The 72,089-nt window shown below is 33.6% G+C and overlaps 4 protein-coding genes across 4 annotated transcripts; 3 read left to right on the forward strand and 1 right to left on the reverse strand.

The window, feature by feature from the left end:
• The first annotated feature begins 9,432 nt into the window (after nt 1–9,432).
• Nucleotides 9,433–13,167, forward strand: LOC143623760 (putative prolyl 4-hydroxylase 10). The gene is made up of 7 exons (XM_077094608.1): nt 9,433–9,683; nt 9,752–9,851; nt 11,621–11,718; nt 11,802–11,899; nt 11,990–12,119; nt 12,202–12,389; nt 12,999–13,167. Exons 1-7 carry the CDS (start codon nt 9,505–9,507, stop codon nt 13,070–13,072), a joined length of 867 nt encoding a protein of 288 aa, XP_076950723.1. The 5' UTR covers nt 9,433–9,504; the 3' UTR covers nt 13,073–13,167.
• A 27,697-nt stretch (nt 13,168–40,864) lies between these two features.
• Nucleotides 40,865–41,753, forward strand: LOC143623694 (uncharacterized). Its single transcript, XM_077094538.1, has 2 exons — nt 40,865–41,360; nt 41,431–41,753. Exons 1-2 carry the CDS (start codon nt 40,991–40,993, stop codon nt 41,751–41,753), a joined length of 693 nt encoding a protein of 230 aa, XP_076950653.1. The 5' UTR covers nt 40,865–40,990.
• A 1,058-nt stretch (nt 41,754–42,811) lies between these two features.
• LOC143623719 (NEP1-interacting protein-like 1) lies at nt 42,812–44,602 on the forward strand. The gene is made up of 5 exons (XM_077094560.1): nt 42,812–42,987; nt 43,409–43,587; nt 43,696–43,779; nt 43,893–44,060; nt 44,325–44,602. The coding sequence occupies exons 1-5, from the start codon at nt 42,834–42,836 to the stop codon at nt 44,445–44,447; spliced, it is 708 nt and encodes a 235-aa protein (XP_076950675.1). The 5' UTR covers nt 42,812–42,833; the 3' UTR covers nt 44,448–44,602.
• A 2,789-nt stretch (nt 44,603–47,391) lies between these two features.
• LOC143623761 (protein ALTERED PHOSPHATE STARVATION RESPONSE 1-like) lies at nt 47,392–49,859 on the reverse strand. The gene is made up of 4 exons (XM_077094609.1): nt 49,149–49,859; nt 48,813–49,036; nt 48,392–48,600; nt 47,392–48,281 (listed from the first exon to the last, which is right to left on the reverse strand). The coding sequence occupies exons 1-4, from the start codon at nt 49,852–49,854 to the stop codon at nt 47,540–47,542; spliced, it is 1,881 nt and encodes a 626-aa protein (XP_076950724.1). The 5' UTR covers nt 49,855–49,859; the 3' UTR covers nt 47,392–47,539.
• Between the last annotated feature and the right edge of the window lie 22,230 nt (nt 49,860–72,089).

Genomic DNA, 72,089 nt, shown 5'->3' on the forward strand with positions numbered 1-72,089 from the left:
CTTTATTGAAATCTAGTATTTATGTTTAGATTTATGATGTTTTTCCATATCATTGCTATTTTGTCATGTTAGTAGAGTGGATTCTTGTCTAGGTAGTTTGTTGGATTGATTGTTTTTCTTGTATTTTTACTTGCGTTGTTTTCATTGTATGCTAGTTTAATTAGTTATATATTCAAATCAAGATTTATTTGTTTGGTTGGTCATTTACAAAGATTTAGTACTAGAAAGTTTCTGTGTCCATGGATTGATACTCGGTTCTTACCGACACTTTATTACAAACGATAGGTACACTTGCCTTTCGTGTGTGGTTTAGTTGTAGGTGAAAACCTATTTTAAAACCCGATTTGTGTGGAACTTTTACTTAAATATTTATATATATATTCACACATGTCAGATTTTCAAACACTCATTTCATTCCAATTCCAATTCAAATTCCAATTTCAATTTCGATTCCTTCAAAGAAATCCCGTGAAGCGAACGCGCCCTAATTTTATCCTCAAATCATTAACTTTTAGAATAAAGAATATGAAAAAAAACAAAACAAAACAAAATCGATAACAAGCCGTATAGATTAAAGATAAGGCCAGGATTGAGCTTTTTCAATTTATTTGATTACAATTAACTTCTAACTATATAAAAAAAAATCATTTCTTTGTTATTAGCAAATATTGGTAACTAGAAAAAAAAAACATAACAAACAAAAAAAACTCATACCGGAATATATGTGAATGTCAAAGATTTAATTATGTATGTTTATCTCGAAACAATTAATACATAAGGAGAAAAATTAGGAGAAAAGGTGCAAATGAATTTAATGATACACGTTTAAAGTTAAGAAGGCTAAATAAAATACCAAACTACCCTTTTTACTTACAAACCATGCACATTTACTATAAATAATTACAAGATTGCCACTATTACTTTAAACCATTGATTACATATAGGGCTGTCACTTTTACCCGAAAAACCAGTACCCGAACCCGAACTAACTCGACCCGAAAAAACCAAACTCGAGAAAAGACTAACCCGAACCCGAACCGAAGTAATTTGGGTTGGTTCTAGGGTTTGATTTTTATATTTGGGTCAACCCGAAAAACCCGAATAAATTTTTATTTTTTAAATTAAATATATTTTTAGGTATAAAAGACTTAGTCTTTGCATAAAGTTGTCAGAATCTGGTCATAATCGACTATTGTCATTCTTACTATTATGGATCGGCTGTTTATTGCTAATTTATGTTTTTCATTTAATACTAATAGCAACCGTAATAGAACAATCATTCCCAATTAAAGAGGCTTTTGGTTCGAGTTAGTTTTACTCTTCTTTTGAAATATGTTATCAGATTATGTTGATTTATTATTTGATTATTTGCATTACGAGCAAAGAATAATATGTTGTTTTAATTTTAACGTTGTAGTTTTAATTTTTTTTATGTTTTTTGATTTGTTTTCTATGATACTCGAAACCCGATTAACCGAACCCGAAAACACTCGAACCTGAAAAACCGTGAGAGATTCGGGTTGGGTTTCGGGTCAAGATTTAAAATTTTGAAACCCGAAGAACCTGAAAAACGAACCCGAAGAACACCCCTAATTACATACAATCAATGGTCCAAATCTATTTCTCGCACTAAAATAATTTCTCTCCTGAACCATCCCCTATATATATATATATATACAAATATATATGGTGAGAATCCTAAAATGATTCTTTGGAAATTGAGAACTTTAAGAACCATTTTAAGACACAAAAAAAACTCATTTAAAATATTATAAAAATAATTCTAAAACAAAAAAAAAATTTTAAAGAAGTAAAAAAACAAAAAAAAATATTTTTCATCCTGGTTTCCTATTAAAAAAACCTAATTATACACATATGTATACTTTTATTTAATATCGATTTACATAATGTACACATAAGTACATTATCATGTATCTTAACTGTACATATGTGTAGAAAGAATAACTTGTATAAAAATATAAAATACATATTATGCATATATATGTATAATTTTGCTAAACAAATATTTTTTTTATTTTTTTATGAAACCAGGATGAAAAATAAAAAATTTTGGTTTTATTTACTCTTTTTATTTTCGTGTTTTTTTATACATTTTTTTATTTTTAATAAAAAGAATTTTTTTTTTGGTCCAAAATGGTTCTCAAAGTTCTCAGTTTCAAAATAGTTCTCACATGATTTAACATCATAAATTTTACAATAATAAATAAAGGAATTTATGATTGTTAAATGTGTGTTAATATTAATTAAAATTAAATATAATAAAGAGCATGGACTTGGGTGAGGAAAGATGGAATAAGGGATGGGATGGACATTAGGTCAATGGGCTTGAAAGGGTATAAATACCCCCTTAAACCTCCCTAAAACCCTAAAAACCCTCATTTCTATCTCCTTATTCCCTACACACTCTAAAACACACACACACACCAACACAATATCACGGCCGTGAGCCAAGAGAGAATATCCGAGACCAACCGAACCTAGATCTTGAGTATACAAGCAAGATACAAGATTATTGTTCATAACCGAAGCTAGTCGTGGCCTAACAAACGTTTAAAGGTATGTTTTTTATCTTTAAAGGTTATATTTTTATGAACAGATTGCCCTAAAACTAAGCCCTAGAGTAGATCGGGTCTATACGAACCATAAAAATGTAAACTTGATAGTTATAATGGACTTAACGAACTCGTGTAAGTATACGGCTCATGAATAAACCCTAGATCTAACCCAAGAACGTTTCAAACCCATAAAGGTCCAAGCTTTATGGATAAACGGGTTAAGTCTTGGCCGAAAATGGAAACTGGAACGTTTATGAGTTGATACCAAACCATAATATGGTGTTAAGGTCATGAATGTGACGATAACGCTGATAAAAGAGCCAAACTGTAATAGCTCGTTCGATTACACTACAAGGATTCAATTACATGGTATAAATCCGAATACAATAGATAAACTCGCATACAATATAATATTCGATTACATTGAGCAAACTTGAATACATGTGTACATTTGGTTACAATACACCTGTTCGAATACATGTGTATAACTCGATTACATTGAGACTCGAATACAATGGTGACCTTTGAATACTATAGCATGACTCGCATACACTATACTTAATCGATTACATCAAAAGACTCGAATACATATACACGTTCGAATACAATGGCATGACTCGCGTACATGCTCATTCGAATACATATATGACTCGAATACACTAAAGGAATTCGAATACATGCATGCCTTCAATTACATTATACATACTCGATTGCTTGGACACATTCGAATACAATGGAGGTTTGGACAGATACATACATTCGAATACATGCTTAATTCGATTACAGTGCATGGTTTGAATACATGTATGCACTTGAATACAATATAGATTTCGAATACGAGTGTATACTCAATTACACCATGGTTCGAATACAAGGTATGGACTCGATTACACTATATATAATCGAATACATTGTATTACTCGAATACAATGTACCTATTCGAATGCCTTGTATGACCCGATTACAATAAAGAAAAGAAAGGAAAGGAATGCACAAGTATGTTATAATCAAATATCAAGGGTATTCATATTGCATCCGAGTACATGCATAATGACTATGTGTCATGTTCATATACACATCCATGCAAGTGCATGTGTATTCTAACATCAAGTCAGTTGAATACCTTAATGAGGAAATTATATTCTAAGTAGATTGTATTCTAATACAAGACCATGCTTATGAATACGATACTTTATAAGGCCATTAGAATAGACCAGACTTAGTCATTTTGGCTAAAACTTGAATAATGTGAATAGGAAAATTATTGATACATGTGATTAATGTACAGTTAGCCGAGCACAGTTAAAGAAAGGGATAACGATTAACGGAGAGCGTAACAGGATCAAGGTGAGTTTCTAGCCCCATTTCCTTGTTATGTTTTCGGGGTTGTGTGCATACTCAATATGACTATTAATACACTTACCTTAAATGGTAAGTGCATGTCTTAATGATGAATGTGATAGTTATGTTTATGTTGTGAATGAATGCTTGACAGTACGTGAACGATCTTCGGATATTGCACGTTTTGTTAAAGAATGTACAATGTAGTAAGTATGAAATGAGTATGTGAAAGAATGTATGTATGAATATTGTATGTATGATATTATGAAGAGTATGTATGAATGTTATATTGTTAATGACAAAAGGAATGGTGTGGTTACACGGAAGAAAATGGACCAGACCTTGATAATATCTGTGAGGATAGGGACCAGACCTTGATAATATATGTGAGGATAGGGACCAGACCCTGATAATATCTGTGATGTTAGAGACCCGACCATTACAATATCTGTGAGGTTATAGGGCGGAAGGCTCTTTAAGTTGTATGCATAGTTGTGTATGTACTATGAAGGTAAAGAAAGTATGAAGAATGAATGTATGAGCGTATGTAAGAAAGTAATGTGAATACATTAATTATGAATGGTGTACACACCTTCGGGCATGTGTGCAAGTATGTGAACTAATTGTATGTTGCTTGATTAACTAGAACTCACTCAGCGTAGCTGACTTTTAGTATGCACGCAGGTGAGTAGAATGACGCAGCTCGTTTGATGTGGACACATGGCATGGAATTGAAGACATTGGCATCTCAAGGAAAAGCTATGATGTTTTAAAGTCTATGTTTTATTTTTAAAAGACTATGAATGTTTGTTAAAGACAAGAATTGGATGTTATGTAATATATTATGGTTGAAGTTTTTATATTCCACGAAAGTTTAAATTAACTCTGATATTTAGAACTGTGTTTATGAGTAAATCCAACGTCCAATGTAGGGCATCAGTGACGGGGCCTTACAAGTTGGTATCAGAGCAAAGTTCAAGAGATTTAAGCATCCTACATGCTTAGACTTGAACAGAGAATGTGATTTAAGTAAGAAAGGAAAGAAGATGCCAGTTCAAGAAAGTCATGTGTCACTCAAGCAAGCTCAGTAAAGGTAAAGTGTATGGTTAAATAACGTATGTTAAGTTTAGCTTGATTGCTAAAGAAAGGATATGAGAATGTTAAGGATATGATTAATTGATTATCTGATTGATTAACTGTTTAAAAGTAGAACTTAGCACAAATAGACTCATAAGGGGAAATGTATAGGACACGGAAGTAACGTGATCAGCTGGCCACTGTTATTACCTGTTAGCCTTGCTATCCTTGTACTAAATAGTTCCTTGAGTGATGATGTTTGTGTTTCCTTATAGAATACGAATGGCTGGAGCTAGGAAAGTTGCTAGACAAGGAGGTCGTACGGGACGCCGTGGTAGGCCACGTAGGATCCAAGAACTTTCTGGGGGACCAGTTGTCAACTCTGTGGAAGGACCCAGTGAGACTCTGCGAGGGCCAAGCCACAATGAAGGGTAACAGCTTGACCCTGCTGTTCAAGCCGCTATGGCTCAAGCTATAGCTGCGGCAATGAAGAACCTACAACCCGAAAAGTCTGTTGAAAGCCATGCAAAAACTGCTGAGAGGTCAGGAGAGAATGGTAAGAGAAATGATGAGAGAGAGAAGGGTGACTCAAGTGAAGTTCGATCCGTGAAAGTTGACGACAGAAAGAAAGGTCGAGGTGGGTGCAACTATAAGTCGTTCAAAGGTTGCGACCCGCCGAAACTGACTGGTTTAGGAGACGCAATCGCTACTCTCCAGTGGATAACCGCGATGGATAAGGTTATCCGAATTAGCGAGTGTCGTCCCGACCAAGCAGTGGGTTATGCCACTCAGTCATTTGGTGATGAAGCTATGTATTGGTGGGAGCCGGTTGAACAGAGGAAGAGTCGGGATGAGATTAAGGCTTTAAGGTGGGATGATCTGAAGGAGTTAGTGATGAAGAGGTTATGTGCTGATGCCGAAGTTGAAAGGGCTGAGATGAAGTTTCTGAACTTGAAAGCGGGAAAAATGACACACTGTAAGTACACCACCGAATTCAACCGAATGTCTAGGTTGGTGCCTGATATGGTTAACACTGAAGCCAAGAGGATCAAGTGCTATGTGAGAGGACTGTCGCAGAACGTCCGCACGCTAGTCAGGGCGAATAAACCTGCTACGTTTGACTCTGCTGTGGAATTTGCAGAGATGGTTTATGACGACCTGGTAGTGGAGGATTTTGTGGTGGTGGAAGAGAGAAAGGATAATAAATGGGTCAATCATGCTAAATGACCCGGTACTCATTTGTGGAACTCTAGGGGACAAGAAACAGAAGGTATGGGAGAAGAAGTCGTGCAAGACTTGTGGTAAAATGCATGGTGAGGAATGCAAGTGGTGTAGGAGTTCAGATGTTTGTCATAAATGTGGGAAAGCTCATGGTGGGGAATGCAGGCTTAGGTCTAATGTGTGTTATAAGTGCGGGAAGGCAGGGCACTATGCCAATGAGTGTAGTGCAAAGCCCGCGTGCTACAAATGTGGCAAGAAAGACCATATGGTAAGGGAGTGCACCAATGGTTAAGCTGTAGGAAGTGGAAAGAAGGATGATGATCAGACTAGGCCATGAACCAGAGCTTACATGTTGACTCATGAGCAAGCTAAGCAAATTCCAGATGTTGCCACAGGTACGTTTCTAGTAAACGGTATTTCTGCTTCCGTATTGTTTGATTCAAGTGCGAATAAGAGTTTGTAGCTACGATATTTAGTAAATTAGCTAAAATGAAATGTTGGCGAGTGCCTGAAACCTTTATAGTAGAAACCGCTAGTGACACTTTGGTTAAAATAATGAAAATGGTTAAGGGTGGCAAGATAGAGTTAGAGGGACATGAGTTCCCTGTTACCCTACATGTGATGACCTTGGGAGGATTCGATGTAGTTTCCGGAATGGATTGGTTGTCTGAGTTTGAAGCTCAGATAGTGTGTAAGAGTATGATAATAAGGTTAAAGTCCTTAGATGGTAGTGCGGTGACGGTTTTTGGTGATAAGGAAAGTTCTGGGCTTAATGTCATCTCGATGATAAAAGCCGAGGGATTGCTAAGACGAGCAGGGTGCGATGCTTACTTGGCGTATGTTGTCAACGCTACGGCCAAGACGAAATAAATGAAAGATGTTCCTATTGTGTGCGAGTACCCATAAGTATACCCTGAGGATCTTCTGGGGTTGCAACCGGAGCGAGAGTTAGAATTCCAGATAGATTTAATACTAAGAGCATTCTTAGTCTGTCTCTCATCTTCGTCTTTATAATTACACTAAAAAACTTTATATTTTTCACTCATTTCAGTTACATAATACTTTTTTTTTTAAATATTTTTATCATTACGATTACTCTCTACTCTATGCACAACCAAGTTCAACAAGTATTAAAAAAATAAATGTAGAGCAAACAATAACTTTTCTTTATCCTCGACTCACAACCACTCATAGCCAAATTATATAATCTACAAAATCCTTTCACAAAATTTTAGGGGATGAGTTGAAAATATTTTAATTACATTAACAATCACTACCTTTCCTATATCATTTTGAGTTAAATGGTACATTTTTATATCTTTATTATTATCTTTTATCTCTCCACTCACAATCATTTTCAGAAAATTAAAAAAGTTATACGGATGTAAATTTTAGAAACTTAAATTTAACTTTCTCACTTAACATTTTCTCTCTCATCTACTCCCAACCGCTCAAAATTGTTTTAGTCAAACATTACCGAAACAATTAGTGATCAAACTTAAAATGTGAGGTAGCGTGTTCTTCACAAGTGGTAACAAGTAACTGCAATAAAGTAAATAATTGACACTATCTATAATGAGGAAAACCCTTGATCCTGGTGAGGATCTCCGGCACCAAACCTCGGGAGTGGAAACTATCTACCTGCCTCAAAAGTTTTATTAATATAAAAGGCTATTACAGGTCAAGAACTGATTGCAACGGGTGCTAGAATGTAATTTGAGTGCGAGTGAGTGATCAAATATCCTTTACCGTATGCATCATCCTCTATTTATAATAAAGAAAAATATCAAAGAAAGAGAGAAATTCGTAGCCTCTTCCCTTGTGACCGTTATGAGACTCCGTCTCTATTCTTCATGTGTGTTTTGATTATTCTTCCGATAAGTTGAAGGTTCTTATGAAGCTTTTGATTACAAAGAATTCTTGAGCCATTTGATAGTTTCCATTTCTGCATCATTAACTAAACTTGACAATAAAATGATAATTATCAATTTCATTAATTTCATTCACTATTCATTCCATTATCTTTGTCTATTCCACTATCTTATAACAAACGACTATAAGTCTATATGGTTTCTGATTGTATTTAATAAAACTAATTATTAATTAAATAGTAACCAGAAAAAAAAAGATTGTATATTTAAATAGAAAAATGTTAACAAATTAATCGTGTATGCTTGTCTGAAAAATAAAAGGAGAAGAAAATTATAAAGGGAAACTGTAAACACGAAGTATAGACGTATAGTGTTGTAAACACAAAACAAAAGCCCAATAGACTTCTCTAAAATAGTAAACTCACAACTCACAACTCACAACATAAACATAAGATATAAAGTGAAAATAGTCAAATGCTTATTTTATAAAGAGTGCTAACTAATTAAATTACTAGTTACTCAAAAGATGTAATAGTCATAAAGTAATAATTTTATATTGTTAACATGTGAAATCCAATAAGAAATTTGTGTAAGAAAAAAAACAAATTTGTTAAAATGGAACATGATATATAATCTGTTCGGTTGGCATGGATTGATCTGACATTGAGGTTGAACCGGTTTTGAGGTTTATTTTTTTTGTGTGGCAAGTTTGTGGTATTTTCACACACACTTTCTATAAAATCCAAAAGTTTTAAGAACTTCTAAAAACTAATCATTTTAACTATTTTTTCTATATTTTAATATAATTTTAGGATAGTTATATAATTTATTATATACAATCATAAGGTTACATATATGTAATAACCACACTACACATATATGCAATAAAAAGTTTATATATGTGTAAAAACCAATATGAGAATATATATTATATAGTCATAAATTACATATAATAAATGATAATAAAATCTCTTAAATAATATTATATATACAAGTGTGTTTGTCAATATGTAGTTAAGAAAAATGTATAGCTGTATTTATAGATGTCTAAACTAAATGCAATCTCATTTATAATCACGTGTAAGGATTATATTATCAATACCGTTATACCGACACATTGCCATGCCTTGTCTAATGTAATTTTGAAAAGGATCGGAAGAATCCAATAATTAAACATCAAAATCGCAAATTTAAACACAGTTAAAACTTAAGAGGCTCCTGTTAACTAGTTAAAAGTTAAAATATACTGTTTAAGCAACAAAACTTTAACCAAAGCTATGCCTTATGAACCGACAAGTAAAGAGAAAAATCACAATTAAAGGAAAAGTCTTCGTTTTCCTTTTTCTTCGTCAACATTTTATTATTATTATTATTATTATTATTAGGGTTTCTTCTGGATCTGCACATTCCATTCATCAATGGCGTCGAAATCTCGATTGTTACCACGCAGATCCTCATCCTCAACGCTTATCTTCTCAATCATGATCATCTGCTCCTTCTTCGTCTTAATCCTTCTCGCTCTCGGAATCCTTTCCATTCCGTCCGATTCTCCCAAGGCTCACGATCTCACCAACATCGTTCACCACACAGTTGACCGGTAATTCAGTTATTAATTGTTGTGGATTTGATGTTGAATTAAAGTGACATTGTTTGATTTGGTTATAGAATTGAGAGTAAAGATAATACTAATTATGAGGAGAGAGCAGATCAGTGGGTTGAAGTCATCTCATGGGAGCCTAGAGCTGTTATTTATCACAATTTCCTCGTTAGTTAGTTTCTTCATTACTCAATACTCACGCTTCTTTAACCATTCTTTTTTTATTTTATACTTTTATTAATTGTTTAGATAGATCATCTGATCAATTCTTTTAGATATCGGTTATCGTGGTGGGATATCAGTCATTTTAGTATCATGCATAATTCATATATATATATAAGAAGAAACATTAAGAAGAAAGACGGATGGAAGAACTAAGAAGAAACGTATTGATATCGGGATAATCTGTGATATACTGGTCAATCTCGCTGATATTGTCGGTAATGATATTTTGACCGATATTTCACATTGGGACCGATAACCGATATTCCACCGATATTGACTGCATAGTTGTCAACTGTAGTTTCTTTTTGTTCAACAGACTAATGAATCTTGACATCTCCTACAGCTCAGCCAACCATATAGGGTTTTGTGTCTACTCCTCTATGTGAACCATAAACAATAACATAATTTTTGTTTGGGAGAAATTGTTATACACTTTCTTTATTATTCCAGACATAAGATTGTAGTAGTGTTTTCCCACAATGTTAACTGATGCACTTGGTTTTCAAGGCATGTTTTGGATACAGAGTGCAGCCTTAACCTTCTCTTTCAAATCTATTTGATGTCTCTGCCAGTTTTTTCACCTCCTGAAACAGAGTTTTTGATCAAAATCTGCTGTGTAACAAACTAACATAACAATAACCATTATACTAATTGCTAATCTTCCATAGGCTGAAACTATCTCTTGCTTGAACTTATCTGTCACAAGTTTTGTTCACAGACTCGGCCTTTGTTACAGCCTAGAAAAACTTAGGGAACGAAACAACAGCTTTGACATCAGTTGTTGTGAATGATTGCACTGAAGATTCAAAGCATGAGACAAACACAATATTTATATACAATGTCTTTTTAAGAACACGCCAATGCTGGAGCATAAATTAATATATTATTGGAGATTGCGATATATGTGATGGATAGAAACTCTCAAGTTATTCTTTAACAATAAACAGATCACTCTCTCAAGAAAGCTGTGCATTTTAGTATTCTCTAAGTCCATAAATTAAGATATAAATTCAATAAAAAAACAAAGAAAGACAACTGCTGAAAACCATGTAAGGCCCTATGCTATGTCTCATGGGCCTTGGATTTAAGGCTACACTGCATAAAAAAAAGATTATTTTCTTGTTCAAGGGTTAATATTATCTACAAAATGCTGACCCAGTAAATATACTCCCTCTGAACTCTATTAGTTGATTACATTAGTTTGGTTGTCTTTTAAAATCTAAACTACTATGAGTCCAAAGTGATATGATGCATATAACTTTTTTACGAAAATTTGATAACTACATAAAAGAAGTATATTAGTAGGGAGAATTTTGGTTTTAAAAGTTGTAGGAGAATATGTAATAGTTACATTTGAGAGTTGAAGTCAAGGAATGATACTTGTGGAGAAATGTGGGAGTACAATTCACTATTTGGAAAGAACTAGGTAGGGTGTATTTTGTTGCTGCTAAAGTACCATTTGTTACTTGAAAACTTTTAGTTTTAGTTGCAGCTCAGTAACGCTGCATCCTTGCACAGAGAAAGATACTTTTATACAAAAGAAGTGCTCTCTCAGCTAAAATAAACTATATTCAGGAAGTACAAATTCTGGTTGCTTCTGTATCTATATTGCTTTCCATGGTTATATTTGCTTGTTTGAAAGCAAGCAAGCTTATTATAACACCTGACAGTTTACAGAAAACTTAACCAAATATTGTGCATTTTGATGGCAGTCTAAGGAGGAGTGTGAGTATCTAATTAATATGGCTAAACCTCATATGGTGAAATCAACTGTTGTTGATAGCGATACTGGCAAGAGCAAAGATAGTCGGTATGATACTTCTATCTATGTAACATCTATTTACTTGCTTCTTTTGCTTGTTCTTATAACAACAATTGTTAATTTTCATTTAGGGTTCGTACAAGTTCTGGCACGTTCTTGGCTCGTGGACGTGACAAAACAATCCGGACCATTGAAAAAAGGATTGCAGATTTTACCTTTTTACCTGTAGGTATGCTTTTTTACATAACGTTATCTATCTAGTTATTATGCTTTAAATTTACTACATGAATAAATCACTTTTAAATTATAATAAGCGCAGAACATGGTGAAGGCCTGCAAGTTCTCCACTACGAAGTTGGACAAAAATATGAGCCTCACTATGACTACTTCCAGGATGAATTTAACACCAGGAACGGTGGTCAACGAATGGCTACTGTTTTAATGTACCTGTAAGTGAACCTTTTGTTTAGCATGCATTCATCATCTCTAATCATTTTACTTATTTATTATTTACTTTTCTATAAGTGACAGGTCAGATGTTGAAGAAGGTGGTGAGACGGTTTTCCCTTCTGCAAAGGGGAATATCAGTGCAGTACCTTGGTGGGATGAACTCTCGGATTGTGGGAAAGAAGGGTTATCGGTTAAACCAAAAATGGGTGACGCGCTGCTTTTTTGGAGTATGAAACCGGATGCATCACTCGATTCTTCAAGTTTACATGGTTAGTATTTAGGCTTGTAAACGAACCTAGCGAACATGTACAGACTACAGAGCATCTTCATATGCGTTTGTTTGATTTAAAGTGAACAAACGATAGAACACGAACAATTAAACGAATGAGGCTTTCTTGTCCGTGTTCTTCGTTACCAGTATAAAAAACATTCACGAACGTAATTGAACATAGATGAACGCACGTAGCTTAGTTGAAACCAATTAAAGTAAATGTGAGCAACAATGCGTTGGGCTTTAAAAGTTATCAATAGACTATATTGCAATAAGCCGGAAAATTTAAATGAATATATTAACGAACGTGAACTAACGAACATAAATGAGTGCTCACAAACATAAATGAGCGAACATGACATGCGTTCATGTTCATTTGTTTAACTAAATGAGCAACCAAACTTATTCGTGTTCGTTCGTTTACTAAAATAAACAAACTTTCTGCCAAACAGTTCATGAACAATTTACCTAGTGTTCAGTTCGTTTACAAGCCTTCTGTAGTCATTATATCAGCACGTCTATGTTTTGGGAGACGGGCCAAAACTGTAGTTGTGGTATGGGCCGGGGTTTAGTTGACCTGGATCACATATCTTTTACTTTTTGATAGGTGGTTGCCCGGTTATCAAGGGGAACAAGTGGTCGTCTACAAAATGGATCCGTGTGAATGACTATAAAGCTTAATTTTGGTTTTGTAGTTGTTTTGATAAAATTTTAGGACTTGTGCTGTTACTAACTTAACTACAGAATGTTGTGTGTGTCGATGAATTTCATGTTCATATGAGTATTTGTATCAGCATGTGTGCAAAAATATACTTATTAATTTATTATATTGATATACTGGTTTTATAAAGACATGGGATCTTGGATTATTAAAGTATTAAACCATGTTTTTGTGTACGCATTCTTGTCACTGATTACAGTTTTTGGTTGTGAAATGGCATATATATAAAAGTTGCTGTAGGTCAATATGCTTATTGCATATGAGATTGCAGAAAATGAGAAAAATGGTTTATGTATATATGAAAAGTCAGAACATCATCAACTTTGATGAATGGCTGGTCCATCTTTCACAATTACGTTAAGTTAATGATGTGTGCAATATAGACTAGAAAACAAAACATGTCACAAATTGGTTTATATTTTAGCTTTAGTTTTTGAAACGTGTTTGTTTTATTTGAGGCGCTGCTAAGAAACTATAAAATTGTATTACACTATCCAATAATTTATGCGCGTTGTGGATAGTCAAATAAATCACAAGCAATTTTACGCTTTGAAGAACAATTTAGGCAAAGCTATCACGAACCATCCCCAAGTCTCCCTCTGTTGACATTTGTAATAAACCGGTTATTGAAATTAACCGATTTTGATTAACATGCTCCTAATTTGTTCCTCACCCAAATAAAACCCGCCCCCCCTAACCTACGGTGTGCATATATTGCAAACTGGTTTTTCCAATACTGGTTTTGTTTTGGGTATGTTTTGGTTAAGTGATCAGAATTTGCACCTCTAACTGTTGGGGTGTTCGGTTATATATCAATTTTAAAAAATCAGAAATTTTCAAATGAACGAAAGATTGAATATGGAATTAAAATTTATCAAACAGATTTAAAAATATGTCAAATGAATCTAAGTTAGTAATGCATCTGAGCAACAACAATCATAATAGCATTAGAATATATCCCGTCACTACCCCATTTGCAATTTGCCATTGTCACTTGCACCAATCCGCTGGTGGGTAGGGGTTGTATGTAGCAGATGTTATGACTGTGACAATGATGACATGGTGAAAGCGACAACGATAGTGATGGTAGGGTGGGGTGAGTGTGGTGGCAAATGTGATGACATTAATAATCATTTCAATTCATTTATCAACCAGATGCATTAGAAATGAAATACACATTTAAGTTCTAAGGGTATCCAAATTGTTATCGGGTAGTGGTATCAGCTTCATCAGGTACCCCTGCACAAAGGGTTTGGGTAGGGTAATTGGCGTAGGGTTTTGACTTGTTATACCTTATGGCATGCGGACGTTGGAGAACGGTCTTATGACCATTGATGCTTGCCGTTTCACACATACCAGCATATGCATACGTGTATTATGTTGTTTTTACAGTTCTCGTTGTATTTTAAGTTTCGGAAAAAATCCATGTAAGACAAAAACTTAAGCATATAAACATCCTTTAAAACTTAGCGGTTAAGGGATATGTGGGCGAATGATAAGACACTCTCAAACCCATATCATTAATGTCGACTTGGCCTTGGTTGCTAATATATTCTTTGCTTACAAGTACTGTATTAGCTGGTCCCACCCAAGTCCTAACCAACAACAGATCATTCATAATTTGTAAGCTTATTAAGAAAATTGTTTTAAGTTATATTTGACTTTTAGAGGATACTTGTCAAATTTGTATATAACAATTTGTCAATTTACATTTGATGTGTGATGAATACTAAAAACAAATATACAATACATGTTACTTTAAGGTTTTTTTTTTCAACTTCAAGTATTAAATTTATTTTATTATTGAGCGCTTACTTCAGTTTTTTTTTCAACTTCAAGTATTAAATTTAATTCATTACGTGTCTATTTATATCTACATCTCGATATGATTTCTTTTTTTAACCGGATTATGAGTTGCAATATACAGATAATTGAAGTACAAACATACATATTGTCAAAGCTACCTTATTTTATATTTCTATAAATCATCATTGTTTACCTTTTTCAGTTTTTTGTTATTCTAATAATATAATGTAAAGGGTTAGGCTAAGCGTACTCCCCGTATGTACTTGTCATATCCTCTCTCCAAGACTTTTATCTCATTCAACAATTTTATTTGACATATTACAACCCTCTAATACTTTTAGTAATTTCAAGTCTCCTTTTAAAATATCAAATCAAATATTATAAAGTTTATTTTTTTTATTTTCTCCCTTTGTGTTTATTGTTCTTTATAATAATAATAATATTTATTATCATTATAAAATGTATTTAAAGAATTATGACATAATGCCTTTATAAACAAGATAAAACGTTTTGTATATATTTATCTTATCATATGTCTCACACCCGACAAAAAGATCATTTAAATATTTGTTGATCAAGTCATATGTTGTTTAATCTGGTTTGTTGATGAAAACAAAATGTGTTTATTTTTTAAAGTAAGTTATCTTTAAAAGTAATTTAAAAAGAAAAACACATCCTAAAAGTATAAAAACACTTGTAGAACAAAATATGTTTTTATTCTTTTTATTTTTAATTTTAACAAACGTTTTTTTGCATAAAAATTTTTTTTGTTATTTAAAAACGATTTTTTTTATAATATACAACAATAAATAAAAAAGAAGGAAAAGAAAAACTCTTTAAATAATAAAAAAAACTTTTTTTTAATTAATAATGATAATAAAAGATGACACGTGATAAAAAATAAACATAAAGGTTTAAATTGTATTAATGTAAAACTTAGAGGAATGGGAGGGGGTACGTTTAGCAACACCCGTAATGCTTTATAAAATTTTGAACATAATTTTTGTTGAAAACGAAGTTGTTTTCACAAATAGAGTATCTCTTTGTATTGTAAGATATATCTAGTGTCGGTATGGTACCGGCACTATGACGAATTGAACCAGGGCCGGCCCTGAGGGTGTGCGAGCCGCACTTCCGGCCGGGGCACGTAATTTTCGGGGGCCAAAACATTTATATATATACATATATTTTTTCGGTAAAAGATCCCGAGTTAAACGACATCATCATGTGGTCGATTCGATCATGAATTTTGTTGCTTTAAACCTCGTCGGAAAATACTTCACCGGAAAGCATAAGCCGGAAAATACTTCCGTCATTCATTTCAATTTGGAAGTGATGACTCTAGTTTTAGAAAATTGCAAAACTAGTCCCTGATCTTTATATCATAATTAAATCTAATTACATACTCACCCCTATACTCACCCCTTTTAGTTTTGCTTTAGTTATATTTCGCCCTTAATAACTTTTATTTCAACATACAAAATCTTTTAAACAAATTTTAAAAAAATAAGTTTGCATTAACATAAGTATATTAATTCTCATAAATTTTGTATTAATAAATCGTATAAGCATTAAATTATTGGGTTTCGGGGTATTACATTAATACTATATATTTTCAACATTAATCGTCATTTATAAACATTAGCTTATATATTTCATTAGTGGTTAAGGATGCGGGCCTTTTTATTTCGACTCGGCCGAGCCATTTAAATCCTCGGAGACACACCTGAATTGAACGGATACCGTCCCAACAATCTGGTACCATGACAATTATGACTGAACATTGTAACTGATATCGGTATCGTTACTGTTATCAGTCTTATCGGAATCTTTGCCGACATTCATTTTTTTATTTCGTGTGACATAAAATGTGTATAACTTGGCTCTAGTTTTTCTTGGCTTTCATCATTAGCTTTTCTGGTGCAACATTCGAGTATTTAATGGTTTAGAAAAAAATAAATGTACTGTAGAGCTGCAACATTTCGATTAGTTTTTCTTTTTTGTTTATTTTCTAGAATTTAATACACCACCCTTTTCTTATCTGATCAACCTATGACAACAAAATGTTCACAATCTGTTCATTATACATCTGCATTCACATTGTTTTAGTTTGCTATTCTTTATTTTGCATAAAACTTATTTTGTCTGTGTGAATCAAATGGTGGTCTTACGATGCCTGTATGCCCATCTTTGTAAATAACTAAATAGTTGGTTAACAAGCCCTACAGTCCTACACTTATTTATTCATGTTAAACATTATGTAGTGTATACTTGCAAAGTTGCAATGTCTTTCACTAAATGTTATATCAATGTATAGAAAATTGACTCAAAAACTCATTACAATATGTTAATATGTCTCTATTGATCACACATCTAAAGCTTCTAACTAATCCTTACATTTAAGGTTCTAACCATAACTTGGTAATCAAGACACTACCATGCCAATCTTGTTACAATTAGGAAACTAAACCAACTTAGGACATTTCATATGAATATTTTTCGAACTTACCAACAAAGTATAAATCCAAATTTTATATTTTCAAATCTAGATAATACAAAATGATTAATTTACAATATGAAATGCATTTCTTATTTGATAAAAAATGCATTTTGATCACCAGACTTGTGGAAAAATAAACTATAGTGGATGACTAATAATACTTTAATGTGATACAATGGTCGTTTAGTACCCATAGTTTTGAAACCTATACCGGATTGGCTAACAGGTTAAACGTGAATTAGAGTGTTTATTTATGTATATTAAACTAGTAATCGTTGAGTTTGTCAAAACCCTACGGTTTGGTTAAAACTTTACCAATCATGCATTTCTTCTAAGAAAAAGAAACAACATTTTCAAAAGGCGAGATATATGAAGGATAGGACTTCGGTGTATGTGAGAATGGAGCGTCAGTAGGGTTAACCGGTTGAATTGTCTAACTCGCTCTATGCTTATCTTCGTCTAATACCTACTTAACGCCATGTTATGCTTCAACTTACGCGTTTAATGTTCATTTACAAATTTGAGTTATACCTACTTAACAATTTAAATAATACTTTGGCTTAGATGATCAAACCTTTTTGTAGGTAGTGTCCTTTAACTATTTTTGTTTTTTTATCTCATTTCTAATTAACAAAATTGGTTTCTATACTTTTAATTTGATACTAACGGAAATTGTTAGAAAGGATCAGAGAATATATAGTTGGAGCAATGGTCCTGACACCCGAATCACCCTCGCAATAAACCACCATTCCGTCTAAAGAACACTAAATACAAGAACCTATACCAAATAAGCTAGCCCTTCATTAAAATTGTTGGGGCCGGCTGCCGCGTATAAACAAGGACGAGGGCTGAGGTGTCATAAAGACTTAATTTCAATATGATTTTTCTTGATTTTATTTTATTTATATTACCTTCATATTTGTCAGAAATAGAAGTTTCTATGATAACTATTTTGTTCGTTTTTTAAAAGTATACTCATTTTCAAACATTAAGTAGCAATGGTAGTTAGAAAATAGAATGTTTATAATGTCATGTCGTATGATATTGGATGTTATATTCTATGTATCTACACTAGAATTAAAATATCAATTTATTAAAGTATCTCATAGTACAGGATACAAATATACTTATAAACCAATTTATATTATGGGAATGACCCTTTATGTTATAAATGAGTCAAAGATATTGATATGTGATTCTCAAGTTGCTAATGCGGTCACGTGGCTCCTAAATTTGCTAATGTGGTATTGAAGACTTGAACTATGCATTCTAAATTATTGTGTATTGATTTGCAACTGTTGTTATGTATGTTGAAGGCTAGGAAGTCAACGGGTTAGTGGAACAATTCAAGTTTCTTATAGGAAATCCACGGGCTAGGATAAGTGAATATCACACTCCATGTATATATGAAGTTGTACAATGGTATTTTAAAATGTTGTTAAATGTCTTAAAAGAGTATATAGTAAATCAAAAGGGGTCATAGAGTTGAAACGCAACTCAAGATAGAATATAGATAGTTAGATACCATAACTGAACTTGAAACTCTTCCTATTAGGCATGTTCTTAATGCTATAATGTAGGGTAATGTTTATATACAAAAGCATGAACGAGAATCATTAGTTGATAAAAGGCTTATTAGTCAATGATTGTTGAATGGTTAGCTCTCTATCTGGCGTTTAAGAAGTGTAATGCCTTGACTCGTTTGTACTAATACAATTCTCAATTTTGTTTTGTAAGTAATCGTTTGGATTAGTGATGGGGTTGAAAATGCAATTTGAATTATGAGTTTAACTCCATTACTAACGATTATGATTATTAGGCATGGTGAGTTATAGTTGAAAAAATGAGAGTTTTGCACAAGTTGGGTGCATTTTATCCCCATAGACACATTTTATTTATTAAATTTATATCGAACCATAGAGAAACAATATTTTCGGAACGCCCCTTTTAACGAAACTAATTGTTATTCTTATTAAATTTAACCAAATTGTTAAACTTGAAAGTGTAATTCAAATTGTTAAACTTAGGGGCTAAGAATGCCAACTTTGTAAACTTCAAAATATAGAAAACTTAACTTTCGCCACCAACAAGTTTTAAGTCTGGGTAACCCTTGTAGTCATTCAACAAGCAACTTAACCATTATACCATCACCTTTTGTTGTTTAACATTCAAACCAATAAGTATATTTATTAAAACCCTATGTGAAACAATGTCGGCACGGAATTCAAAACAATCATTATAGGCGTTTCCAAACCCATTCTCGGTTAGTAAAGCCTATCTCAAACACATAGTAATTACCATCGGGAATATTTCGGGTATACCCAGGGGCGGTCCTATCTTTGAGCCAAACCGGGCCGCGACCCCACCATCTTTTTCGTTCGGTAGTGTATTTTTACCGAAAGTATCCAAATTTTTTTATATGTATGAAGTCCGGCCTAGCCATGATATTTGAGTCCGGCACATCCACATTATTTGAGTCCGGGCTAGCCACGAAATGTTAAAAAATAAAGCCCGGTTACCTAAATGAATTATTTTTTTGAACAACCTACTTAGCCAATCCCAAGCTAAGTGATGCATCGTCTATTGTTTATCTGTTCAAAAGTCTTGCGGGCACTAAATTACGTGACAAATATTATTTGCTTGATAGAGTGATTCGGCTTATTTTGGCACTTCTGGTTTTTAGTGCAACGATGGAGGGGATTTTTTGCAATGAAAATATTCAAGAATCATCTTTGCAATAAAATGTCTGATGATTATCTCAGAAATAACTTATGATTTCAAAGAGCTTAAAAGTCGTCTAGCTGAGTTGTGATTCTTTTTCAGGTACTCATCCTTTTCATCTTATTTTTGTTTGTTTAAAAAATTGATTATTTTTTTTGTAAGAATGGTAATTTGAATGATTGAATTTAAATTTAAATTATTGAATTGATATTTTTGTTGAATGATTGAATATAGTTTTATTGTTTGACCCGACCTGAATTAGATTGCCAACCCGAAACATAGAAGTATGGGAAAAAAATTGGCTCTTGCGAATTTCATGAATTTTGGCTCATCCATACTAGATGTTCAAGATCCGCTGCTAGGTATACCCGATTGAAAACCCGTTAAGTACCTATCGGGTTTTGACAATTTATAACTAGTCAATTACATTGGGTAAGTAACTGTTAGTCAATTACAGAAAGTGATTACCATAAATGTTGTCGGTAGCTAATTATTATGCCTAGTAATTGTTATAAACAAATTTTGACTATCCAAAAAAAAAAAAAACAATTCAACCAGAAAATAAAGCTCGGGCATATAATTGGGTTAACGAAGCTATGTTATCAACTAATCACACATATTAGAAATCTCATATCCATCTCAAATGTTTTGAGTTTTGTCATTGGGTTCGGACTGATTCCCTTTTCTAAACATTAACTGAGACGAAGGAGTCTTGAAAAACGAGTGAAGGATTGTAGTGGCATAAAGAGAATTTAAGCCTTTTCGTTTTTCACTTATAGTCATCGAATATAGTAATCAGTTAATCACAATCCTCTTTGTCGATAATATCAACGTGTTTTGTCCTTATCGAGTCCAACTATATTACTATAGAAGTTTATGTGAAAATCATATCTGTAGTCTGGTTAAATTAATTATATATAATTCATTTTCGTGAGAGATGCACTCGAATAAATAAACAAAAGCGTGTAGAAACAAACAAGGCATAATTCTTCTAGTACTTTTGACCAAAAGTTAAAATTGTCTTGTTTTTTTCAAATAGAAAGTTCCATGGTTGGTTGGAATCGTGTTATATATATATTTTGATGGGTCATTGGCTTATCAGTCATCTTTAGAGTACGGAACCTTAGAGCACTAGGCGGACACGTCCTTGAAAGGACGTTTCTACATCACCTTGAAAGGACGTTTCTACATCAGTCTAGGGGTGTGTATTTTAACAATACTCAAATACCGAACCTGAATTAGAGAATACCAAAAAACCCAACCAACCCGAACCTTAAATGGTTCGGTTATCGGATCATTTTTTCTCAAGAAAAACCCCGAACAACCAACCTGAAAAACTCGAAAACAACCTGAACATTTATTGTTTTTCAGTATAGACGCGTTTTGAATTAAAAGTTTTTTTCTATTTGAAATATTATGTTTTATAGTTTGTTTTGTGACTTTTAAACATTATCACATCATTTAATGTTCGATGCTAGATTTTTTTTGAATTTATAATATTTACTTAGTAGCATTATGATATATATACTATTTAATAAATAAAGTTTTTTAAATGACACATGTTATTATGTTGATCCTTACAAAATTATATTAATTACATTTCTATTTTTAATATTTCATTTTCAATTTTTAATAATTTCATCCTAATTTAAAAGAATTAATACCATCATAAATATGTTATTATGTTTAATATAAAATAGATTGGATTACTTATTAATATTAGATTTTTATAAGTAACCAATACGAAACGGGTGGGTTTCTTTAACCGGTTAAAATATCAAACATTGTTCAGGTCAAAACAGTTTAATATTAGAAAGAATTTTGGTCTACAAGTTGGTTTAAAAAAGTAGTAATTTACAACTAAGTTTTGATATTGAAAATAACAAAGAAATAATTTATGATTTATGAATTTTCTAACAACTTTTTATTTCTAAATTGCGTAATGTGTAATTTTTTACCGTATAATATATCTTTATATATGTGATACATTTTTTTGTATTTCACATTATATTATTATTTAAAAAAAAGTTACTTATTCGAACCCGTGTAGCACACGGGTAACTAACCTAGTTTGTGAATAAAACACACACACACACACACACACACACACACACACACACACATATATATATATATATTGCAATTTACATTTAAACTTGAAAACTAAACAACCCGCTTGAACCTGAACAAATGCGAACAATCTGAATTTAAGTGGTTTGGTTATTTTGTCACTCTCTCCTGGCCAAAACTCGAACAACCAAAACCAAAAAACAAAACCCAAAAAATGAACTCGAATGACACCCCTACATCAGTCCTGACTCAAAGATCACCTTCAAGGCTAGACAAACCCTAACTCAAAGTCTCAAACACACACACAATGCGGCGATGGATTGAAAACAAACGCTGGTAATCACGTAACAATTTTGTGTGTTCATGGTTTAGTTTAAAACTTTAAAATCATTTAAACTGCCCAATGGTTAGGTTTCATAGTTGTTATTTTTTTAACTTTTGTTTTTATTTATATAACAATTTAGTTTTGATATTTATTTTCGTTAAAAATATATATCGTTACTAACTGTTTGTCTCACATGTTAACTTAAAAATCGTCAAAATCGAGTCATGAACATCCGTATATAACATGTTATTTTTTTAATTCAAAATGTCACACCCCCATCTTAGGGCTAGGCGTGTGACCAACAGTTAGTACCACTTTTGTAAATAAATCAGAGTTACGGATTTGTGTGGAAATATTTGCGTGGATTAAAATATTAATATTTACATAAAACACGAGATTATAAAATAACCGTTTAATGTTACAAAAGATTACTTGTTTATCAAACCACTATTTACAAATTTAATGCTTTAAAAAAATAATCTGAGCCATCAGATCGCCTAGTGGTCACTTCGTCTTTCCCAAGCGTCTAATCTTCATTACCTGTAAATCAGTTTGAAAATACGTCAGCAACACATGCTGGTGAATAAGCTGACGCAAAAATATTTTATTTACTTAATTACCCCTCAACACATAACTTAGGTCTCGGCCCATCGTGGCTTAGGAATAATCAAATTAAAACTTAAATACAATTATAAACTTAAGCTCAAATCGAACCGCTTAGCAAACACCGCAACGTTCGAGATTACTTAGCTACCATCAGTATACACATGATTACCCTCTCTCGGACGTAACTAAGGTCCGACCCATCGTGGCGGAGGCATATAACCAGGTGTGGCGCGGTGTGCCCACCGTCTAACAACATATGTAAGGATCTAAACAAACGTACACGACAGCTTAAGGGCCATCGATTACTTTTGTTCATAATGTTTTAGAGATACGTAATCTCATGTATTTTTTTTACTTTGACTCGATTAAACAAGTTATAAAAGTTTGGGGCGTATTCACCTCAGCTTCACTTCACTAATTGGTTAGTCTTTCTTTAGCTATCTCGGACTTATAGTACGGGTATAAAATTTTGTTATTACTAGATCAATAATCTAGCTTTAGACCTTTAGTCTATTTTGTATAATCTTTACCTCGGTTCTATTTTCTATTCGAACATTTAGTTCAATATATCTTTTTTTTATTTAACAAGTTTTTAAACCTTTAGTTTTACTTATTTACTTTTCTAAACACTATGTTTCTTCTCCTCGAAGAAGTGTATACTTCATTTCTTTACTTATTATTTAAGAAAGTTAAATAATTTTTTTTAATACTTAACAAAGAATTATTATATATTCATATCTCTTATTTATATTTTCTTTGTTTTTTATTCTCGAGGTATCGAGTATACCCTCAATTAGGGTCTAAGCCTTTTAATATTATATTAATATTTTATTCAGGCATTACCCCATACCTTGGTTGGCTTATAATTTCTAGACTCTCGGGCAACACCTCAATGCTTGCACACTTATCGAGGATCTTAATCAACACTTCTTGTACACGAAACGAGGCTCGTCGATCGTCGGAATTCGTTGGCACACATTTTAATGTGGGGTGTCGACTCGTCTTTTGGTGGCACGTACTTTGAGACAACGTCATCGGTTTATGGCAGATAATTCAAGAAAACTTCGTTTTCAGCACGAATTTTGAGGAGGGTCGGGCACGCTTTACGAGGTAGAGAGTGTGGGTTTTCTAGAGTGAGAATGAGTTACAACTTGAGTGTGGTGAAGGAATGGGTTGATGGCCCTATTTATAAAGCTGACCCATCGTGATACGCGATGGGTCTTCCAAGGATCCATCACGTTTAGCAATGGATTAACGGATCCTTATTATATTTTATTGGATAGCGATACGCAATGGACCTATTCGGAGGTCATCACGTATCGCGACAAGGCTTGTCGCGTAATCTAGTAGGCTTGCCACGTGTGCCACGTGGCTGGATACGTAGCGCCGCGTGGAGACACGTGGAGGGGCACATGACATCGTATGCCAGACCACGTCATCGCGATACGCGATGACGTTGTGTCTTTGGGTATCGCGTATCGCGATAGATTAAGAAAGCAGATTTTTCAAAATTGGTCCTTGTATTTTGATAAATTGGCATTTTTGATCCGATATTTTCGTGATGTCATATCCTCCCCACCTTGAAATAAATCTCGTCCACGAGATTCGTTTTCTAGAATAAGTGGGGGGGGGGGGTACTTTTTCTTCATTTCGGATTCTAACTACTAAGTGTACTCAGGGCCTCTTCGTGAGTCCCATTTGTGATATTCATCATTTTCGGTTTAATTGTATTTGTATTTGTATTTGTATGGAAAACCTGACCCGTTTTGGTTTTTAGGATCCTTTGTTATTAATAAAATGTTGGGTTTTATGTTCATTTATGTTACACAAATGTCAGATCAAGAAAACATTCTTTACGGTACCTTAAAACACCCTTTTATGGCTAAAAACGATTTAAAAACGAACTTCAGAGACCCAAATCGCCAAACAACCAAAGTTGAAGACCAACCCGCTCCCCATTGAGCGCCGCACGACCATGGTGGTCGCGCAACACCTCCAACCCAATGCAGACCCACCAGCTCATTTTTGTTTGCATTATGCCTTGTTTGACCTTCTAAACCAATGAAAATGCATGAAATCTCTTAAAAGTAACATTATGGTTAAACCCTTACTCTTTCCTTATACAAACAAGACCAATGCATCCATTTTTGGTTGCTCATTCACCTGAAAACTCTCCCAATCTAAGTTCTAAGTATTCATCATTCAAACTCTTGATAGTTTGACTTCTCAATGTCAAAGTAATGCTAATATTTGATTCTAACTAATTCTTATTTATTAAAGCTTGTTATTATAGTTTGTATAAAATATATTCCCCTTGTTTCCTTAGCATTCCCTTCTCCGGCCGTGGTCGGTTTAGGTGTATTGCTATTATAAGGCAAAGCTACATGGAGGACTATTTTAGTCCTTGTTAAACACTTTAATTTATGTAAGCTTATTAATGTTGTTTAGTTTCTAATTATTTTAGTTTTCATATCATTTTAATGAGTTCTATGGTATTGGGTATGTGGAAACCATCCTCGGTTTCATTCCGAGTCAAGTACCGAACCAAAACCGAACTCTTGTTTAAATGCTTTATTATTAACATGTTGTATGTAAGACTTGAGTATTATTATTTTTAAGTTTATTTTAATAAGTTATATGGTATTGGGTATGTGAAACCATCCTCGCTCTTATTCCGAGTCAAGGATCGAACCAAGACCAAACTAAACCGAGTTCACTCGCTTAAGACACACTAGTTGTGTTTTGGGCCACCGAATCTCATATTTTTATTTAAAACTATATTATAACTAATTTTAATTGTTTTCTCAAAATACTTGATATGTCGGATCCAACTTGATCTTATAACAAGTTTGAACCGACAAGGCCAAACACTCGCTTAACGTACGTTAAGGTTCTTCTTAATAGAACTACACACTTGGTTAAGTTTCTTTTGATTTCATTGAGTTATCTTATAACATTTATCACTTTGGAATCTCGTCTTCGGGCTTGACCAATTATCAAGATTCAAACCGACAAATCCGAACACTCGTAAAATCTCGTCTTAGTATCTTTTTAACAAGAGGTCTTGCAATATCGCAATTATACCCATATATTTACTTAACAAAGGTTAAGTAAAACTAATGAATAGAATACCGAGACCCGATTTCTAGTAAACTTACTCTTTCTAAAACCATTACTTTAATTCTTATGTATTTACACTTTAACCCTCAAACTTTAATTATTTATCTTAGTTGTCATGTTATTTTTCTTTAAAGCTTTTAAGACCATTTACTAACTCAAGACCCATTTTTAATCTAGGTCTTGCTCGTTGAACTTACTTTTTCGTTTGATCGCAAACTAATCCTTCAAGTTACTTATTTAACGTGAGTACATTTCATCCCCTGTTTTCACTTTTATACTATGGGGGTAACATGCATACCTATTCAAAACCAGAATGATTTAAGATACTAGATCCTCAAACCACAAAATCTAGGGTGTATGATACCTTGAATATTTGCCCTATTGTGTGTTATATATTTCATATGCTTTGTGTGCACGAGTGTTTATTTTGATGTTTTTGTTGAGCCTCAATAAGTATTATCATACGCACCCCTAACTACTTTTGCCTTGTGCTAGTAGAATAGGGCCTCATTATCCGAGTATGTTGGTTGTTACCGATTAGAAAGGATCCTCATTTATTTATGATTTATATCCCGGGAATTGTTGTTTTTATTTATAGTCTCATATACGAGTTGTGGATTTTGCCTCATATTATATATGCTTAAAACTATGAAATTGCCCAACAACATACGTGTTGGCAAATTATATTTTATGCATTATTACAAGTTTTATTATTGGTTGATTGAAGTTTGAAGATGCTATCTTATTTTGAGACCGTTTAGGTTATTAGAAGAATGAACAATTAAATTTTATATTTGGTGTTATTTTGTGTGAACGAGTTGTGTTACTTTTGATTATTAAATAAGATGAATGAGTTATTTAAATATTGTCACTTTAATAATGTCTTATGTTCTTGAGCAATCCGTTGCACCCTGGCATGTTCTGCCGCCTTTGGTCGGGGTGTGACCCTTGTTGGAGGATGAGGATGATATGCATGTTCTTTCTCTTTGCCCATCGGTTTGAGGATGATAGGCAGTGCTAAGATTTAGTTGGGTTCCTAACGCTTGTAGGAAACTTTTCCTAAAGTGAGACGTGAATCGACTGTCTCGATCAGAAATGATAGACAGAGGCACTCCATGCAATGCAACGATGTTATTTACATAGATTCGTGCTAATGTATCCATCGAATAGATATCTTTGATGGGTATAAAATGAGCGGATTTAGTTAACCTATCGACGATAACCCAAATTGCATTATGTTGACGAGTGGTTTTTGTGAGTTTCGTGATGAAGTCCATGGTTTTCCCACTTCCAAACGGGAAGTTCGGGTTGCTGAAGCAATCTCGAGGGGTTTTGATGCTCGGCCTTGACTTCCAAACACGCCAAACATTTTGCAACATGCAAAGCGATGTCATTTTTCATTCCGTTCCACCGGTAGTTTGGTTTACGGTTTTGATTCATCTTGTTACTACCGGGGTGCATCATGTATGTGGACTCGTGAGCTTCGCTCATGATCTTTTCTCGTAAGTCTCCAACGATCGATACCCAAATCCTATTTCCAAGTCTAAGTATACCATCATCACCTTTGACTAACGAGTCAATGGTGTCGTTACGTTTTTCATCAGAAATCTTGTTTTCTTTGATTGCTTGGAGTTGGGCTAATCAGATTTTCCCGACTAGATCTACTTAAAGCTCTAATTGTAACGCTCAAACTCTTTTTGGTTTCTTATGTTCCTTACGACTCAAGGCATCGGCCACAACGTTGGATTTACCTTCGTGAGAAATGATTTCACAGTCGTAGTCATTTAATGTTTCCATCCATCTTCGTTGATGCATATTAAGTTCTTTTTGTTTGAAGATGTGTTTCAAACTTTTGTGATATGTGTACACAATGAATTTAACTTCATAGAGATAGGTCTCCATAACTTTAAGGCAAAGATTATGGCGCCTAACTCTAGATCGTGAGTCGTGTAATTATTTTCGTGTACTTTGAGTTGTCAAGAAGCATAAGCGATTACTTTATTTCGTTGCATTAGTACGCATCCCAAACTGGAATGATACGCGTCACTAAAGATAACAAAATCCTCAGTGCCTTCTGGCGAGGCCAATATAGGTGCATTGGTGAGTTTTTGTTTAAGTAAATCGACCGCTTCTTGTTGTTTGGTTCCCCATTCATATTTGATATTCTTTCGAGTTAATGATGTTAGAGGAAGGGCTATTCGAAAGAAATTTTCAATGAATCTTCGATAGTTGTCGGCCAAACCTAAGAAACTTCGAATCTCAGTTAGCGATTTTGGAATTTCCCATTTTGAGATGGCCTCTATCTTTGCAGGATCAACTTGAATTCCATTGACATTTATGACGTGACTAAGAAATTGTACTTCGTGAAGAAAATATTCGCACTTAGAGAATTTGGCGTACTACTTCTCGTTTCTAAGAAATTCAAGCAAGATTCTGAGATGCATATTATGATCTTCGTTTGACTTAGAATAAATAAGTATGTCCTCGATGAATACGATAACTAATTATCTAAGTAAGTTTTACAAATTCGGTTCATCATATCCATGAACGCGGCTGGGGCATTAGTGAGACCAAACGGCATGACCGTGAACTCATAATGTCCATACCTTGTTCGGAATGTGGTTTTCGGGATGTCTTCAGGTTGAACTTTTAGTTGATGATAGCCGGAACACATATCTATCTTATAGAAGTAGCTTGCTCCTTGTAGTTGGTCGAACAGATCATCAATTCGGGGAAGTGGGTATCGGTTCTTGATAGTTACTTTGTTTAGGGCTAGATAGTCGATGCACATTCGCATTGATCCATCCTTCTTCTTGACAAAGAGAATCGGTGCTCCCCACGGTGATGAAATTGGAAGGATGAATCCTTTCTTGAGCAAATCGTCTAATTGTTTCTTTAGTTCTTTCATTTCGGTTGGTGCTAAAAGATATGGAGCTTTGGCGATTGGTTCAGTCCAGACATGAGGTCTATTCTGAATTCGACTTCTCGATAGGGTGGAGTACCTGACAGCTCGTTGGGAAAGACGTTGGAAAATTCAGAGACAATAGGCATGTCCTTTATCTCCTTTGATTTAGATTCTTAGGTGACGTAGGCCATGAATGCTAAGCATCCTTGGTTCAAATATTTGTTAGCTCTAATCATGGAGAATATACTAACTTGGCCAGCGTCTTTGTCCCGTTCAATTCGAATGGTTCGATTATCAGGGCCTCAAAGCTCTATGGTCTTGTTATTGCAAATGATAAGGGCATGATTGTTGGATAACCAATCCATTCCAACTACTATATCAAAACCAGCAAGAGTCACGGGAAACAATTGGATGGGTAAAACGTAACCAGCTAACAAGATTTTTCCGTTTTCTAAGGCTTCAGAGATTTTAACGATTTTGCCACTAGCGGTCTCGACGCTTAAAGTTTTATTTAATTTCTTTAGAGGTTCGTTTAATAGACTACAAAAGCTATAATCTATAAAACTTAAATTGGCACCTGAATCGAATAAAACTCTAGCATATGTGTCGTTAACTAAGAGCGTACCGGTGATGGTTTCTGGCATGTCGATCGCTTTCTTTGTATCTAGGACGAAAACTCAGGCGTTTCCTTTTCTTGGCTCATTCTTGTGACCACTTCCACCCGCACCTCCAGCAGCGGGTTTGTTCTTTGGACACTCGAAGCTGAGATGTCCCATCTCCTTGCAGTTATAACATGTCATCGTCTTTTTCCAAAAGTAGGCCATTGCGTGACCGGGTTTGTGACGCGAGTCACAGACAGTTGCAGGCTGAGCAAAGTGGCATCGGCCTTTGTGTTAATTTTTGCAGATCTTGCATTGAGTGTAGTTGGAATTGGATCCAAATTTTTATTGCTCTACACTCTTGCCCTTGAATCGGGCACTTCCTAGCTTCTTGTGGTCGTTTGATGGCACCACTTTCTTGTCTTCCTCTTTATTGAGGATTAAACCGTTCATCAGATAACCAACTAATTCCATGGCGGAATCAACAGTTTGGGGTAAGTGAGACCTTACCATATTACGAATTTCTCGCGGAATACCCTATCTGTATCGGGTTACTTTGCTGGATTCAGGCGTCACCAGATGGGGCACACATCTACAATACTCGTGAAATTTGGTATTGTACTAACGAAGATTAGTTCCAACCACTTTGTGGGTAAGGAACTTGGATTGGATTTGGTCGGTTTCGTGCATTGGGCGAAACTTTGCCAGCACCATATCTTTGAATTCTTCCCATCGGAGTTGGTACAATAGTTCTCTACCCTTTCTCATGATTAGAGTGTTCCACCATTCCAGAGCTCTCCCTTGAACATGTGGGCCGTATATTGTATCTTTACTTGCTCGACGCACTTGTTGATTCTTATTATTTATTCCATTTTTTCTAGCCACCTTATTGTCGCAATGGCGCCCTTGTCGCCATAGAATTCTTTAGGGCCAAAGTTTTTAAAATCTTTGAACGAACAACTTTCAATTATAAGTTTCTTGAATTTTCAATTAAATTCACCTCGAGCATTTGAATCGTGCACGCTTTCTTCGTGATGAGACGGGTTAGGGCGTGACTTTGATTTTATGGATTTTCGAGATTGATCGGTGTGATGAGTTTGCCTAGATTTAGTTCTAAGGTGTGATTCGGATCTTACGGCTATATTTATCATGTCTTGTATTTGTTTCATGTATTGCTCTGGTATTTGTTGAGCTTGTTCATTTTGAGTGCGGTTGTCTTCCTCTTTTCGAGAAGCTTCCACATTGTTAGGTCCTTGGTTCTACTTTATGAAATAATTACATTATTTTCTTAAAACACACTTTTATTCATTTATATATATATATATATATTCTTATCCTTACTTAGAACGATTATCGTTCTTATTTTTTTTACACAACATAATGATTACATAACACACTTGACCACATTATTATAGTTCCTAATCCTTCATAAACTTCTTAACCATCTTCTTCATCTTATTACACTTGTGAAGAAGTTTGTCTCTCATCTTTTTCTTCTTACTTCCTTCTTTAGCAACCTTCTTCCTCAATTCGTCAGTGTGGTGCAGTGCTCGATCGATATGTTCCTCTTGGGATTGTGGCATGACGGTTGGGTATCCATATTGTGGCAGTGGGTCACGGTAACCCATCATCACGATGTCATAGTGATTTTTAGGATACGACGACGAGGTTGCTTCTTCTTGTTGTCGGATTTCATTTGCTTGTTTGGAGATTGTTTCTTGAAAGGGTGGAAAGTCAGGTGGAAATATGATCTTTCTCCCTTGAATGGATTGTACAAAAGGATCTTCAGGGTCATAGCATGGGCTCCTGTGATAGAAAGGATGTGTACAACCTTCATCTGGCGGACAATCACATTTTGAGTCGATTGAAGGTTCTTCTCTTGGTGTACTTACTTCTTCACATATTTCCTCATTGGGATCTTCTTCTTTTTCTGGGTCTTCCTCTTCTTCCATGGCCTTTGCTGTATCCATCACTAAAGGGTCCAGGTGATAACTTTCGTACGGTTGAATGACTCTCATCTTTGGTTTTTGAGAAGGTCCGTTATAGGTATTGGGGTGAGAATCGATGGAGTTGTAAACATATGTTCCAGTTTGCTATCGCCTTTGATCGGAATGACATTGCATCCAACCGGAAGAGTCGGAATCCGGTTCAATTTTGATTTGTTTATTGGTTAGCAATTTGTGGGACGGGGGTGGTACGTCGGGACATTGGATGGGTAATGCATCGGAATGTCGGATGGATGATACATCAGAACGTCAGATGGATGATACTCCTGGATGTTTGACGGGTGGTAACTTGGGATTTTTTGTGGGATGGTATTCTTGTATCGGTTGATCGCTTGGTAGATTGATCGGTATTTGTTTAGTGCCGGGAAAATAAACCGGTGTGTGTCGGTCAATAGGATGATCTTGGTTAAAGAAGTCTTCATAATAGTCTTCACTCATGTTGTCTTTTGGAATTGGTTCGTGGCATCCAGCTCTTCTTGCGTCGCGCATAAAACCTTCTATTACCTTCTTGAACGACATCTATGGGTGGTTTAGATTGAGGAGGGATAGAAAGGGTTACCAGCATATGTTATCCATATTTAAATTAAACAAGTAATAATAGAAATTATTATTCACTTGGATCGAATTTTAGGTATTATTAATTAATACTTAATTCGCTAAGATCGATGAATCTGATACCAACCTGTCACACCTCCATCTTAGGCCTAGCGTGTGACCAAAAGTTGGTACCATTTTTGTAAATAAATCAGAGTTACGGATTTGTGCGTAAATATTTGCGTGGATTAAAATATTAATATTTACATAAAACACGGGATTATAAAATACCAGTTTAATGTTACAAAAGATTACTTGTTTATCAAACCACTATTTACATATTTAATGTTTTAACAAAATAATATGAGCCATCAAATCGCCTAGTGGTCACTTCGTCTTTCCCAAGCGTCTAATCTTCATTACCTGTAAAACAGTTTGAAAATACGTCAGCAACACATGCTGGTGAATAAGCTAATGCAAAAATAATTTATTTACTTAATTATCCCTCAAGACATAACTTAGGTCTCGGCCCATCGTGGCTTAGGAATAATCAAGTTAAAATTTAAATACAATTATAAACTTAAGCTCAACTCGAACCGCTCAGCAAACACCGCAGTGTTTGAGATTACTTAGTTACCATCAGTATACACATGATTACCCTCTATCGGACGTAACTAAGGCCCGTTCCATCGCGGCGGAGGCATATAACCAGGTGTAGGGTGGTGTGCACACCATCTAACCACATATGTAAGGATCCAAACAAACGTACACAACAGCCTGAGGGCCATCGATTACTTTTGTTCATAATGTTTTAGAGATACGTAATCTCATGTAATTTTTTTACTTTGAATCGCTTAAACAAGTTATAAAAGTTTGGGGCGTATTCACCTCAGCTTCACATCACTAATCGGTTAGTCTTTCTTTAGCTATATCGGACCTATAGTACGAGCATAACATTTTGTTATTACTGGATCAATAATCTAGCTTTAGACCTTTAGTCTATTTTATATAATCTTTACCTCGGTTATATTTTCTATTCGAACCTTTAGTTCAAAATATCTTTTCTTTATTTAACAAGTTTTAAACCTTTAGTTTTATTTATTTACTTTTCTAAACACCACGTTTTGTCTTCTCGAAGAATCGTATACTTTATTTCTTTACTTATTATTTAAGAAACTATATTAATATTTTTATTACTTAACAAAGAATTTTTATATATTCATATCTCTTATTTATATTTTCTTTGTTTATATTTTCTTTTTCTTTTTGTTTTATTCTTCAAGTATCGAGTATACCCTCGACTAGGGTCTAATTCTTTTAATATTATATTAATATTTTATTCAAGCATTACCCCTACCTTGGTTTGCTTATATTTTATAGACTCTCGGGCAGCACCTCAACGCTGGCACACTTATTAAGGATCTTGATCAACACTTCTTGCACGTTAAACGAGGCTTGTCGATTGTTGGACTTCGTTGGCATGCACTTCGAGGCGGGGTGTCGGCTTGTTTTTTGGTGGCACGTACTTTGAGACAACGTCGTCGGATTATGGCACGTATTTCGTGGAAACTTCATTTTCGGCACGGATTTCGAGGAGGGACGGGCACGCTTTACGAGCTAGAGAGAGTGGAATTTCTAGAGTGAGTTATAACATGAGTGTGATGAAGGAATGGGCTGATGGCCCTATTTATAGGGCTGATCGAGCTGACCCATCGCGATACGCGATGTGTCTTTCCAAAGATCCATCACGTATAGCGATGGGATAACGGATCCTCTAATTATATTTTATTGGATAGCGATACACAATGAACCTATTCGGAGGTCATCGTGTATCGCGACTAGGCTTGTCGCGTAACCTAGTAGGCTTGCCACGTGTGCCACGTGGAGACACGTGGAGGGGCACGTGTCATCGTCTGTCAGACCATGTCATCGCGATACACGATGACGTTTTGTCTTTGGGTATCACGTATCGCGATAGGTTAAGAAAGCAGATTTTTCAATATTGATCCTTGTATTTTGATAAATTGGCATTTTTGATACAATATTTTCGTGATGTTACACCAAAAAAACCTATAACAATATCATATTTAAATGAAAGAGAATAAAATGTCCTTTTTTATGTTGTAACTTAAAAAAATACTAACGTTAAAAAAAGTTATGGTAATTGTAGGGGGAGGTTGGTTTAAACTAATATAAAAAATAATATATGATGAATGAGGCACCAAACTTGTAAGTACTCTTTAATTTTCAAAAGTCTATAAAGTGGCAGGTGAGTAATTATAAATATTTTTAAAAAACGTGAGATTTTTTGCTTGATAAACCATCTTGTCATTCTTCAACATGCTTTATTTACATGTTGTACTATGTGTTATATAATTTGTAAATTTCATAAGATCATAGTGTTTTAATTTTCCCTCTTCTCATATATTATTATATATATTATATATAGTGCGTGTGTATGTCACACCCCGAAAATCTTAACTTAAACGGCGGAACACTTTGACCAAGTCTTTCGGGTGGTGATAGACGCCGTTTCAGCCAATCACATTTATATTCATTTATAATGAAAGTTGAACTTTATTTAACCATCAGAATTATTACACGTGTCATATTACACGATTTTTATTCAAATTACAAGTTCAACATAAAGTCAACATTTTTCATTCAAGCACACGTCACTATTTTCCCGAGCTCTTCGCGAAGCTTCCATACTATATTAATTACCTGAAAAACATATTAAAATAATGATCAACACAATGTATTGGTGAGTTTCCCTTTATAACAAAATAGTCCATATATATATATATGTATATATATGTATGAATCGAAAACAACATCCATATAATGATCTTCTGTCATTATATCCGATATCAATTCGTGTGTAATCGTCACTACACCCCGAATTATATCCATGAATATCCCGTGTATAATGGCTTACCACCATTATAACACCAATCCGTGTGTAATGATCTACTATCATTACATCACCAAAACCATAGGCATTTTATTTCTTAAAACAAATTGTGCTGTTGTAGACGAGCAAAAAATACAACATTACGTATGACTATCATAGTTGATAACTCGATACATACCATACTCAAAATACACCCACTTTTAACCCAACGCGACTGGAAGTGAGGGGCGTCACCCTGATAGATCTACCCATATTTCTGTGCCCTTACTAATTCGGTTAACAATTATTAGCCAACTAAACTCATCCCTCATTAGACACAGTTTGTAAAATAAAATGCCTTTACAATAACAATAGGTTCCATATGAAATGAAGAATATGTTTTTCCCCCAAACACAATTAAATATCAATTTAAAACAATTCCAGTTAAAAACGAGGGAGTTCGATAGAGAAACTCACGGTTTGATTTTCGTTCCAGAATTTGTGTGTCCTATATTAGTACACGTTTTGTTAATAAAAACTTGGTTTTAGTTTTGTAACATCCTTTTAGTTTATTAATCTTAATCTAGTGTCCACACAAGCACATAAGCAATTAAGTTATTATAATGTTAACGAGTACACGTAGTTCGGTTTCCCGTTAACTATTTAAATAACTAAGTCAATTAATAAACAACTAAAATATATAATATATTTTATGTTTCAGTTGCTGGAAAGTTTTAAGAAAATATTAATCTTTTATTTTTCAGAAATCTTGTTAGTTTCGTCGGTTTTGTTGGTTTTATGTTTTAAAATGAACTGTTTCGGTTTTTCGTTTAAAATGTAACTTATAAATCATGGAAAATACTTGTTACATATATATTAATCAAGTTTATAAGTTAATTTGTGAAAATATATTATTTTTCATTTTTATTAATATTTTCTTAAAATAGCAACTTTTAACGTTTTCATGTCGGTTATCGCGACACGAACCTTTTAGGACTAAGTATTATCATCTTGTCATTTTCCCATATATTAACTTATGTTATATATGAGTATTTTATAACTTTAGGAGATGTTCTAAAACAGTCCCTAAGAGTTGTGTCGATTTCGTTTAAAAAGCTGATTTTTTAACCGTTAACGTTACCGACAAGTCAAATAAGTTGAACAAGTTTACACTAATCATCTTATAAACTAATCACACATATAATAACACATAATTCACCATAAATTCCAGTTTTGATCAAATCATTTCACAAGACACATTTAACCCAACTTTCAAGTTTCTAGTTCATATTCTAAGTTTATTAATAATGTTACTAATCAAGTTTTGTTATTTTTATATGATCAAATATCATATTAATACCTAAATGTCCAGGTTCAAATCATCATATCATTTATGTATAAGTTCAAGTAGTTCATTAACCAATCAAATTATGAATTTTCTAAGTGTTTAACTAACAAAGTTTCCTATTATAGTAACTTTTAGTTTTTGATAATTCTATCTATTTCAATCTTCCCACTTTGATTAAGTACAATTCTAAGTTTAATTTATTCAATTAGTTTGATAGAGTTTCATGCATCCTAAGTGTTCTATCCAATTTTGTTCTTTCAATTTAGAGTTAAGTATCATTTTGGTACCTGTGGTTTGGCCAAGTACGCAACTTTAGTACATAATCTCAATTTTGTGCAAATGGCTACCTGAATTTTGAAAAACTTGCACTTTTAGTATTATTTTTTAACTCCGTCTAATTTTCTCGTTAAGTCAGGGGTACTTTGGTAATTTCATTATTATTAGGTACTAAAGTTGCGTACTTGACCAAACCACAGGTACCAAAATGGTACTTAACTTTTATTATTATTATTATTATTATTATTAGTATTTCCTTTTCTCTTTTCTGTTTTGTCTCCAGTCCCAGGCCCCCCGTTTCCTGGCGTTGCTCTCCGGCTGCTAGAATCAGTAGCTACGTGTCCACCCTATTATCTCCTCCTTCACAAAATGCTTCCAAACTCCAATTTTATTCATCCCCAAACACCCCTCACCATATGGCCGTCGCCGCTGCAGCTGCTGTCACCGTCGCTTCTGCCACCACCACTCTTCAAAAATATCCGGTCACATTTCAATCTCGATACCCACAAATCCATTCCGTCAATTCACCAACTCTCTCATTCTCCGGCGGCCTCAGGCTCCGTGACCTAACCATCAAAACCAAACCCAGATCTCACCGCCTTCCACAGTCAACGCCATCGCCGCCTTCCATGGCCGACTCCACCATCGCCCTCGACAGCTGATGGATTCGAGTTCAGTTGAGGCGACGGAGAGGGTGTCTCGGTCGGAGAGTTTGGTGAGGCAGGTGGTGACACGGTGTTTGAGGTCTTGGGGTGGTGATGGTTGTAGTCGCATTGTGTTCCGATTGGAAGTTGGGGATGAAGTTGAAGTTGAATTTGATGTGGGTTTTGAAAAGGAAGCATCTTTGACTTGATTTTGACGAATCGGAGAGTCTTTGATTAGGGGTTGCTTCTTGCCGGATCTGATTGGAGAATTGGAATTGGAATTGGAGTTTGAGCCGATGGATCTTGGGCTGTCAGATGAATCAGGGCTTGAAGTGCCTGATGATTTCTTTGAAGAGAAGAATCTGCCTTTGAAGACCATGGTGTCATAATAATCTAGGGTTTTGTTTGAAGATCTGGTAATTAGTTCATTTGCTGATGCTGCTGCTGTTGCACTTCATCTTATGGATTTTATATAATAATAATAATAATAATAATAATAATAATAATAATAATAATAATAATAATAATAATAATAATAATAATAATAATAATGAAATTACCTAAATACCCCTGACTTAACGAACAAAATAGACGGAGTCAAACAAAAGTACTAAAAATGCAAGTTTTTCAAAATTTAGGTAGCCATTTGCACAAAACTGAAATTAGGTACTAAAGTTGCGTACTTGGCCAAACCACAGGTACCAAAATGGCACTTAACTCTTCAATTTATCATTCAACAAAGTTTCCTTATTTAGTAAGTTGTTTGCTAGTTCCATCAATGTGTTAACTAGTCCATCTTTTTAATCATGCATTCTATCTTAATTCAAGTATGCAATTCATCACATATCAAACACATTCATGCCAAGTATCTATATCAAAATAAAAAATTCAACTTTTCTTAAATTAAAGTTTCCTTATTTAGTAACTTTACCAATCTTGGTTAATTTTCAAGTTTCAACTATTAATTCTAGCATACAACCTATCTTACTTTCAATTAAATTATCCCATAACACTTTTTGATTTAACGATCCATTCAAAACCTCTTAATTAATCCAAAACCAAAAATCCCCAAATTTACAATTATGAACATATCCTTGTTTTGTTCATCTCTAACAATTTTCCATTAATCTAAGTCATTACTACCAAGCTAATAATCAATCAATCAATATATCAATCAATCATGCCCAGTAAAATCCCACCGACAGCAAAGCTATAAGTAGGGTCTGGGGAGGGTGGGATGTAGGCACACCGTACCTCTATCCAAAGGAATAGAGAGGTGGCTTCCAGAGAGACCCTCGGCTCTAAGTACATGTGAATGAAGCAAAATAAAGGAAATCAAGCTAATAATCAATAATCAATTTACATTTCGTTCCAACAACAAACCCTAACATCAAGTCCTTTCAAGTTCATCTCAAATATTCAAGAGATTAAAAACACCCAATATCAAACTTAACAATCAATGTAGGATCTTTATGATGTATGTATGCATGTGTAAATGAGCTAAATCTTCCTTCTTACACATACATACATACATACATACATACATATATACCTACGGTCCATATATATACACACACATTATCCATATTTTCATATTTCAAGCTTTAAACAACCTCAAGAACAACAAACCTTATGCATCCATATCTAAAAATCAATCAATCATATCTTTAAAACTTACTTGTTCTTTGAGGGTTTGAAAGATGAATATATTGATGAGTGAGAGTGATGTGCCTCCTAGCTTCCTAATAGCTTAATATTCTATCACTTGATCTAAACCTCCATGTTTCTTGATCTTGATTAATGTGTGTGTGTGTGTTTGTGTGTGTGTTTTGAATGTGAGTATGTGATGGTGTGTTTGTGATGTGTGTGTGGGTATGTATATATAGGAAGATGAGCACATGGTTTTTCAAGTAAAACCAAGGGTTGGAGACATGGTTTAAGTAAAACAATGGGTGGTGGCACATGGGTTTGGGTTAGTGAGTAGGTGTTTAAACAATAATCTTAAGTTTCCGTTTTAACGTATTACACACTTTAGCTAATCAATCGAACTCTGTTTTGATTAATTTTTATCAGGTTTGATCCGATATTAAATTCCTGATAATACAAGCCTAAGAAACTAATTTTTTGAAATAATTGACGTTGGGTCCTTACGTCGTTCACCGACACTTGGCTACTTATTTTGCAATTTTTGCGATTCGAGCCTTCTAAAATTAAGTTTATACATTGTCTCGATTACTTTAATAGGTATTTTAATTTTACAAGGTCATTTAGCCCCTTTAAGGATTTATTTGCTTTTTTGACTCGTTACCCAAGGTTATTCCATGTCAGGCTCGTTATGTGGCGATTTTTGCACTTTTTTTGACTTTGAAACGTCTAGATCACTAATAAAGAAGATTTTTCTCATAATGATGACATTGTATTGCTAATCGAGATTATATTAGTGAAATTATTGGGAGATGTCACAGTATATATATAATAAAAAGAAATATCTAAAATAATATTATGTCTAATAAATGTATGTCTAGTGGGGCGACAAGTTATGCCTTTTGGGTCGAAAAGAGGCTGCAACACCCCCCCACCCCCCGGGCGCGATATGTTGGGGGTGGGGGGGGGGGGGAATACATTTGTCGCTGGTGTATGTTTAAAAATAATTAATAAAAAAATAAAAGAGGGACAACACCCTAAAATAAGAATTGTCTCTCTGTTGATGTGACACTACGTTTCGAAAATCCCCCATTATATAGCCTTTCACTACAAAAGCTTCAAAATATTTTTGACAAAGCTCATTCAAAAGCTTTAGGCCATGTTTGAGATTCCTTATATACACTTCCTTTTGACTTATTTAAGAAGTTTTTGATAAGTTACAATATCTTAACTTATCAAAACTCTTTTTTCTTTCTTTGAAAGCTTAAAAAGGTCATATTATCCAAGCATTCTTTTAACTTATAAAAGTCAATAAGTTATAAGGAGATAAAAAATAAAGAATCCTAAACACCCCATTAATATAAAGCTTTTAAAAAATAACTTTTTAAAAGATAAATAAGCAAATCTAAAAGCCTCAAATATCACTTAGGCTAAACGTAGTGGGCGAGAAAAGGGGCTATTTTGGGGTGATTTTTTGGAGGAACACCGCCCCCCCCCCCCCCGGCGATAATTGGGCGAAAAGGGGCGGGGGCGGCATATATTTGTCGCTGCGAAGATGGAAAGAAAATTATATTATAATAATAATAATGCCGTTGGGTAACGGCTATATATATAAAAAAAATTAATTTAAAAACTTAATATATATATCAAACTTTATCTAACCATTTTCACCTTATCATACACAAACACAAACATAAAAATACCAATCATTTTTATTATTTTCATATTTCTTCAAACTCAATGAGTTCCCCGGATTCCACGAACTCTATCGAGATTTTGGATTAATTAATAAACGAGAGTCGAAGAATTCATCAGATTCACCGACAAGTGGCGGAAGAGCATTTAGAGGTCACGAACGCGGTTCGGGCCGTCGTCAATAACATGGTGTCCGACTTTGCTCCATCTATGGCACCACGTAGACGGTCATATATCCTTCGGGATCGTACGCAAGCGAACGCTCGTTTGATGAAGGACTACTTCGACGACTCACCTACATTTAACGACGCCATGTTTCGACGTCGTTTTCGGATGTCTAAGCGTTTATTTTTGCGCATCGTTGGAGATATGGAGCGGGAGTATGAGTATTTTCAACAGAAACCCGATGCAAGAGGATATTTAGGATTCTCCGCCATCCAAAAGTGTACTTCGGCTATACGCATCCTCGCATACGGCAACACGACCGATATCAATGACGAGTATTTAAAGATGGCTGAGAAAACAACGAGAGATGCGTTGGAGAATTTTTGCATCGGTAATATTTAAATTGTTTGTATTAACTATTGTTTTTAATATAAATATTGTTTAATAATTTATTTGTATAGGGATAATACAATTATACTCTCGTCGTTATCTGAGGATTCCTACTTCAAACGACCTGACTCGCATATATGATGTACACGAAAGCAAACATTCTTTTCCAGGCATGATCGGGAGTATAGACTGCATGCAATGGGAGTGGGCCAACTGTCCAACCGCATGGCGAGGTCAATACACTCGTGGTGACCATGGAGTGCCAACGGTTAGTCTTCAAGCCATTTGTTCACACGACCTCTGGATTTGGTCAGCCTTCTTCGGCTCAGTCGGGTCCAACAACGACATAAACGTTCTCAACGCGTCACCCGTGTTAGAGTTACATCAGCCGTAGCATACCAGTCTTACCGTTTTATGCCAACGATACCTTCTATCGTCACAGATACTATTTGGGAGATGAGATATATCCAGAAATACTCGATCATCGTCAAGACGTTTCAAGACCCTATCGAAGAAAAAAGAGATTATTTTAAGAAGAAGCAAGAGTCCGCGAGAAAGGATATCGAGAGGTGTTTCGGGGTTCTAAAAAACGTTGGCATTATGTGAAAAACTCTTGTCGTGTATGGACGTTGGCAAAAATGAGCGATGCCATATATACGTGTATCATATTGCATAATATGATTTTAAAAGACGAGGGAAAAGCAATATGTCAACACTATATACCAGGAAGCGTTCCAGAACAGTTCCCTGAACCAACCCAAGACCAACGAACGTATAACATTCACCAGCTCACATCAAGTGATATACATAACCAACTGAAAGCGGATTTGGTTCAACACGTGTGGGATAATCGCCCCGTTGAGGAGGACGAAGACGAGTACGAGGACGAAGACGAAGACGAGGAGGAGGACAATAACGACGACGGGGACGAAGACGAAGATGAAGACGAATAGATTAGTTTTTTTATGTATATTTATATTTCGGTGTGTTTTTTTTATTTTAATTTATTTTTATTATTCGTGTATTTTTTTTAGTTTATGTATTTTTTTGTATTTATTTTTTAATTTTAATACATTTTTATTTAATTATTTAAATAAATTGGTTTTTATTTAATTAGTTTAGTTATAAAAAGAAAATAATAAAAAAACACATTGTGGGCCCAACTTGTAGCCCTACACCATTGCACTCTAAAAACAAATTTCCACTCCATGCTGACCGGGCGCCACGTTTCACAATTCACCCCTAATTGTAACCCCTCCAGTACAGTAAACATAAGAAAAGAATTGAATTGGAGAATAATAATAATAGTAAATTTTCTCGTGGTTGGTGATCCACATTAAAGTCGGAAAGCTATAAATGCTGGTTGATGCCTGTTTCTTCCATCCCTTAACCACGAAGTATTATTATTATTAATAATTTCAAGAAACCCTGCCTGCCTGCAGCAAATCATTCTTCTCATTCTTATTCTCAATCAATGGCGTTTTACTCTTACCCATCTCCTTTTACTTTTACACCCACCAACATTCTTCACATTTCATCCCGCAATTTCAAACATTTCTTCACCCCTGCACTTGCTCTCATCGTTGGCAATCTCTTCTCTGCAATCTTCACCTTCTTCTTCGCCTTAGGTATGTATATATGTATGCATTTTATATTCTAATTTTGGGGTTTTTTTTTACAATTCCCAAATATGATCATCATTTGTGTAATTAGGTTCAGGGTTTTGGGATTTCATCTTTTCTTTAATTCGCAAGATTTTTCTTTATATATTCTTTTGCTCATTTGATCTTCATTATGACTTCAAATTTCTTTATTTCAGTTATTCATAGATGAATCTTTATTTTCTAAATATGACTCGTGAACATACAACCTTAGCATTCCAGGATGAATCTTTGTTTCCTGAATAAAATAAAAATATTTAGAGGAAACCATGTTCACACACCCTTAAGCATTTCATCATGAATTATCTTTATATCCCTAGCATGTAGTTGAAAAGAAAGTGTCTTCCCTATTAAATTTGTAATCTGATATGAATTTGATATGTTGCAGTTGGAATATTATTAGGAGCGATGACAGGGGCCTTAATCGGTCAAGAAACCGAGAGTGGGTTCGTTAGGGGGGCTGCAGTTGGAGCAATTTCAGGTGCTGTGTTTTCAATAGAAGTCTTTGAATCTTCACTTGTTTTGTGGAAATCAGATGAATCGGGAATCAGTTGTCTTTTATACTTGGTCAGCAATTTCGCTTTCTCAACACAATTCAAGAAATAAATCATAAGAAATGTTTCAAATATTTAATCTTTTGTTCGTTCTAACTAACTTTCGTTACATGTATCACAGATTGATGTCATTGTAAGCTTGTTAAACGGTAGGCTTGTTCGCGAACGTTTTGGTCCCGCCATGTTAAGTGCAGTTCAAAGTCAGGTAAATTCTTAAAATGTAATTACCTGCGTTCGTTTTCCACTAAAAAATCTCTATTTAAAAAAAGTGTGTACTTTTTTTAATCTTTTTTCATGACCCATTTTGACTTTATTTAGATGGGAGCTGTTGAACCCGGCTTTGACGAACTTCATAGCATATTTGATGTTGGCGGATCTAAAGGCTTGCCCGAATATTCGGTTGAAAAAATACCCAAAATTAAAATTACTTGCAGCAATAATGTGGATAATTCCAGGGACAGGATCTCCTGCTCTGTGTGCCTTCAGGTACTAAAAAGGGTATTTTAGTCATTTTATCAAACGTCAAACAGTTTTATCTTGTTGGACCGAATGACTTGGTATATATTTGCTCTAAAAGAATGCTTAAGCGTCTAGATTTAGACCGTTCACATGTGAATCATGCTTGTTTCATGAACATTCACTTCAAAATATGGTATCGTTGAAGGGTATTTTGGTCAATTCATTGAACGTCAAAGCTTTCAAAGTCAACTTCTTCATGAAAATATTGATCTAATTTTGATATTGACTCAGGATTTTCAACTTGGAGAGACTGTGAGAAGTTTGCCACAATGTCATCACATGTTCCATCTACCATGTATCGATAAATGGCTAGTGAGACATGGGTCATGTCCACTATGTAGAAGGGATCTGTAAATTTGGGTCTTTTGTAGTTTCGGTGAATCCCCAAATCGAAGTTTTTTTATTTGTCACAACTTGACGCTATGGTTTCTTTATTTGTAGAATTAAACCTTGCGTTTTAGCATGTTTTGTTTTGTATATGTGTAATGATACCAACGAGGGGATTATTTGCGTATATGTACATATCGTATAGTTTTGAACGATGCACTTTGTTCGTTGTTTTTACTGTGTATGTGCATCGTCTAATTAGCAAAGTCAAAACTTTATTCAAATTCCAAAATATCAAAATGAATAACTAAAAAGTTAATAGTTAAAACAATTGTATAAGAATCTGGATCTGTTGTTGAGAACCTATTTGTTAGCAAAGTTTCAACATGAAATATAAAATGATTTACTCTTGAGCTAGCCGGACATGAAGCTGGATAATTAATCTTCTTTTGTTACGTAAAAGTTATTTAAGTTGTATGGTTAATTCAACTTTTACATATAAAAGAGCTTTTGTTACCTTTATTATGAGTATATATATCAAGATCCAAAATTCCAAATCATCTTCAAATCTTAATTTATTAAAATTAAGATACAACCACCTCTGCCAGTATGATCCTAACTTAATATTTTTTACTGGTGAATACTCACCAACTCAGCTCTAAGTTGTGTATCTATATTTATGTCTTTTAAGAGATCTTTTATTGTGTATATAATATTAATTTGAAATTTAAGAAATTGTACAAGTTCTCAACAATAGGGGAAAAAAACCAGAAACGTTGTACTGAAAACTATAATGCAAACTAACTTCAAATAATAAGTAATGGTTGCGTCACATGTCACAATTTTGTGAGCCAAAAGTTATTTTTAATGCATATCTATACCTAATAATAAGTAATGGATGCGTCATATGTCATAATTTTGTGAGCCCAAAGTTATTTTTAATGCATATCTATACCTAATAATAAGTAATGGTTGCGTCACATGTCATAATTTTATGAGCCCAAAGTTATTTTTAAAATTTACGCAAAAGATATAACTAAATAAATCTGGTTTCTCTAATTCTCTTTTAGCTGTAACAAACCATCACAAATTTCAGGATTTCTAGCTAAAATCTTCATTACCAGCATTTAGAAAGGCAAAACAGATATTATATCATATATGGAATAACTTTTGGAACTATGTCAGATATTCAAAATGGGCTATATTTAATGAAAATATAATATGATTTGTTACTTATAAACCACTTCTGTTATTTTTTTCTTAATAGAACTCAATTTTTTTTGCAATAAAAAACAGTCATGTTACTTTCTTTAATTCAAACGAAGATATTATATAACCTGTATCACTATTTTAGACATCTGATCAATAGTCAAACGACTTTATTAAACGTATCAAATGTTTTACTTTTTTATGGAATTGTATATGATATGTTGTTTGTTAGCTTACGAAAGTTACAATGACTTGAAAATTTGGCAACTTGATCGGTAGTTGAGTTTATTAGTCGATTCTTCCATCCGATAGCTATATATGGGTATTTAACAAGCTTTCAGGTTGAAACTATCTAGTTGCCAATCGTCAATGTAGTTGCTTGTTCTAGATGATATTAACATCGTATGGTGGATAAGCTATGACATATATTTATATTATAGACTATAACTAAAACTAGAGACAAAGTTAACAACTAAAGTAAGAAACAATACATATATTATGGTAGTTCAAATAATCAATCTAGATCCTTACAGATTTATCATGATGTAGTATTGTCTTAACACTTTGTCAAAAGCTAAGGACGGAGTTACTTTAGCTTGAACCATATATTGGTACGTGGTTGATTGCTGTTTAGCTAGATTGCTCTTTATTTAACGACTTGGTTGTCTACGACAGCTTATGACACACATATATACCACAAACACGTATATAAATGAACTCAAAAGAAAATGAAGTCTAAAATTTAATTTTTCGTTATGGTTTGCTTCCAAAGAAATCAGTAATAGTGCAATGTTTTGGTGTGGGTTCGTCCCTAAGGAGACATTAACATTATGGTGGTTAAATGGTGTGCCTGAGTGCCTCATAACCAAAATATGAAAGTTCAAATTTTATAGGGCTGTCATAAATAGTCTATTCAACCATGATATATTTTCACGTTATTTATCGAAATAAATAGAAACTAGAAATTGAGAAGTGAATACGCACGTTACATTTCGATATTCTCGTGACCTTTGCAAATTGTGTACCTACAACAGAAATCCGGATGCGATTGAGCGAGACTGCAACAAACTTCAACGATTGAGCGAAGATAACCTGAAATGAAACCAAAAAGATAAACAAAAACTACAATAAAGCTTCGATAGGCGAGAGGTGTAAGCCCCGCAACACGTCATCAAACGCAATTAGGAAACAAAACTTAAATCAAGAATGCCTACATAGAGCAGTAACAAAGAATCGGCGATGATGAGAGACTGCAGAAGAAGAAAGGCGGATGCGAAGTTATTGAATACAACAAGCACGAACCTGAAAAGGGAGTACCCACGTGTAAAGCTAACCCACAAAACAAATGTTGTTTAAAAGATGCATAAAAAAAAGACTTTGATGAACAGGAAAAAAAAAGACACCAATAATATATAATAGGAAAAAATATGGTTGTTAATAATATATCATCACTTTGATGGGGGTGGCGATGGAGGTTATGAGTTTGAGTCTTGAAATACCCTTTACATGATTAGAAAGAAGTATTGTTGTTAAAGAAAATCTAAAACATGACAAAAGTAGCTATGGTGAGCCATGAATAAAAGATTTAAGTCCAATGAACCAACAATTGATCCAAACCACGGTTTTTATTGGTTTGAACATCTTCGTAGCTCAAACCAATACTAAAACGTAGTTTATAAATATTTTTATCATTCATTGATAGACTGTTTATGTAACACAATTTTAAACCTGAAACCCAAAATAAAAATACAAGCCAGATCACTAACGTTTGTGTCAAGTTCAAATAACTAAAGATGACATATTATTGCTTATCAAATTGAGACAACCAAAATTGTAATTAGAATTCTGCATGTTATTTTTATCCAAAGATACATTCTAACAACAATCAACATCTTCTACAAACAACAACCTCAACTCCCAAAAATCCGATGCGGTCCCAGTGTTGCGTTTTGTGCAACATCATTGTACTTCCTCAAACAAACCTTGGAAAACTCGGTTAGCGAATCAAAAACCGAAGAAAATCCCGTTTGAAATCCTACCAACACGATCCGACGTGTCTCTTCGACATAATCTTTATGTTTAGCCTTCTCGGTTTCAACCATATCTGTAAAAACATCCAACCGGGCCTTTTTATCGGCCAACACATCGACTTTGCTTTTAACATTCATTGACTTATAGTTGACCACATTCCTCTCTTCCCTCTCGAACCCAATTGCTCGTTTCGCTGAGTCAGCAACAAGCTTGTCAACCTTCCGCTTTTGTTGGTTCTCAATCTCTTGCTGGGCCCAAAGGGTTCTTAGGCCTTTTGCGAAGCGTTTCATGGCAAATGTGACCGCTTGGTCGGGTAAACTTTTTGTAACAGTTGACCATTCACGACAAATGTTGAAAATGAGTGGCGGGGCTTTAACGTCACGCTCGGCGGCGGTTGTTTTGTATGCCCAATGAGTTAAAGCTTCAACATAGGCTTCCATAGATGCAATGTAGCTCGAAAAACACACGCACCAGTTTTGGATTTCGGCCTCGAGTTGAAGAGTTGCAAGATGACGGGACTTATCGTTAGTGGGATCCGCACACGTGAACGATTTGACTTCAAACATTATTCGGCTTTGTGTTTTGTGTGATTCCAACATAGATTTCCAAGTTTTTGTTAGCCTGGAATAATCAAACAGCTGATTTTAACATGTTTGACTATTCAAAGTCAAACTAGTTATTTCACACGCAAAATCAATATCAATTGTGCTTCAGTTTAAAATAATTCTTACCCGCGAAGCAACTCAACAATCTGTGGTAGAAGCTCGTTGTCTCGCACCTTCTCGATTCGTTTAGAGATGGAATCACAAATCTTCATGTTGACCAGTATTCTTGAGTATAAATCATTGACTTGATCTTCAATTCCTTGCTTGTTGCTAGCTTTCTCCGAGCTTAATTGCGAAGATTTCCGTTCATACAACTTCTTCATTTCATTCCCAGCCTATAATTCATCAAACATAGTCAATAATAACTCAAATATTTAAAACTTAATTATTGCTATAGATAAACCAGTGATACTGTATAGCCACCATGTCTCATCTTATCATATGAGTCGTATATAAATGCAAAAATTGCCAATACGGACAATATGACTTAATCAGCGGTTACATCAATAACAATAACAATAACGAAAAGGATTTTTAGGTTTTTGACCTTGACTTCATCATAGAGCTTCTTCTCCCAAGCGTATAATCGTCCCAACGTCGATAAATGGCTACCGGATTCCATTCCACCGGCATCATCAAACAGATCACCATTAATATTAATCCCCGAAAACGAACTCCGGGAGCTGCTAGACAGTAGACTTCTACACGACGGCGATCTCGTTATCGGCGACTTATGCCACGCAATCGCCGGAATATACTTCTCCGAACTCTCTACTAACCAATCAAATTCACAATAATTACAAAATCATTAAAAAACAATAATTTACAAAAAAAAATATTATAATAATATTAATAATAATAATAATCTAAAACACACAGACACCTTTAGAATCAAGATGATCTAGTGGGCCCACATGGTTGAACTCAAGCATCTTAGAGAATTCAACACCACACTCATACGCCTTTAGAAAATAATCCTCCACATCTTTCAGTGCCTCCAACAGTTCCCGCCCTTTATTCTCCGGTGAATCAATCACTTTCACCTTCACCTTCCGACCACCGTCCGCCGTCACCGGTGCCGGCGGAGCCTCATACCCGCCATTGACTGTAAAACTGTCAAACGGGTTAAAAAAATCCCACCCAGTTAAACCATCATTATTATTCTGACCATTCGCTGACGTCATCGTCACAGGTGGCGTGGGGTCCACCCTGTTGTTACTATCATCATCGTCGTAAAAATGCTCGCAAACAGGTCCGTCGCTGTCACTATCATCGTCGGTGTCGGTGTCGTCTGTTTTAACGGCGTGTGTGGGTTTGGATTGTGTGTGGTGAAGGTCCACGGTAGGCTTCGGTGAGGGCGCAGGGAAAGTGATTAAGTATTTAGAAGAAGATGAAGCTGAATGGCGGGAAACGAAGAGACGGAGGGCTAATGCGACGGCGTAGAGAGACTGGTTGTACTTGCAGTGTGCTCCGGCGAGGGCGTAGCGGCGGTCGACGGCGGACTTGATGAGTTGCTTACGGTCTCTGCAGACGGACCGCGTAAGGTCGTCGGCGGCGGTGGATTTACGGAGTGAGACTGCACAGCCCATGAGTGAAATGGAATGGTTGGTGGATACTGGATAGTGGTAGAAGTGGATTGGTGATAATATGTTTGTGGGATACAGACAAATATTTACAAATGAAAAGCTAAATGCACCCACCAGAGTCGTTTTACTGACAAGCTCACAAATCCATATACTTACTTTTTACAAAATAAAATAAAAATGACTTTTAAAAGTTACTACCTTTAACTTTGTTGTAATGTTCAGACAATCGCACTCACACGAATATAAATAATAATCTCATATGATTTTTATTCTCAACTATGATTTCGTAAATTGTTTTGAAACTACGTTGTTGGAATTTAAGGATTACTGGAGTTACTTCTCAGTAAATATGAAATTGTTTTGAGAAACGATATTAGAAGTTAGGGTTGTCATTGCTTAATTACAAGCATATTTTTCACTTTACCGTCCGACTAGTGACTAACTAGTGATTACTGGAACGCTGTTTATGGGTATGAATTATTGTACCTGAATGGGTTATTGCTTGTATTATTGACATCCAAATTTGACTAGCTTTTCTTATGAAAGTTGTTTGAAAGAATTAATATTTATAAAGATAAGACTATATGTCGGTGCAAAGCACTATGTGAAAAGAAGGTAAATCTGAATTGCTTTGAAGAATAAAGAAAACCAATAGTTTGGGGGGCCGTTTTCAAAAAATCTTGAAAAGGAAAACGTTTTAATTTTTTCACATAATATCGTTATTTATTGTTTATTAATTACTTAGATTTCAATATTTGCGGATTTGGAATAAAATTATTATGATTCATATTAAGTAGGATATTAAGTATATGAAAACTGAGGGAAATATTTTGTTGTTTATCGTCCAACATTCAATATGATAGGGACATAAAGCTACCATGACAAGCTGTCTTCACGAAAACAAGAACATACAGTTATCAAGAGTTTCTCTAAAATTTGATATTTCAACTAGAAAGCAATATAAGAGTTTGGTTGACATTGGGTAATGGAATAAATGATAGAGTAAACAAAAGAAGAAAATAGATCATAACAATTTATTTGTCATATTTGATTAATCTATGTAAATAAAATGAATTATTGGTTATTGCTTTATGTAGTTTGGTAGACATAAAAATATGCATGAATAAAAACAAATGACAAAAACACCCATGTCTTAGAATAAAGAAAATTTACCAAATCAAAAAAATGGAAACGGCGACGTCACGTTGGTGGTGGGGTGTTAGTGATCACGTGATGGCTGTGGTGGTGGTGCGATGGTTGAAGGACTTTAAAACGTACTTTTAAAACCGGAACCATTCTTTAAATAAGTGATTTTGAATCAAAATCAATCAAAACGAATAGGAGTGTATGTTTTTAATAGGAAGTGCATTTAGCCAACCCCATATTTAAACAAGGTGACATTAGAAAAAAGCATCCTGTAGGATTCCTTATGACATTACCTCTGTTGCATCCACAGTTACTTTGAAACGTGGAGGAGTCAGGGTTGCATCAATAGGTTAAGGAACAGGATAGCGTCAACATTTTTGTATCAGGTTTATGCCATGTCATAAATTTTTATAAGTGAGAATCGTACGTGAATGTGCTCAAATAGTCAAATGTATTCTTAGCTAACTACATGGGGAACAAGTTGAGTTACTCATAAACTACGCTACATCACCTAGCTAAAACCTATCGAGTCAAGTTTAGTGTAGCTTGAGTTCAGCCCATCTTATTTGCGCCCCTAGCCACATGACACCTCTCTCAGAGGGTCCATACTTTTTCCTCCTTGGCTGATCACCTATCCTCCCATGTTTGTTGATCCACGTAAGCAGGTTTATAAGATGAAATGTTATGTTAATTTTTATAGAAAGCAAATCAACATCTCATTTTTTGAACTGGTTTCATAACATTTCTCAACCGATTCCAAATCTTTATATACAAGGGTGTTGACGAACCAAAAAGATTCAGAACACTATTCGTTATTCTTACTTACATGGATGAAATAAGCAAATACAATAATCTCAATCTGAATTCATAAAAATAACACAACAAGTTTCCGGAAGTTAACCATTCAATCTATCCACCCAATTAACTCAGGTGGTAGCGGCTGCTAGCGGGAAAAATGTTTTTGCCGACAAACTAATGTCGTCGCCTCTCATTGACGCTGTGTGTGTGGGGGAGGGGGGTTGCTTTGCTTACAAGATTCGCATCAAGAAACATGACTACACTTGTAATGTCATCGTGGAAATGCCGCCTTACTCCCCTCTCGATTTTCTTTAATGGAATTAGAATATATCATTGTTGCCACCAAAGTCAGCGGTTGCACCAGTGTCGATGATACCGCTGAAGTTGTCAGCACATCCTAAAACTGATCTTTAACCATATCAAAAAGCTAAAATAAAAAAGATTTTTATAATTGCCAAAAATATTTTAATTTATTAACTTTTTGAAAACCCCAATAAAACAATAAACTTTTTCAAAGTCAATCCTAAACATGCCCCGTCACAACCAATTATTGGTTGACACCACTAGGACTTCCTTGCCACCCCCATCCTACACAAGGTCACCGTCAATCAGTTGGATATTTTCTATACTCTGGTTGAATTTCTTGGTATTTTGACAAAAAAAATTGTTATATTTCTTTACCCCGAGGAATTTAATAGAATAACTTTTAATTTCATTTAGTTCCGCAAAAAAATATATTAATAATAATGTAATTAAGATATTAGTTTTAACAAATTATGTGAATCAAACACATTAAAATTGGAATTCAAATTTCATTTTCATTCAATTTTTTTATACACATATGTATAATATAAGGTAAATGATCATGTACATATGTGTACATTACGTAACTAAAGATTAAATAAAATTATACACATGTGTATAATACGAAGTTTTTTTTATGAAACTGGAATGAAATATAAGAATTTTGGTTTTTTTACTTTTTAAAAAAATTTGTTTTATGATTTTTTAATAATATTTTTAGAGGTTTTTTTAGTGGTCCAAAATGGTTCTCAAAATTCTCAATTTTCAAATTGTTCTCTTAGGATCCTTACCCCCCCCCCCACACACACACACACACACATATATATATATATATATATATATATATGTTTAAGTTTAGGAAAGAAATCAAATTATTGCAAGAAATTAGAGAAATGAATATGAGCCACTAGTTTTATTTTAGGTTTTAAATATTTAAAAATAAATAAAAAAGATGTAAATGCAACAATAAATACACTCTCTCTCTCCAATTAATACAACTAATACAACCATAAAAAATCTATCTCAAATTAATATATTTAACTAATTTAACTATAATTATTAAAAAGATAAAAACACTACTTTAGTTCTATTTTTTATTTACACATTCTTCATTTTTGATCAACATAAATACAATTTATTCATATAATAATATTCTTTATATTAAAAAAATAATTTCCACTCAATTTATTAGCATGTTTTGTAACACTAAATATCAAAACATAATATATTAATATATATATATATATATATATATATATATATATATATATATATATATTCAATTGGTATGTCTATAAAAATTATTGTCATAAATAATAATAAAAATATCATACAAATGTGTCCATTAAATGTAAACAATAAATATATGACCTACACAAAGTTATATAACCTACACTTGTTTTGAGCGATAAAAACGTACAACATACAAAAAGTATACAACTTACATATGTAATTCGACATAAATAATTATATAAACTACATAAAGTACACATATCCTACACATGCGTAGGTTATATGTTTTTCGTATGTAGGTTATATGTTTTTTTTATTCTTAGAACAAGTGTAAGTTATATGTTTTTGTATATGTTATATATTTTTTATTGACATTTAATGATACGTGCACCCATATAATGCAAACAAGTGTAAGATAGTTATTTGTATTATTCATCACAATGTAACTACGTGTTAATGGATATTGATATGTTGAGTTTGAATAAATTGGTTTTGAATAAAAAGAAATTAATGTATGAATAAATTGTATTTGTGTAAGATAAAAGCTTCTTGTGTAGGTTATATGTTTTTCGTGTGTAGGTTATATGTTTTCGTGTGCGTGTGTATTTCATTGATGATAAATTTTGTGTGTAGGTTATATGTTTTTCGTGTGTAGGTTATATGTTTTATTATTATTCTTAGAATAAGTGTAGATTATACGTTTTTGTGTAGGTTGTATGTTTTTTGTTGATTTTTAATGCAAACGCACGAAAAATAGTTTTTGGCATTATTCATTATAATGTAAGTATGTTTTGATGGATATTAATATATTGAGTTGGAAGAAATTAGTTCTGGATAGAAAGAAATTTTAATGTATGAATAAATTATACTTGATTAGGATAAAAATTCAAGACACAAAAAATAAGTTATAAAAATAAATGAGTTCTTAATATTTTTCAATTATAATAATTTAATTAATTATTAATTAAGTAGATAAGTATTATGGTTTATTAGTTATATTAATTGAAGAAAGATAATGATTAATACTTTCTTTATTTAGCTTTAAGCATTTAAAACTTAAAACAAAACTAGTGACTTATATTCATTTCTTGCATTTCTTGCAGTAATATCATTTCTCTCTTGAACCATACTATATATATATATATAAACAAGAGAGAGAGAGAGAGAAGGAGAGAGGGAGAGAGAGAGAAAATATGCAATACGTTAATGCATTATCGTATAAAACGTACGCGACAATTAGGAGCGTCGATTTCTATCTTCGATTCAGTTGCGTTCAGTTGAGAAGATTCCGTATATTTTCAGCGAGAAGGGTACGATTGTCTTTTGATACGTAATCCAAATTTAGTAATTTGCGTATAAACGGTTACGATCCTGATATATAGCTTAATCAAAATCAATTTCTTTTTTACGAACCAATTTTTGTACCGAAATCAAATCAATTGAGTTTACGAACCAGCTTTCAACCTATTTTTGATCTAGGGTTTTGAAATGGAAGATGATTGTGAATGTATGTTTTTGATCTGTTTGAACTAATTGACATTAGTTGTATAGTGTGTTTTAATCGGACATGCTTCTGCATGTTAGTGTTCTATGACAATCACATGATAATAAATTAGTTTAGTTTATGAGCGTATTACGAGCGTCTGCACATGATAGCTTTTGAAGTTTAGAATATGATCGTATTTACTAGCGTGTTAACATGATTGCTTTTGATGTTTATAATATGAGCGTATTATGAGCGTGTTAACATGATAGTTTTTCGGTTCCAACATGAGCGTTTTACGAGCATAACATGCTAGTGTTGAGGTTCATATTCATTTTTAGTCATGATATTAAGTGAAATTTAGTTATTGAGCGTTTTTCGAGCGTAACATGATAATTTATTTTAGATTAGTTGTGAGCTTTTTACGAGCGTAGTTAACATGATAGTAATTTAAGTTTGGTAGAGTGTGTTACGCACGTATTTAACATGTTACTATTTGTATGAGCGATTCACGAGTGTATAATATAGGTTTTTTTTTGCAGATGATGCAAGTGTTTAGCTGAAGATCAAGGGAATGATATTATTCCTGAAGTTGCTTCTTCTTACAAACCTGTTAAATGAATGATGTTTTCGTCAACATATCAAGCATATGTTTTTATAGTGAATATGCTAAGAAGGCTGGATTTGGGGTTTGCAAAGGTGGATCATACATGCATGATGGGGTACTAAAGACCAAGTATTTTACATGTTGTAAAGAAGGTCTCAAGCCAGCCAAAATTTATGATTCGAAAGGTGATTATAATGAATCAAACAAGCCATATTATAAAAGGAGGAAAAAGCCCACAATTAGATGTGGTTGTAAAGCACATCTACAGTTAAAATCTGTGGACGGTGTAATTTTCGAAGCACATGATTTTGTTGAAGGCCATAATCATAATATGGTAGCAGAATGTGATATGCAGTTTGTTCGATCAGCGATGAAGTTAACACATGTCCAAGAGGAAACTATTTATGAGTTGTCTAATTTGAACTTGGGACCTGTTAAAGCGTTCAATCTTATGAGAACACAGTATGGTGGTTTTGAAAAAGTGGGTGCAACTAAAGATGATTGTTAGAATTTTAAACAAGGTTTGAATTGTTTTATTAGAGAGTATGATGTTGAGATGATTGTTCAGAGATTGTGTGCGAAGAAAACATTTTCATCTGATTATTCATTGAATATGATGTAAATGACAATGGTGAGTTAATTCGTGTTTTTTGGGCCGATGAGATTTCAAAGAGTAATTATCTTGCATTTGGGGATATTATATCTTTTAATGCTACATTTAAGACTAATAAGTAAGTTATTGATCCATACAGTTGCAATATAAAATTGTTGTATTACTTTATGTGTTTTGTATGTATAAATATGTTTTTTATGTACAGGTACAAGATGGTTTTTGTACCATTCATGGCAATTGATAACCATTTTCACTGTGTGACCGTCAGTGTTGGATTATTAGCTTCTGAAACTATTGAATCGTACACATGTTATTGCAAAAGTTACTTTAAGTCGTTTGGCAGTGCACCGAATGTTATTGTTACTGATTAAGACCCGTCTATGAAGCAAGTTATTGCATTTGTGCTTCCAAATACAAGGCATAGGTTATGTATGTGGTGCATTATGAAAAAGGTTGCTAACAAGGTAAATTATGAGCGTGTTACGAGCGTTTTAAATGTTTTGATTTAATTGTTTCATTAGTTTAATTTATGAGCGTGTTACGAGCGTTTTAAATTTTTTGATTTAACTATTTCATTAGTTTATTTTATGAGCGTGTTACGAGCGTTTTAAATGTTTTGATTTAACTGTTTCATACGAGCGTTAATTTATGAGCGTGTTATGAGCGTTTTAACGTGATATATATTGGAGTTTATTGTGTGAGCGATTTACGAGCGTAACGTGATAGTATATTTAGTTCATGAGCAGTTTACAAGAGTTTAACATTTGTTATCAGGTGGGAGCCGATTTATGTAATAACGAAGACTTTAAGCGTAAGATATATGATATTGTGTGGACGGATTCAATTAGTCATTCTGAATTTGAGGATAATTGGCAGAAGATAATGGTTGAGTTTGAGCTTGACAAGAATAAATGGCTTACTAATATGTATAAAATTAGATTTGATTGGATACCTGCTTTTTATAATGGCGAACCTTTGTCTGGATTGATGCGTACAACATCAAGATCAGAGAGCGAAAACCATTTTTTCGGTTAAGCTACAAATTCTTAGTTAACACTAGTTGAGTTTTTCAACCATTTTGATTTTTGTATGGAGATAAAGAGACACAATAGCAGACGGTGTGATCATGAGAGTAGGTATACGTATCTTGAGTTAGAAACTAGAAGTTATCTTGAAAGGGAAGCAGTTAGGATATATACACAATCTATTTTTAATGATGTTCAAGATGAAATGAATGAAACCGTTGGTGATGTTTCACAATTCAGTGCTTCTGAAGAAGAAGGAGGTTTTTTGAGGTGTAAAATATGGGATTTTAATGTGTATGTTCCAGGATTCTTGGAGGTACTTATAAGCGTTTAATAAGCATTTTTAGTTTTTAAATTGCTTAACATTAAACTAATTAACCTTAGCTATTCATTTGTTTTTTAGGTTGTGTTTAAGTACGGAGAATTTGGTGAAGAGTCTACTGCAACATGATCTTGCAAAAGATTTGAACAATATGGTTTATTGTGTCGGAATATTTTCTACGTTATGAATTTGTCAAGTTAAGAAATTCCCAAAAAGATATATAAATGATCGATAGAGAAAAGAGGCTGCGGTGAATATCAGAACAGTTCCAATATCAAAGTTTGGTAATGATAAGAACATGAAGATCAAAGAGATTTCAAGAGAAATAAAATATGCCGGTGAATACCTTATCAACGGTTTTGTTGCAGATATCGATGAATTGGTAAAAGTGAGAGATGAGATGAATTTGATGACTGAAAAAGCAGAATTAACTCGGTATGAAAGAGTATGTCCATCTAAAAGAGATAGATTTGGTGTTGTTTTAGGATTTGAACAACCATCAGAAGTTACTGTTCGTGTGCCTACTGGAATAAGGAACAATGGTCGTGGCTCACACAAAAGAGTCAAATCAAAGAAAGAGATAGCCATTAGTCAGCAAGAATGATTGTTTAGTGAAGCGTTTAGTTTGAATGAATGTTTAGATAGAATCAAGCGTATTTATAGCGTTTAGATAGAAAGAGATAGCTATTGGTTTTGGTTATTTGTTTGAAGAATGCGGGTTTTATAATAACTTTTTTTACATAAGCGTATCACAAGCATTTTAGATATGCACGTAATTTCAACCACTGTTTATTTATAAGACATCAGATAACACAACATCAGACCATAGCAAAGTACAATTACAAGATCAGATATAACAAAAGAAGACAAAAAACTAACATTATGAGACCCCATCATTCCTTGTTCTTGATAATCTCACGCCCAACTTCATTGAACCCCATGTTGTTTGACACCGTAGAAACCGTGTCAACCAACGTATCATACATTGAATCGTAGCATGAAGTCTGTTGTTTCAGGTAATCAACAACTTTTGCCTTAAACTCAGTGTCTGGTTGCAACAGGAGTTCGTTATATGCATCAAGAGTTTTGGATTTCTCTTGAAGCACATAGTTTTGTGATTCTTGAATAGGGGTGAGAAACTTATCATCTTTCGGCTTCTTTAGATCCAACCTTACTTTGACTATGCTCTTCACGGTTCTATCACATGAATACATTTTGGTGTGTTTTTTAAGTTTTTGATTGTTTTGTGTGATTTGAGTAACAAAATAGATGTTAAATATATAGACATAAAATTTAATTTTTGGTAGTTGAGATAGAGTTATTCAATGCAATTAATTTGGATGTAGACTATCATCATCACAAAAATATTTTTCCAAATAAGTTGAGTAGCCATAAATGTAACTCATGAATTCTTAAGCATTTTTAAGCGTAGGATATATATTTTTTTAATTTTTGGCAGTTGACACCGAGTAATTTAATGTAATTAATTTGATGTAGGCTATCATCACAAAAATCTTTTCCCAATTTTTGGCAGGTGAGTAGTAATAAATGTAATTAAGGGGGTGTTTGGCCTCGCTTTTTTAACAAAGCTTATAGCTTTTTTAGCTTTTTTTACAAAATAAGCTTAACTTAGTGTTTGGCTTAGCTTTTTAAGCTTATGCTTATTAGCTTATATAAGCTCATTTGAATAAGCTTATTTAAAAATGGTTTTTTAGCTTATTTGATAAAGCTTATTTGTTTAAAGGTGTAAATTACTTATTGTCTTCAAATGGTGGTGGATTAGTAATTATTACTCTAACAAATTAAAGAATGTTGAATTTAACAACTTATTAAGACACATAATTAACTTGTAGAATATAAGCTAATCCAAACACTTAAAAAGAGCTATCAAATAATAGAAAATAAGCTATAAGCTAATTTTTTATATAAGCATAAGCTTAAAAATAAAAGCTAGGCCAAACACCCCCTAAGTCTTGAATAAAACTAGACTAAAAAAATAGTTTTTAACCAGCTACAGTTATGAGCGTGTTACAAACGTGTAAGTGATTTATAAATGTTTCTTTTTTGTCCTGCGCGTATTACAAGCGTGGGGAGACTTATGTTAAGAATAAATTTTTAGAATACAGTTGTGAGCGTATATCAAGCGTCTCATACTTATGTTTTCGTACATTTTTTATATTTTACCCATGCGTATACAGTTGTTAGCGTTGTTCAAGCGTTTTGTCTTTTTTACTTCCGTTTTGGTCCGTGAACCTACATGTGTTTTTGTCTTTTTATTCTGTTTTTTACTATTTGGTCCGTGAACCTTTTGTTATATATACATTATATTTTGTTACACTTATGTTCACACATTTTCAAATTTTGTTTTTCAGTTTACAATGGATGGCTCATCATCATAATCATCATCGTCTTCATCATCCTATAAGGAAGTTTTGAAGACGCAGATTGAGGACCAGATCGCAGCAGATAAAGCTTGTCATGAAAGGATAACACATGAACTAGTGATGCTTAATAATAATTGGGATTCAAGGGATGTTATTGCAAAAGTTCTTTTCCGAATGCCTACTAGTACTATCCAAGATTTTGTTCTTTTGTTTATGGTTGATTTAGGGAAGAATTAGTTTGAACAATATAAAGTATTAGGCAAGGCAATTCTTGAACTAAACTGCTCAATGAAATTGAAGTTGGAATTTCTTATGTCATTATTAGACTAGTGTGTGCTAGTGGTTTTATGTGGTGAGCGTTTTATGAGTGTTTGTTATGTTTTTTTTATCATGTAGTGATGTGTGTTTTGGTTATAATAATATTCCAACGTTGTGTTAAAGACATCAATTTTGTTATTTGCAAAATATACATAACAAAGTGCTAACATAAGACCATGTATTAAAATTCATAACAAAGTTTTGAAATCAATCTGTTAGTGCATGTTTTGTGACTGGTGATTTGCAGTTAAAGTATTCAAGATTAAAGTATTCGATAGCTACGGAAAATGGGGTGTCTGTTAGTGCACGAAATTGGTGTCCGTAGCATTCGAATAATTTATACATAGTCTAGATTGAATATTTATTGTAAATGGAACATTCGCTATGGTTTGTATAGCGAATGAGGTCCATTCATTAGTGATCTGGGCTAGTTCGTTAAGGTATAAACCCATTTGTTATGTAATCATAACGAATGAGGGCTAGTTCGTTAAGCTTATACCATTCGTCATGGAATGTTGACGAATGGAGTCTAATTCGTTACGGAGGCATAATGAATTAAGTTAACTTAACGAATGGAGCATGTGGCCTATAAATAGGTGGTTCCATGCTCATAATTAAGAGAGTTCACACATATGAGAGGTGTGAGGTCCTAGATCTAAGTTAATATCCTCTCCATAACTTATTATGTAATTATTCATTATTTATCAATAAAACCGTATTTAAAGTATTCATGTTCGTATTGTATAATCGATGTATCGATGCGGCTAGATCCTCGGTAGGTCTTCTTAATTGGTATTAAAGCAGACGGCTGCTCTCGATGCTTTGATTAAGGTATGAATTTGAGTTTTTCGTGTTCTTCCTGTTTTGGTCAGATCTGGAGTAAATTAGTGTGTTATTGGTGGATTTGAGGGTAAATTCGTGTTTATTGATGGAAGATGCAGCTTCCTGTGTAATTTGGTGTTAAGTTATGGTGTATTGAGTGATTCACCATGGAAGAGCATGTTATTTTTTGATTTGGTTTATGATGATTCAGTGATTGTTAAGTTAATTGGGTGATGGATTCATGTTTAAAATTGAAATCCTCATGTTCCTGTGGATTTTGGTGGTTAATTATGGTGAATTGAAGATTTTACCATTGAAAAGCATGATATGGGTTAAATTATTTGGTGATGAATAAGTAATTGTTAAGGTAAATTGATGTTGGATTTGGAATCACGGTGAAATTGTGAGTTTTCGGTGTGATTTTCATGGTTATTTATGGTGTTTTGATGATTTCACCATGGATGAAGTTCAAAAAATCCAGATTCCGGCCAGATCTGCTTTTTCCGGCCACTGTAACAGATTTTTCCGGCGAATCACGTTTTTCTGGCTAGCTGTTCAGATCCAACCACCTGATTCGTTAGTTACTGTAGCTAATTAGTTATGGAAATTATAACGAATCAAGTTAATTCGTTAAGGAGATTTGTTAAGTTAAAAGTGACGAATTAAGGCAATTCGTTAAGTTACTTCGTTAAGTTAATTCGTTAAGGTAATGTAACGAATTAAGGTGATTCGTGAAGTTGATTCGTTAAGATATGGGTAACGAATTAAGGCTAATTCGTTATGTATGATGAACTGTGGACATCTTAACGAATTGGAAGCCATTCGTGTAACTGTTATAACGAATTAGAGTTGGTAAGTTATAACGAACTGATTGGTTGACGAATGGAGAGGACGAACTAAGTTAACGAATGGGGTGGATATTTATAACGAATTGGAGAGATGATTCGCTAATTTAAAAAAAAATTTTCTTGAACGAATTTTTTCCTGGATACTCCTTATCAGTGAAAATTCATTTTTGAATATTTTGGCGATAATGTTCATTTTTCGAAAATTTTTGGTGAATTTTTGGCGGGAAAATCGAGAAAAATTTCTTGAACGAATTTTTTTCTGGGATGTTCCTAATGTATTGGGTACTCTTCTCTCAAATTTTGGTATTATTTTCCGACTGACTGTTTACGCGTTTCGGCTGGCCGAGGGGGAGATCTCGTGTAATTTAAGGAGGAGTGTATTTGTTTGTGAACCTTGAAGATTATTTAAGACTTTGCCGAATTTTGTCAAGGAAAGGGGAAAATAAAACTTTCTTTGAGTTTATTTAGCCTACATCTTCCTACGTTTGCAAGGTTTCTTGAAAAATTACTGTAATTCGGGTGGTATTTCGTGTTTGAAAAGCTACGCTTGACTGAGTTCAAGACTACAAGTGTTCTTCGATTGGTGATTGATTTGGTTGAGATTGAAACCTGACTATGTGGGATACGAGTGTCTGTCCGTTTACTTCTTTCTGAGGGACTTTGATCCTGACTATGTTCGCTACGAGTAAATGGCGGATTACTTCTGTTGAGGGGGACGATTCTCGAACGGGTTGATCTTATTGAAGAATATACGAGTCTTGTTATTGGATTGAATAAATTGATCATTTGGGGTTTATTAATAGAGGTTGGAACTCTGAGTCATATGTCCAAACATTAGTGCATCTTTGCGAATGAGATGTGGAAGAGCTTCAAGAGTATATTTGGGATACACGTTATCAAGAGAGGGAAAACCGAAGTGAAAGATGTTGAATGATCGGGTTTTTTTCATGAAGATGTGTGACGAGGTTAAACGTAAAGATATGTTTTTCTTTTACCGTTGCTGACAGATAGCTGATGACTTGCTGTTGATTGTTGAAAGATTGAACCATATCATACGCCAATGGACGATCGGGATAATCTCCAAGAGTTGCTCACTTTGAGGGGGTGATCTGATATGAGAAGCTACAAGTCGTTGGTTTGCTGAAAAGATTTAAAGATTGTCCGTCTACACAAGCCCGAAAATCATCAGTCAAGGGGGTGTCTGTTAGTGCACGTTTTGTGACTGGTGATTTGCAGTTAAAGTATTCAAGATTAAAGTATTCGATAGCTACGGAAAAGGGGGTGTCTGTTATTGCACGAAATTGGTGTCCGTAGCATTCGAATAATTTATACATAGTCTAGATTGAATATTTATTGTAAATGGCCCATTCTCTATGGTTTGTATAGCGAATGGGGTCCATTCGTTAGTGATCTAGGCTAGTTCGTTAAGGTATAAGCCCATTCGTTATGGAAGCATAACGAATGAGGGCTAGTTCGTTAAGCTTATACCATTCGTCATGGAATGTTGACGAATGGAGTCTAATTCTTTGTAGAGGCATAACGAATTAGAGTTAACTTAACAAATGGAGCATGTGGCCTATAAATAGGTGGTTCCATGCTCATAATTAAGTGAGTTCACACATATGAGAGGTGTGAGGTCCTAGATCTAAATTAATATCCTCTCTATAACTTATTATGTAATTATTCATTATTTATCAATAAAATCGTATTTAAAGTATTCATGTTCGTATTGTATAATCGATGTATCGATGCGGCTAGATCCTCGGTAGGTCTTCTCACAATCAAATTAGTTGTTGCCTGATTTACTTGGTTGGGACATTCATTGTAAAATTTGCACCCCCACGGTTTCTTTCCGTCATATGTATCCATGTGTCTCATAGCAAAAACACCACATTCTATTCCATTTTTGGTTGTTCTCCATTGCATCTTTAATCTAATGATTGTAGCTTTTTGTATTCGATCAGCAATGAGGCGATTGAGTTTCTTAAGATATACGCAAAAGACGCTTCACTAAAAAAATTAAAAGCATTTAAGTATATCACAAATTTATAATAAATGTTGTATATTTGTTGAGAGTTTGTTGAGCGTTTACCAGGATTTCCGGATTCTTATTGTATCTTTCTTCAAAAAGTCTTTTGATCGCTTTTTCTTTATCTTCTGACCTTTTAAACTTTTTATCGGCTGGAATTTCCTAATTTGCATTATTGTCAAGTAACTTTATCACTCCTGTTTGAAGATTGAAAGCAACCACATAAAAGTGATCCTTTTGTAGAATTGGCCAGAGGAATATAGCAACTTCCTTAAATGATTTGATTCCAGACTTTATCATCGATTTCTCAATGTTGTCTGTAAACACATCGAGTCTTTGTTTGTCTGTGTAACCACTTGCCTGATCATAATGGGCACTTGTCTGCATAAGAATTTAATGTAGATTTTCAAGCGTTTAATGATCGTTTTATAAGAGTTTAAAGTCAGTAGGTAGGTTAACTCATACCAGCACAATGCTTGTAGCGAAGAACCTGAATGGTGATTCTGCAGATGTTTTTTTCTTCATAATTCATCAGTTCACAGAATGCATCCATTGCCTTTATTATTAAATACAAACCGGGACAAAAACTCTCAAAAATCACCTTAAATGATTATGTGTAACCAGATTTGAAAACCTCCTCCCATATGTCTTCAAGACAAAAAAATATATACTCTGAAATTATTTTTTCATCTTCTGTCACACTTGTGGATATGCCAACCTCTCTTAAAAGATGTGGTGATTTCAACGCAGGATCTAACCTTCTCTTTATTTCTTCTTTCACCAAACCTTTGTTTTCATATTCTTGTAATGATGAAACAAAAGATGTAATTTTGGGTATCATCTTTGAGGTTGTTGTCGGTGTTACGAAATTTTCACTTGGAGACAAACCGGTGTCAACTTTTAATTCTTGGTTTTTCTCTTCAAGTTTACTAACTGTAAAACAAAAAGGACAAGTCATAGTATCATTTTGCTAATTCTTTATACATGATTTCTTCGATTTGTGTTTTACCTCATATATCTTCAATAGTTGCATCAGTATTCATTTGATCAACATCATCTTTGTTTTCACATCCTTTTTGTTCACTAATAATTGCACTACGCGCCTGAGCATTTGTATGAACATGCACCGTATCATCTCCTAGTGATGTAACTGCAGAAATTGTAAAACAATGTATATAAGCGTTTAATAAGCGTTTATACATGAAAATGTAGACAACATTTGATACCTTCAGGTTCTTTAGTAATTTCACTAAACACTAGAGCATTTGCAACAATATGTTCTTTTGATCCAATTTGTGTATCCTTCATTAAAAATATAAAAATATTAAAATGAGCGTTTGATGAGCGTTCAATGTGTATGAAAAGAAATTTAACTATAATTATATACCTTCCTTAGCCCACTTAAGTATTGTAGTAACAACAACATCAAGTTTATTATTCCCTTCAACTTCTGTTACTATAATTTCATCATCATTAGTTGCACCGGATTCTTTGTTTACTTCAGCTGCATTACCAACGACAGCCACCTCTGTTGTATATAATTTTAAATAATAATACGAGTGTTTGTTGAGCTTTTAAGCAGTATAAAAAGAAGTTTTATATACCTTCATGAGCCCCCTCAACCCCTGTAGTAACAACTTTATCTTCAACTACTGCATCACCAACCACTGTTATCATCAACAGTTGCACAAGATTCTTTCTTTTCTTCAGCTAGGTTATAAATTGCAGGCACCTATGTGATTAAAAATTTAAATATGAGTGTTGTTGAGCGTTTTTAGTGTAAGTATAGCTATAATAGTACCAATACCTTCTTCACCAATCACAACATCTGAACCAACCACTGCATTACCAATGGCAACATCTGAATGGACTGAATCAATTGCGGCAGCTGTATAAGAAGTGGGAACTTTCAACGATATATATTTTTTTAAGAAGTGCATATGGTTGAAAATTGAAAGAGAATTAGTTTGTTTTCTCACCTAAATTAAAGAGTGAGTTGTTTTTCATAGTCTCACTTTCTTGTGTTTTGGGAACCATATTATTATTGAATATGTTTTCCCATTCACAGCACCTAGCAAAAATATTGTGATTTGATGGATGATTGTCCTTTCGTTCACGGATAAATTCATTGATTTCTGAGCAAAGTTTATCAAATTTCTTTAACTTTTTATCCATTGCCTTATTCCAAGACTGTAAAATAAAAATATAGTTATTAATTAATTTAAGATATTTAATTAGTCATATGTCTCACCTTCTCTTCCTTTGTTTCTTTCGGTGGTAGGTAAGCAGATATCCCAGATAACTGTAGTGGAGTTATATAAAAGTTGTCTAGCTCTTGGGTGTGTATTCCCAATGGAATTTGCAAACTCAAATGTGAATACGTATTAACATCATTATCAAATTCTCCTTCGGCAGTGTGATCAGCATCATTTGTTTCTGTTTCACTTTGCCCATCTGTTTGATTATATATTAATGTTTGTTATAAATGTAGCATTAGATGAAATACATATGAGAGAGATTTATATGAAAATAACAAGTTTCTGACCATGTTTTTGGTTCTCACCATCTGCATCAGCCTGATGCATCGCTTTCTCACGAGCAGCTGCCTCACTCATTACTTTGTTTGCAGATTTCTCTTTATCTGCAGGTTTATTAGCAACTGCAACACCAACTGTACTAGCAGCAACAACAACCTCATGAATCATCTTGTCTACACAGTTTTCATCATCTGCAGTCTCACCAGCAGTTGCAACACCAACTTTACCAGCAGCAGTTCCAACATCAACAACATTAGTTGCAGTCTCATGCATTCCTTTGTTTGCAGTTGTATTGATCGTTGATATTCTTCCAGTCTTCCTTTGTTATCTTCAGGTTTTCAATCACATAGCTACATCGGTCCATATTTGTAATATCTGAGAGTGTCTCGATTGCGGTGATGAATCGTGATAAATCCAATATATGTGTTGAACAACACAAGGAAATTAATCTTAAACAAGTCACCAACTCCTTAATCTTCAGCCAGTTTCTCTCTCACATGTTTTATACTTATTCTTGCAGTCAGGAATTGATTTTTGAACAGATCTGTAGTTGCATCATCCTTCAATCTTGGTCTATTGTTGTCTAAAACTGGTATTTTACCCATTGATATCCCCAACACTTCATGCACTATTTTTGGTGTTATCTTAATAACACGGCTCCCAATGTTCATAACATTAAAACGTTGATCATATTTCATCAACAACCAATGTCCCAACATTGATGGAGTTTGGTCTACTTGTAGTCTTAACGTTGACCCAAAACCCATTGCTTCCAAACAAGCTTTTTGTTCAGAGTTCATTGCACTCACTGCATCAACAATATTAAATGGTGCACATCTCACTCGCAAATTTTTGTTTATAAATTCAACAAAAAGTTTTCTTTGTATCCTCTCAGCTGGTTTCTTTTCTTTAACAACTTTCTTCTTTGGTCGTTGAAAGTTAGATTCAGAGGTGCTTTCTTCTACATATTTCTGCTTTGTTAACAACTTGTTGATTGGAGCTTCAAAATCTGAATCAGAGTTTTCTTCAACATGTTTTGTTGTAACCTTTTTCACTCCGGCATCAACTTTTTTAGTATTCTTATCAACAACATTTCGTTTAACATCATTCTTTTTACCCCTGCCTTCTTACCTTTAACTGAATCACACACAAAACGCTTAAGACTATATTTAGATTAATTGCAGAGACGCAGATGTTACAATCATTATAAAACGCTTAAGACTATATCCAGATTAATTGCATAGATGCAAATGTTACAATCATTACAAAACGCTTTGTAAACGCTTAAGACTATATCCAGATTAATTGCATAGATGCAGATGTTACAATCATTACAAAACGCTTTATAAACGCTTAAGACTATATCCAGAATCCATATTAATTGCATAGATGCAGATGTTACAATCATCATAAAATGCTTTGTAAACGCTTAAGACTATATCCAGATTAAGACAATCACAAAATGATTATACAACGCTTAAGACCAAAATTAAAGCATAATGTCAACAGAAAAATATAGAATGATACAAAGAACCACAAGCGCTTACAAAATCAACGGTTATATTTTTACAATAATTAAAACCTAAAACGATTACAAAAATCATAAAAAACACCTGATTTCTTAGTAATCTGAGGTCTATCTTGGTTTCCTTTTGATCTTCGTTCCTTGCGAGAAGTAGATGATTTAGGGTTCTTCGATTTCTCCATCTTCGTTCAGCGTATATTACTTCTGATTACGCTTGAATGTAGTGTGGTTCAGTTGATTTAGCGTAGTTTCCGAGTACGCTTAATCGTCGTCGGGTGCAATTTGATTATTGGGAGTGATTTTAGGGATGTTTAGAGAAATTATTTGACGATCTTATCCCTTTCAGAAGAATTCAGGCGCACGTTTTAAATTTTAGATCTGACGCTTGAAGTTGTCGCGTATCTATCGTATGATAAGTCATTAGCGTACATTAACCGCCCTGTATACACACACACACACACACCTATTCTAATAAAGTAAAATAATTGTAGACACGTCTCTGTTTGTGGTTAGTTCTCACAATTTTTCCCTCCAAAACTAATATATGTTATAAATCAATAATAATTCACTTTCTTTTTACACTTTATTTATATTATATCTATAACATGATTAAATTATTCACTTTTCTTTAAATGCTATTTATATTTATATATACACTTTTATAAAAATAAATATTTACATATTATACTACTATACATTGTTAGAATATATTTCACAACATAGTTGGTGAAATTTAAAAATAAAAAACAAACCGTGTTTGTTAAATATTGAAAAAAATATAATTTTAAATGTTATCACATATTATATTATGTATATTATTGAAGATTGTAAATAAAAAAAACAAAAAAAACTCTAATATCCTTTCAATTTATGAAAAAAAATTTTAATCATTAAATTATAACTATATGTTTAAAAGCTGATCCATTTTTTAAAAATAAATCCATTTAGCTATTGTTTTTTTTTTTGTACATTGTCATATTCATATAAATTTATTAATTATAAATATTTGATTTACATCTATCTGTTTATTTTTTTGGTTAATTTAATAAACTATACATATATGTGTTAAATTGTAAGGATAATATACACCAATCACTTTCTTATATAATAAAGTTTATCATATTTAGTATCTTAGATTTTTTTATCAAGGATTGTTTCGGGTTTTTGATGAACCTAAATTTTAATTTTACATGTTAAAAGTTGGTAAATAGATCGTTTAGTAGAAATTAACTACGTTTTGCTCAAATTTGTTACGAGTAAAAAGGGGTAATATGAATATTTTTTTAAAAAAAATTTAGAATACATATAGATTTATCGTCAATCTTGTTACGTGTTCAAAGTTTTGACTTGAAAATGTAAAACAAATGAAAGTTAAAATTTTAAATGTGATTTGGTTTCGAATTTATTTTTAAAGACATTTTTGGAAATACCAAAAGATTTAGGATTTTGCGTGAGTATTTTTTCCATGAGTATTAAAATTTAAGAAAAAATAACAAACACTTCCGACATGTCACCTCCAGGCCTATCAATGCTTCTAACTATTATCAAATTATAAACATTTGTGTCAGCATTGACTTTTCTTTGAATAGTAATCAAAATGTTGTATGTGAAGCATGCCGTACAAAATTATGCTCAAGTGAAGCAAAACATTAACAAAGTTGAACGGGTTAATGTGTTATTTATTTATTTAGTGTCAATGGAAAAGTCGAGAAGCCCCCCAACTTATCAAAATCTTTTTCATTGTGTAGCTCAAAACTATTATTATAAGAGAATTATCTTTAAAATTGGTTAATAACCAAATTTCTTTCTATTATACATATATGATACTGAGAATTAGTTTTCAATAAATGGAGTATCCTTGTGTTTGTTTTTGCATGTGCATTATTTTTTTATTAAGTTAATTTTTTGGAAAAAATCATTTTGTGTTATAAATATATATGTATAATGATACAAGCATAAATGCAATACATTTTTCTATATACATCATGTATTGCTTTATTTATAACTTAATTAATTAGATCATTCTGTGTGTTACACGGACTCTAAGCTAATATATATATATATATATATATATATATATACCACACACAAAAGAACATAATAATTATATTCTTCAAACCATTGGCCGGCGACAAAAACACATCGCCTCCCACTTGTCGCCATTTTTAACGCCGGGGGGGGGGGGGGTGTTCCTCATTCTTATCGCCAAAACTACCTCATCTTCGCACCCACTACGCATAGCTTTAGTGAGAGAGAACATGAATGGGTGAGAGTATTGAATGAGCTTATTAGTAAAATATTTTTAGTTATAGTCTTGGTTGAAGCATTTACGACAAGTATCATAGCAAGTGTTTTTTAATGATGTAGTTACAATACTTTTAAATCTCCTATATAGATACATTCATTGCCTAGGTTAGATCGCAAGACCTCCCACTAGCCCCACATTGACAACAAGTAAGGGCACTCTCACTCTATCTCCCAAAACTATGTGTGAGAAATTTGCAAATTATAGGGTGGGGTTTTGAGTGTAAATTAAGGGTGAGGAGAGAAAACGTAGTGATTTTTTTTTGTAAATTTGGGGAAACAACAAAGTTTGCCCATATTTATTTTTTTAATATTTGTTGAATTGATTATGAGTAGATGAGAGAAAAATTTGTAATAATAAAAGCATAAAAAATATTATTTAATTAAATATGAGAGAGAAATGTAATAATTTTAGTGTAATTATAGAGATGTGGGTAGGGAATAGGTTGAGAATGCTCTAAGAGTGTTGATAAATGTAACAACTAGAAATTTTCGAAAACTATATCTTTATTAAAACCCGACCATTTCGATGTTCGGGAAATTTTACCGCATTTATCGAGAAAATTAACTATTATTATTTATGATTTAAGTAATTATATATTATAAAATATAGCTTTCTTATCTTGGCATTTTCCACCCAAATTATATGCTTTAACCTCCTTTGTACCCATCCTCAAACATCAGGGGCTAAAAGGAAAATTTTGATATAACCCATATTATCAAACTGGTAACCCATGATACAAACCCGAATCCATATTCATTTCTTGCACCCGATTGTATAATTGGTTAGCTTAGACCATAATATTTTCATTATTATTGTTAATTGATCTCGTAAATATATTGTTATTGTTATATCGGCCTAACCGACGACCCAAACCGAAATCTATTAATCTTGTTGAACACGAAATATGACAAGATAATTCAATTAAATGAAAAGATACGATCCTTAAACCCTAATCGTTCATAGCCCTATAAATAGTTGTATTTGTTTGGCCGTTTACTTGCTCTTCATACTCATTATTGGTCAGCGACTGTTTGAACCAATACACCTATCTTCGTTCATCCTCTGAGGTAATTAATTAGTACAACACGATCGCAATACTGTCAGAAGCAAAAGCCCCATCTTTAATTACAACGACATCAATCGGATTAACCGATTGATGTTGTTAAGGTTATAATCAAATCCTGTCAGGTCTGCGTTTGTTTATATTTGATTGTTCCTGATCAATGTTGCACGTCACTCGTAGCCCAGCTAGTTAAGACCTTTGGTTACGGAATGACAGGTCGCGGGTTCGAACCCCTGCCATCCCGTTTTTCTTATATTTTTGGTAATTTATTCTTTATTTTATTAAGTATAATAATAATAATTATTATTAAATAAATTATTTTATTAAAAACTGACTATAGTACTTGTGTTTCTCGCATCTTTCGTCCGTTTATGTATGTATATGTGTACTTAGATATACATATATGTATATATACGTATATATAATATCACGTAAAATAATATTATTGATTTAATATATATATATATATATACTTTAACAAACTAATAATTTTTAAAGATTTATTTTATTCATATAATAATTTTATATATAATAAAATATTGTATTAATTATGATTTAAAAAGGATTTATAAACTAAATAAAAATTATAACTATCGACTCTCATATCCGATCTAGTTCATTAACTTAGTATCTTCGTATTCTATCTTCCTTATTAGGCTTTATTGTCAACGCGTGATCAATCATCATTACTACTATAAATAAATAACAAATTTGGTGCCGCAAGTGGTCTATTGGGCGACTTGGCGGAACCGTATTGGCCGGTAAATTTGTGAAAGAAATCAACCAAGTTCGTGCAAACTTGCGGCCTTATTTAAAGCCCATGACCGACAACGCTACCGACCCCCCTCCCCCCAATTGTTCGTTGGTCCACCTC

Source organism: Bidens hawaiensis, unplaced genomic scaffold (genome assembly GCF_021521415.1).
Source record: "Bidens hawaiensis isolate Kalapana, Puna unplaced genomic scaffold, B.hawaiensis_p1.1 tig00003536_1, whole genome shotgun sequence".
NCBI classification, from domain to species: domain Eukaryota; kingdom Viridiplantae; phylum Streptophyta; class Magnoliopsida; order Asterales; family Asteraceae; genus Bidens; species Bidens hawaiensis.

Coding starts and splice junctions, on each gene's coding strand:
- LOC143623760 (XM_077094608.1), top strand. CDS start 9,505: ATGGCGTCGAAATCTCGATTGTTACCACGCAGATCCTCATCCTCAACG. Junction 12,120..12,201: donor GCTACTGTTTTAATGTACCT/GTAAGTGAACCT, acceptor TATAAGTGACAG/GTCAGATGTTGAAGAAGGTG. Junction 12,390..12,998: donor CGATTCTTCAAGTTTACATG/GTTAGTATTTAG, acceptor ACTTTTTGATAG/GTGGTTGCCCGGTTATCAAG.
- LOC143623694 (XM_077094538.1), top strand. CDS start 40,991: ATGGTGTCCGACTTTGCTCCATCTATGGCACCACGTAGACGGTCATAT. Junction 41,361..41,430: donor GTTGGAGAATTTTTGCATCG/GTAATATTTAAA, acceptor TTATTTGTATAG/GGATAATACAATTATACTCT.
- LOC143623719 (XM_077094560.1), top strand. CDS start 42,834: ATGGCGTTTTACTCTTACCCATCTCCTTTTACTTTTACACCCACCAAC. Junction 42,988..43,408: donor CACCTTCTTCTTCGCCTTAG/GTATGTATATAT, acceptor GATATGTTGCAG/TTGGAATATTATTAGGAGCG. Junction 43,780..43,892: donor TAAGTGCAGTTCAAAGTCAG/GTAAATTCTTAA, acceptor GACTTTATTTAG/ATGGGAGCTGTTGAACCCGG.
- LOC143623761 (XM_077094609.1), bottom strand. CDS start 49,854: ATGGGCTGTGCAGTCTCACTCCGTAAATCCACCGCCGCCGACGACCTT. Junction 48,601..48,812: donor AGCTCTATGATGAAGTCAAG/GTCAAAAACCTA, acceptor GATGAATTATAG/GCTGGGAATGAAATGAAGAA. Junction 48,282..48,391: donor ATTGTTGAGTTGCTTCGCGG/GTAAGAATTATT, acceptor TGATTATTCCAG/GCTAACAAAAACTTGGAAAT.